This window comes from Xenopus laevis, chromosome 9_10L (genome assembly GCF_017654675.1).
Source record: "Xenopus laevis strain J_2021 chromosome 9_10L, Xenopus_laevis_v10.1, whole genome shotgun sequence".
Lineage (NCBI taxonomy): Eukaryota > Metazoa > Chordata > Amphibia > Anura > Pipidae > Xenopus > Xenopus laevis.
Genome location: NC_054387.1, coordinates 17,230,680 through 17,281,545, shown reverse-complemented (window position 1 = coordinate 17,281,545; position 50,866 = coordinate 17,230,680). Strand labels below are relative to the sequence as shown.

Sequence of the window (50,866 nt, the reverse complement as noted above, 5' to 3'; positions counted from 1 at the left end):
TTGGAGGTGGCAGCAGAAGCAGAGTTGTCAATGGAGATGTTGAAGTCCCCTAAAATGAGAGCAGGTGTCTCACTGGAGAGAAAGTATGGAAGCCAGGCAGCAAAGTGATCCAAGAAGGTGGAGTAGGGACCAGGGGGGCGATATATGACAGCAACACGCAGAGAGATTGGAGAAAACAAACGTATGCTGTGGACTTCAAAAGAAGTGAAGGAGAGAGAAGTCGGTGTAGTTAGATTTTGAAACATACATTTGGGGGAGAGAAGAAATCCCACCCCACCACCATGACGGCCATCCGGTCTAGGAGTGTGACTAAGGGAGAAGCCTCCATAGCAGAGGGCAGCAGGTGAAGCAGTGTCTGAGGGGGAGAGCCATGTTTCAGTGATTGCAAGAAGGTGTATATATATATATATATATATATATATATATATATATATATATATATATAAATTAGTTCAGGCTTCAAATCCAGCTCACTTGGCTGACTTTGCTAGAAAACAGAAATTCAGGATTCCTTCCCTGTGTTTCTGGCAATGTAGAGAGGCAGCAGTGCCATTAGCATCAGTATATATACAGGTAAGGGCTTCAATAAGGAAACCCTTGAGGAAAGCAGAAGATACAGAAGTCCTGGGCACCCAATGCTGTGGCTGCCTAGGCTAGCTTGTGATAGATATCTCGGTAGCTATGCAAGTGCAGATATTGTTGCTTGGTGATAAAGTGAGGCAGATACCAGCTGGCTGACACAGTCAAATGAAAAAGTTTGGGAACCCCTCTTTATTCTTTGGAGTTTCCTTTATTATTGGCTGAGCTTTCAAAGTAGCAACTTCCTTTTAATATATAACATGCCTTAAGCATTATTTCAGCAGTGACATAAAGGTTATTGGATTAACAGAAAATATGCATCATAACAAAATTAGACAGGTGCATACATTTTGGCACCTCAACAGAGATATTACATCAATACTTTAGTTGAGCCTCCTTTTGCAAATGTAACAGCCTCTAGATGCCTCCTATAGCCTTTGATGAGTGTCTGGATTCTGGATGGCAGTATTTTTAACCATTCGTCCATACAAAATCTCTCCAGTTTAGTTTTAATTTGATGGCTGCTTCAAATCATCCCATAGATTTTTTGAGCGTTGTTTTGATGATTCCATGCTTCCACTTTTCAGAGGAGAGTCAAACAGAAGCACAACTTGCAATTGGTCACCTTAAAAATCTTTTCTCATGATTGGACACACCTGCCTATGAAGTTCAAGGCTTAACAAGCTAATCCAACCAATTTGGTGTTGCCAGTAATCAGTATTGAGCAGTTACATGCATTCAAATCAGCAAAATTACAAGGGTCCCCAAATTTTTGCACAGCCAGTTTTTCACATTTGATATAATTACTTACAACTGAATACTGCTTCACTAAGGGCTCTTACAGACGAGCGTTTTTACCTGCGCTCCCCTGCGTTCCGTTTTTCTGCGTTCGACCGCAGGGGAGCGCAGGAATAGACGCATTACATTTTTTCCAATGGGGCTGTACTCACACAGGCGTGTGTAGGCACCGAACGCAGGAAAAATGCAGCATGTTGCGTCTCAACCTGCGTTCGGCGCCTACACGCACCTGTGTGAGTACAGCCCCATTGGAAAAAATGTAATGCATCTATTCCTGCGCTCCCCTGCGGCTGAACGCAGAAAAACGGAAACAGGTTGGAAACTGCTGCTCTATAGGGCAAGTTCTATGGGAATTCTAATACTATGTATGTTTCACTGAGCAAATCCCAGTGCCACAGCGCATTGCTCTGATCCTCAGGATCCTCACTCTTGACTCTACATGCAGCATCAGAGGATACTGGGAAATGTAGTTCAGCAGCAGCTGCTGGGTTCACATTCTGTTTCATATAGCTAGAAGGGACCCAGCACCAGTGAGCAAAGCTCACATTCTGTTTCATATAGTGAGCAAAGTTCACATTCTGTTTCATATAGCTAGAAGGGACCCAGCACCAGTGAGCAAAGCTCTGCTGGCTTTAACTATATAATGACAAAAGAAAGCACTTCTGGCCAGACTTAGACTCTTTTGTTTGGGATTCTGATGACATTACCCCTTTAAGACATTCACTGCCCCTCCCTCCCCCTTCCAATGGTGATCAGGGAGATGAGGGGAGGAGAGAGCAGCATCCCACTATGGGAATGAGCATCTGTTCCTGCACATCACGGCTCCCCTTTCCTATATTCACATCCCAGGCAGCATGAGCCAGGAGGGAGACAGCTAGCCCAGGCGCTTGTGCTTAGAGAGGGATTCTTGGCGAAACCCATGCACCCCCAGCTTAGAGGATGGCATGCTGTACTGGGAGATGCACCTTAATTCTACTCTGCACCCTTCAGCTGGTAAGTAATACACTTAGCTGATGGTGTTTCACTTTTATTCAAGGGTTAAGTAGCAACTCAGTCTTGTGAAGCTTGTACTCTCTTTCACCTTGGTCCCTGCCCCCAAAGAGCTTGCAACACTGGCCCTTAGAGCTTCCACTCTATATCCCTGCTCCGCAGAGCTTGCACTTTAACTTGCAACATTGTTCCTTGGAGCTGCTAGCTACTCTAAACCTATATCCTTGCACTACAGAACTTCCATTTTAGTTTTATAGTTTTTCCTCTCCAATTGTCCTGTATACCTGTCTGATGGAGCTTCCAATCTAATTAAACTGCACCCCTATCCTGCAGAGCTTGCCCTTTAATTAACCAGTATACCTGCTTTGCAAAACTTTCACTCAGTGTAACCTACATCCCTACTTTGCATTCTAACCCATTCTTAAATTTTCTGAATCCCATGCTCTAAATCCAGCCCTGCAGAGCTTGCACTTTAGTGGCAGGTATGTTGGTAAAATAAAAATGTCAACGTTGGCTATTTGGGAATGCTGGGAAGCTCTACCAGCACATTAGCTCTTTGGGGTAGCTGGAAATTGTAGTTAAACAACAGCAGAGCCAGCAGATTCCACATCCCATAGACATTGTTTATTATTATCAGCCCTGAAACAAGCTACAAAGAGCTGGTCTATTGATTGTGAACAACACTTGAATATAATGTAGAAGCACTGCTTTTAACTACCCTAGAATTTTGAGTGGAGTCTGGATCACTGTCCCATACCTTGACAATGCCACTGGCCCTTATAATATCCCATATATTGGGCATGTCCTTCTCTTAGTATAAAGAAGCAGAACAGTTCTTTCTTCTGCCTCACCCTTATACCAGCCCTACAAACAAGGTGTCAAGGGCTTGTTATTGTGACACAATTCCATGTGATAAAGGAATGTTCTAATCAACTTAGTGGCTCTGAGAATAATGTGGTGTGTGTGTGTGTGTGTGTGGGGGGGTTGTTGCTTTCTCACTAAAGCTTTTAATAATTCATATTGCCAGGAAAATAGAACTAGCACCCCCACTGTAAGCATACAATAGAACAATTAACAGATTTTCTTTTCCAAGCATATCCAGTAGTCACAGGGCAGAGTCCAGATGGGACACTTTTCCCCATCATCTAAAAGTGCAAGGTATATGTACAGTACATGTAATTGCCATTGACAGCAGTGTGTGTCTATATTTTTCTGTCCTCTGGGTCTGAAATCATGAAGCAGTAGTCGGCTCTCCTCTAGTTCATTTAGTTCATTTCACACAGCTACTTTGTTTCTGGAATCAGAACCAGCAGTGCAGAAAATATAACCAACTGGACAAAGACAATTGCATTTACACTCAACTTTAAATCTATTGAAAACGTGCAATGAGTATATATTGGGAAGCTGCTTGGAACGATATGGGTTTTTTTTTCTTCATTGGGTGGATTCCCTTTTAATTTCTTTTCTTTAGACTCAGTTCCAAGCAGTGTAATACTTGCCTGTGGTTTATATGGGTTTCTGTAGGTTCCCTTCTTCCCCCCCCCCCGACAGTTCCCTGATATAATTTAAAACCAGTTGTTGTGGACTATGTTGGTTGTATCTAAATAAAAAAAAAAATCATGATTTGTTTCTTTAGCTATTGCATATTATACCCTGCTTAACAAAGAGTATATAAGCACACACATCGGGGCATATTTACTTAGCTCGAGTGAAGGAATAGAAGAAAAAATACTTCAAATTTCGAACGTTTTTTATGGGTTACTTCGACCATCGAATTGGCTACTTCGACCTTCGGCTACGACTTCCAATCGAACGATTCGAACTAAAAATCGTGCGACTATTCGATCATTCGATAGTCGAAGTACTGTTTCTTTAAAAAAAACTTCGACCCCCTACTTCGCCAAGTAAAACCTACCAAACCTCAATGTTAGCCTATGGGGATGGTCCCCATAGGCTTTCTAAGCTTTTTATGATGGAAGGAATTTGGTTCGATCGAATGATTATTCGTTCGATCGAACGAATAGCGGTAAATACTTCGATATTCAAAGTCGAAGGATTTAACTTCGACAGCCGAATATCGAGGATTAATTAACCCTCGATATTCAGCCCTAAGTAAATGTGCCCCATCATCTCCATCATCGCTTGCAATCTAATTTGCCTAGCCGAGGCATAAGAATCAGTCTTATCAGGGACCAGTTATTCTAGGAGGGTGATATGGAAATAAAACCCACTCAGATGTCACTTTAGGACCGTGGAAATGCCACACAGCTGGTTTCCTGGTTAGGATCAAACCCCCAGACTGTAAGAACAGCCAAGGAGGGGTTGGTTTAATGTTTTGGGTATCCTTTCAGCCCACGAATGATCACATACACAGAGTAATGCCATCACTGGTTTAATGGACAATCCTGTGGTCTTGGTGAATAAAGGATTATCAGTCTTGATGAAGAATATACATTGGTCGGCCCAAAATTAAATTGGTAGCAGATACCTACTTAGTTGGCCTATGTGACCAAGTCAGTTTGCAATGGTTCTAGATTGTTGGTACTAGGGATGCACCGAATACACACATTTTTTTTTTATTGTTTTTTTTTTTAGAGTCGGCCAAATACTGATCCGAACCCTAATTTGCATGTGTAAATTAGGGAAACGAGGGGGAAACGAGTAAAAAAGAGTAAAAAATGTTTGACTTCCTTGTTTGTGTGATGAAGAGTCATGTGATTTTTTTTTTTTTTTTTTTTTTAATTTGGATTTGGTTCTGCCAGGCACTTGGATTTGGCCGAATCCAGCTAAAAATTGCAAAATGTTGGCCGAATCCTGGAATCAGTGCATCCCTACTACATACACTAGCAACTTGCAACTGGTTTGAATGACAGAATGGATAAGGAAAATCCGCTGTTCTGAATATCAAGAAAAAGTAATGATATAATAACTCTAGCCTCTGCTTTCTTCCAAGATTCGTTGAGGAACATGAGATTATAGAAAAGGAAGAGAAACTGCAGAGAAGAATTTAACTGTAATAACTGTATAATATATAGTCACAGATATACCCCCATCTTTCCCCCAACCACTGTCACAGTGTAACCCCCATATCATATATGCACATAATGTAACTGTATAATATATAGACACAGATATACCCCCATCTTTCCTCCAACCACTGTCACAGTGTAACCCCCATATCATATATGCACATAATGTAACTGTATAATATATAGACACAGATATACCCCCATCTTTCCCCCAACCACTGTCACAGTGTAACCCCCATATCATATATGCACATAATGTAACTGTATAATATACAGGCACAGATATACCCCCATCTTTCCTCCAACCACTGTCACAGTGTAACCCCCATATCATATATGTACATAATGTAACTGTATAATATATAAGTAATGGGTATGTATGTAACCCAGTATACATATGTGTTGCTGTTAATTTGGTAATATTTCAGCACCCCAATACATTAGCATTACAAGTCAATCCTATTAGTTTCTGTCTCTTGCAGTAATAATTAATTCTGTGTAAATTTGCCCAGAAACAAAACTAAGTGTGAATAGGTGTGTTAATACTCTTGTGCTTATTTACATCCAGGAGCCTGTGTGTATCCATGGATGGGCGGCTGTCAGACACCAAGGTGCATTTCTACCCAGTGGCTTTGTTTGTTTATCAGGGGGAACAGCTACACAAAACCGGGATCCTGGGTGGTCAGGTTTGAAGAAGAGGCTTGTGGGGGGTTGGGAAATAGGAGTGGGTAGAAGGGGGGATGTCGGGTCATGGTCCCCTGGGATTCCAGTTACTAAGCACCCTGGGCAGGAACTCAAGGCATGGATATCTGGTATCTCTGCTTAATAAATCTAGGGTTGCTTTAACCTCTGCATTGCCAGGTGGTCTCCTGGTTTAAGGTGCAACCTGTGACAGATATTGTATTGATTTTTTTCTATATGTTTAGATTGTATGCTCATAAGATCAGGGTAATATTATAGTGGTCCAGGTAGCCAGAATGAAGACTGCTACCTTTATTTACTCTGTTTATTGTGTATGCTTCTCAATTTTACCCTCCATGCTGCCATTTGTACAGTTGTCTAGTTGCTTAGGTCAGTGTAACTAGCAATCCGCTATCTATTTCATTTCTAAACTGGAGGGGAAAAAAGCCAGATAATTTTCAAGTTAAAAAATGAAAATCAATTAAGACTGTCTTAGACTTTCAATGTCCACGTTGTAATAACTGTTTACCTTCCCCTTTAAATAACTGAGCACTTGAGCATATGCTTGTCTATTGTGTTTGCCATAGACAAAGGCAATGATGGGAAAGCCACAGGGAAGTTTGGGATACCTGTAGGAATGTTGGTGTCCATAGCTGAAGCAGAGTATGTTGAGAGTGACTGTACATTTGGCTACCAGGGTGGTGTCTGGGGGTGGGAGAGGGTATTTTCCAATAACCCTGCTTCAGGTTGCTATGGAGAATCCCCCCAGTCCATCATCTATCACAGCCCCTCACCCCTTACATTGTTCTGCTGCAATGGGATTTGTCACATTCTACATCTGATAACCCTGTGCCATTATATTGTATTGGGACCAGCTATGGGGGCTGCCAACTGTCCCATGTACATATAAATGTATGTACTGTATGTAATTCACCTTTTTAAAATTTTGCACTTTCCTGCTTTTCTTGCATGGGGGAATCTATTTCCTGGTGCACACCTGCTTCCTTTCTGGCAAACAGCAGCTCTCAGGATCAGAGCCAGTGTCCCACAAGTCAAACTTGATTGTTAGATCTTTTGTTCAATTTGTGCCCCCACCCCAACTCTTGTTGTACCTCAACTTTCAGTTCTGCAGTTTGTAATTCAATATCCATGGGATGGCAACAGTTTTGGTGTCCCTGATACAGACAAATAAAAATGTTTGTATTTACCCCACCTGATTTATGGCTAGAAGATATAAATACAAGTGCAGCTCTGACTGTGAGGGTAAATACACTCTAACATGGCCAGTTAAACAAGCATCAGCTGTACAGACAGCAGCAAGCATTTGGCATGGAGACAGAAGAGAAAATAACCAGTTTGGGCTGCACAATAGACCCACCAGATGGTCCTGCTGCCTTGCTTGTCTTTTTTTGTTTTACATTTGAAAATATTCTGGATTATCTCCAGGTTTTAGGATAGGGACCCGGAAAGGCCCAAAGCCTGGAGAACAATCTGACGCCTTCCAGCTGTTATCTCAAGCCAACTCCTAGCACCCTCTGATAGGTGACACAGAGACTAAAAATATATCTGCGTTATTACACTGTGTAATAATATATCATTATCCATTGCTTTAGATGACAAGTGCTTCATAGCATTTCCTAAACTGTAGCTGAGCCAGCTCCTGCTTTATGGGTAATAGCCCAAGACAAACCAACAATACAATATTGTATATAATATTGTATATAAGCACTGATGCACCTGCTTTGTTATTATTACCTCCAGACAGACCAACAATACAGTATATGAGCATTGCAGCCTCTGCTTTGTGGTTATTACTCAAGACAGACCAACAAAACAATATAGAGTATTAAGGCTTTGGGGATAATACCCCAAGGCAAACCAAAAATGCAGTATATAAGCACAGAGGCCCCTGCTTTGTTTATAATACCTTGAGACAGACCAACAATACAGTATATAAGAATTAAGGTCACTGCTTCATGGTTAATACCCCCAGACTGACCAACAATACAATATATACGTACTGAGGCCCCTGCTTTGTGGTTAATACCCAGAGACAAACCAAAAACAGTATATGAACATTAAGGCCCCTGCTTTGTGGTGAATACCTGAGACAGACCAGCAATACAGTATACAGTATGAGCAGGGCTTTGTGGTTAATACCCCAAGACAGACCAGCACTATAATGTAAGAGCATTAAGGCCCCTGCTTTGTGGTTAATACCCTAAGATAGACCAACAATACAATATATGAGCATTAAGGTCCCTTCTTTGTGATTAATACCCCCAAAGAGATCAGCAATACAGTATATGTGTGTGTGTACTTAGGCCCCTGCTTTGTGGTTAATACCCCCAGACTGACCAGCAATACAGTATATGAGCATTAAGGACCCTGCTTTGTGGTTAACACCCTGAGACAGACCAGCAATACAGTATATGAGCACTGAGTGTAAGCATTTCTTTGTACATGGACACCTCAGACCAGTAATACTGATTTGTGTATATCCCAGACATCGAAATGTGCATTTCTCCTTTTACTCCCTGTGCTCCATGTGTCATGCGTGATTTGGCTACAGGGGTCCTGTAACCAATCGTCTTGCAGAACCGGTTCCCTTTCTGTCCTGTAGGGATATTTCCCAAGGGAACAGAGCAAGCAGATTGCATTGTTGCCTTTGCCAGCATGTTGGGAATCCCACTGCTCATTTAATATGGCCGTCCTGCTAATTTCCTTGTTTATTTCTTCTAATGATCCCTGGGATATGAAGTAGAACTGGCTGCTAGACTAGAGCTACTTGCTCTCGCTCTTATTTACGCCTCTTTATGGTACATAATAGCATTAGTAAACTTAAATAATGCATAGCCTTTTATTACGTGTGCAGAATATTAACGCTTGCCAATCTATAGGGAAACATCACATTGCCAGGGAAGGAGCCATAGGAAATTTTTAGGATTTCACCGAGTAATTGGTCATTTGGGATGGAATGCTTGATTGTGAGCTTCTGTAACCAGTTTTCATTCTGTGAGCCTTAAATCTATGGGTTATTCTATGTATTTTCCCCTTAAATAAACAATGAGGATATAGGTTATTGCATGCCCAGAACATTCCTTCCCTGTATATTTGTATTTCTACATGATTGATTAGTGTAGGGCCATCTTAACAGGTGCATCTGTGAATTTGGTAAGTAAAAATTCAGCCACACAAATCTGTGCCAGGGAGCTGTGGCTTTAACTGCAGTTATAAAGATATAACCCCAACCCTGGCACCACATCATTCTGGTACCGAGCCCTAAGAGGAACAACTTGCTTGAAAGATTGATATTAGAAAAGTACATTGCACCCTGTAACCTTCCTGTAGCACCAATCTTATTCATACGGAAACCCCTCACTTCATGGCACAGCTGAGGTTAATATATTGGTTGCCAGGCTGTAAAAGTGCACTTAACATCTCTGGTCCAGAAATGCATCCGTGGGGGTGGGAGGGATAGTCCTAAGGCATCAATCACACATGACCTTTGGTGCCGTGCAAAGGATGCTGGGACATTTAGGGACCCCAAGGAGTGTTACCATAGCAACCCCAGCAGGTAGCAAACCAATTAAATTCAGCAGTGGGTAGCTGCAGGTATCTGCAGGGTGTGTGTGAGAAAAAGGGGCTTGTGGAATCCGGGACAGTGATTGGCTCTTCCAAGAGATACTTGTATAATCTTTCCCATGTTTTTCACTGTATAAAATTTAGACACAGACACCCCCATCTTTCCTCCACCCACTGTCACAGTGTAACCCCCATATCATATATGCACATAATGTAACTGTATAATATATAGGCACAGATATACCCCCATCTTTCCTCCAACCACTGTCACAGTGTAACCCCCATATCATATATGCACATAATGTAACTGTATAATATATAGACACAGATATACCCCATCTTTCCTCCAACCACTGTCACAGTGTAACCCCCACATCATATATGCACATAATGTAACTGTATAATATATAGGCACAGATATACCCCCATCTTTCCCTCAACCACTGTCACAGTGTAACCCCCCTATCATATATGCACATAATGTAACTGTATAATATATAGACACAGATATACCCCCATCTTTCCCCAACCACTGTCACAGTGTAACCCCTATATCATATATGCACATAATGTAACTGTATAATATATAGACACAGATATACCCCCATCTTTCCCCCAACCACTGTCACAGTGTAACCCCCATATCATATATGCACATAAAGTAACTGTATAATATTAATCCCATCTGAATTTTATTATATAGGTACAGGTATGGGACTTGTTCTCTGGAATGCTCTGGACCTGGGGTTTTCCGGATTATGGGTCTTTCCGTAATTTGGATCTTCATACATTAAGTCTGCTAGAAAATCATGTAAATATTAAATAAATCCAAAAAGCTGGTTTTGCTTCCAATAAGGATTAATGATATCTTAGTTTGGATCAGGTACTGATTTATTATTACAGAAAAAAAAATCATGTTTAAAAGAGTAGGACAGTCTTCTTTCACTTAGGGGTGCCAAATGTTAGGCACCCCTAAGTGATTGTATTTACTTACCTGAAACCCAGGGCCAATGAGTGCTCATATCGGCTCACGCCAGCCTGGCACTATTCCAGTGAGCACCATGAAGCGATCCTCTTCCACGAGACGCATGCGCAGTAGAACGAAATAGCCAACTTTTTAGTTAAAGTTCGGCTTTTCCCTCTATTGCGCATGCGCAGCCGTAAGAAGAAGCCGTAAGAGGATCGATTTCTAAAGCTCACTGGAGAAAACCCGGGTCGGTGCAGTTTTCTGCTGATAGGAGCACCGGCCCGGGGTTTTAGGTAAGATAATACAATAACTTGGGGGTGCCCAACATTTGGCACCCTCAAGTGGAAGAAGACTTTCCTTCTTCAAAAGAATTTGGATTATTTCATTATAATGGAGTCTATGGGAGACAGCCATTCCATAATTACGGAGCTTTCTGGATAATGGGTTTCCGGATAATGGATCCTATACCTGTATCTGATATATATAATATAAATATAAATATATATATAATATATATATATATATATATATATATATATATATATATATATATATATATATATATATATATATATATATATATATATATATATATATATATATATATATAACAACAAGCAAGCTGGAGCACTCACTCGAAAACTGGGTCAACTGCCTGGGTGCTGGTTATATAATAATATAAATAACAAAAAGAACCGCACTCACAGGACTTGATTTGGTGCAAATAAAGTGGTTTTATTCCGACGTTTCGGCTCTGACACTCGAGCCTTCTTCAGGAAATGAACACAGTGCATTATACAATCCAAACATTTAAACCCTATTTTGGCGCCAAAACCTACAACGTGTGACGTCATTGTGTACTGTATACGTGAGCAAGTGAAATCATTTAAAACATACCATATTTCCAAAGCGCCTACATAGTAAGTGTTGTATAGTATTACAATGTCTGTTTTAGTGCAAAGATATGACTTACTACAGTGCAAGCGTGTAATCACAGTTGTGTGACGATCGGTGCTGGTAACGTGAAAAAATGACAAGTGCGGGTTGAGAGACACTTACCCTGAGGACTAATCTGCAGCCAAAAGTTAGCGATCGCCAATATGTCGCCCTTTTTGACGGTAACGTTCCCACATAGTACGCCGGCAACCTATACTCCCATCGCATCCACGGATGCGATGGGAGTATAGGTTGCCGGCGTACTATGTGGGAACGTTACCGTTAAAAAGGGCGACATATTGGCGATCGCTAACTTCCTTAACTTCCTTAGCGCTGCTTAGTTGCCAGAATTTATGGTGGTAATGATTGACCGAATAGTGATGAATTTACCTTGTGTTAGGCACAAGGGCATGCAGACACCATGATTGATCTTGCAGCAGTAGAATATGAGGACACAGATATAAATCATGCTTTCGTCGTCTAGACTTTTTGGGACACAACCTTCAGCTGAACCCTTTGGCAGTGATCCATGGCTACATTCTCATCCTAGGAGACATGGCTCAGAATGATGGGCAGATCAAGTGTAATGCCACCTTGTAATGCCACTTCTGTTTCGCTGCACCCATCTGACCCTTCTCTTTCTATCTTTCCAGGTAGCAGCACTTGAGCGTCAAGTTTTTGATTTCCTTGGCTACCAATGGGGTCCTATATTGGCCAACTTTCTACATATCGTTGTCACCATCCTCGGCTTGTTTGGGACCCTGCAGTACAGACCCCGTTATGTTATTGCTGTAAGTACAGGACACCGTGGTTGTAGAGCTGAGGTTTTTGAGGAATTAGAACCCAGCAGACAGCTGGTACCCCAATAATGATTGACCCTTCTGTAAGACATATTATGGGAAAAATAAAGTGTATAAAAACTGTCCCTTCTCTTTCCCCTGCCAGTATGCCATATGGGCTGCCATCTGGGTGACGTGGAACGTTTTCCTTATCTGTTTTTACTTGGAAGTAGGAGATTTGAATAAGGTAAGATGTATGGGTAATTGCTCAGATAATGTGTGTAGGGTGAGACCATGCCTGTTAGATGACTTGTGTTCCTTTTCCCAGGAAAGTGATCTCCTTACATTCCACGTGTCCCAGCACCAGTCCTGGTGGAGTGAACATGGGCCCGGTTGTGTGAGGAAAGAAGCCCCCGTAGCTGGAGTGGTTGGACTGGAGAGTCACTCCTATGTTTCTGTAATTGGCTGCACAGTCGAGTACCAGTACATCGAGGTGATGCATAGTGCCCTGCAGATTCTGCTGGCGGTGAGTTCAGAAGCCTATAGAGAAGGAAAGCAATTGGAGAGCTCCCACTTACATGTATGACTTCAAATACAGAATGTTAAATAGGTGCAACAAGCTATACCTTTATACTCTACCATCCATGGGAAAGGATATGGCAGCTCCCTCCCATATGTATAACTACAAATAAATAGAAAGAAGGAATGTTCCATAATGATTTATAACCAAATATAGTACATGAAAATAAATGCTAATGCCTAAATACAAGAATATTCACCGAATTAAGGTGCAGATATCAAACAGACAGTCTGTACCAGCTGGCTCTTTATACAACGGATTTGGTGTTTCTCTAGATGTGGGAAATCTTTCCGTGCCCTGCATATGCCTATAAACCTGCTGAATTATTCACAGATAATTGGCCAAGTGCTGCCAGCTCTAGCTACATCCTCAGCCTCCTCTCATGGGCTTTGCGTGTCTCCCTGCCCCCATCCCTGCTCCCATTTTTGTGCCGTGTGCAACATCTAACAGATTAATCACAGAACTACACCAATTAGCATGTAAATTCAACCATCACCCCCCTGTGCCAGAGAGCTAGCGATCAAACCTGTAACTATAGAGGAAGACCCTGCAACCGGAGGACAGGGGAGCTTGGATTGGATCACAGGGTCTAATGCACAGAAATCCTCCCTTCCTAGCCACAGCCAAAAGTCTCTGCGCCCACCAAATTGGGTTATATACTATAAACCACAAATCATGAAATTACTTCACTAAGCACGAATTATAACTAATGAAATCACTAAGTTTTTCAAGTTCTTTTGGAACTGCCACCTACCTACTGTGGCAATTGAAGATGGGACTCTTTCTGATAGTTCTGCATATCCCCCATATACAATCAAAGGATGGGACCTATCCCTTTCTGCTAGTTCTGCCTGCCCCCCAGACCCAGTCAACTGATGGGTCTTGTCCCATTCTGCTAGTAATGCATGTCCATCATTCCTAGTCAACGATGAGGCCTGTCCCTTTCTGATAGTATTGCCTTTCCAAACACAGCCAAGGGTTATGTTTTTAAGTTGTCACAGTGCTGCTGTTTGGCCCCATTATAAACATCTTGTTCTTCATGTTTGGTCGCTAGTGGAGGAGAATTATCACAAATGGGATTATTCCTATTCCTATGGAGAGATAAGCAGGGGCTTATTAAACTAGAGGCAGAGGGTTCTGACATATGGAGGGAGGCTGCTGATACCTGATCTGCCTTTGGGCCCCAGTGCGGGGGATACTGAGTTGCAAGCAGTTTTGCTGCCCTTCCAGGCCCTGAGATCTTTCCAAGGACAGGAATGTCTGGTCTCTCCCCTCCCTGCCTGACACTGCCTGATATTTGCACATTCCTCAGCCCCTGCCCTCTCTCCTAATGGTGGGATCAGGAATCCTAGGAAGAGCCATGTGCCCCTGGGGTGCTTGACTGGCATTTTTTGATAAAGACAATGCCCTTAGAAATCACAGGCAAGAGTTTCTGCAGGATTTCATTTTCCTTACATGACCTTGCAGCAAGAAGGTTCAGCAACTTTCAGGCCTCCTGGTACTAAATTGTAACTACATCCTAGCTCAGGAGTGTCCAAACTTTTTGCAATGAGGGCCAGATTTAGTAAGGAGAAAATGTGTGAGGGGAGACCATTCAGCCTGACATCCATTCTGGTGTAGCTAGCTTGTGATCGGGATCATTCACTCTTGGAGACGGACATGTACACGACGTTTAGGAAATAGAGAAGTGGAGTCTGTTTGGACTTATTCTCCGTGCCTCATTTAAACAAGAAATCGCGTAACCATATTTGGGTACATGATTAGGGAAATTATCTGCCAATTGGTCTATACTGCTACTGCTGTGTGCTGAAGGTGTTAGCAATAGACATGTACTGGCACGTAGTGACGCACTGCTTTCGCATGTGCCTTTAGTTCACTGTACTGCCACGTCAGTACGTCTATTGCACCTTCAGCTATAGAAAAGTATGCAAGAGCGGTGCATCACTCCATGCCAGTATGTGTCTATTGCTAACACCTTCAGCACACAGGCAGCAGTATAGACCAAGTGGCAGATCATTTCACTTATGTGCCAAAATATTACTGCTACGAGATTCCTGATTGCACTGTGCTGGGGGCCACATTATTATTAATTTCATGATGGAGGCTGAGGGCCAGTGTAAATTTGAAAACGGGCTGCAATTGGCCTGACTTTGGACATGCCTTGACATGAAAGCTGCTGGGGATTCTGACTCCTGTAGTGAGGCACCAAGAATCCCATGAGTCCTCCTGAGAACCTGATCTGTACATATTTTGTCGACCAATCAGCTGTCACTTTTCCATCTCTTGCAGCTGCTGGGATTTGTGTACGCCTGCTATGTCACTAGTGTCTTCACGGAAGAAGAGGACAGCTGTAAGTACATGGGCTTCTGTGATGTAATGTGCCCTCCAGTGAGGGAGAGCCTCTGATGCATGGGTATTACCCTGTTATGCCAAGGCAGGGGGTCCAAGGAGGGGCAACTGAGAATCTGGCTGGGGAATAACAAGCAAATATAACAAGGCACCAGGAAAGAAATATGGTAACAGTAAGAAAAGCAGAAATTAGTATGGCAAGATGGAAACAGTTGGACAAGATGGAGGCAGGAAGACAATGTGGAAACTTAAAAATTGTAGGGCAAGATGGAGACAGTAGGAATCATAGAGACTGTAGGGCAAGAAAGTGAAAGTATGATATGATGGTGACACCAAGATAAAATTTAGACAGTAGGATAAGGTAGACACATTAGGGTAAGATGGAGATAGTAAGGCAAGAAGGTGAAAGTAGGATATGACAGTGACATCATGAGAAGATACTGACAGTAGGACATGATTGCGACTTTAGAGCAAGATGGAGACAGTAGGTAAAGTTTAAGACTGTAGGGCAAGATGTGATGTTGACACCAGAAGAAGATGGGGTCAGCACTTGAGAATGGCAGTTGTATATAATATTAGTGTAGCACAACCTGCAGCCCTTCAGTTGTTCAATTACAGTTTGGGGGCTCAGTGAGACTTATAGTTTAGCAGCAGCTGAAGGAAAAAAGGTTTGACAATACTATTTTAAATAAAAAATAAAGGGCCCTTTCTTTTTTCCTTCCAGGGCCTTACCACTGCTAACAAGGGCACATAGGTAGGCTCAGACAAAGAACAGGTTCGACACTGAATCTCAGGATTTCTCACAGTTGTCTCCCTAAATTAAGCATGACAGGTTATTTGTGATGCCACCATTTCTCCTCAAACCAGGGAACAAAGGCAACTCCTATACCCAGATCCTCTCATTAGCAAACCCATTCCAAACTGCTTTCACTCTGATCACCCCCCATTCCTGGCACACAGGGTTGTCTGCCCTGAGAGTGGAATCTGGGTCAATCAGTCGACACCCACAGCACTGTGTAATCCTCCATGAATAACTTTCCTGTTGGCTCTTAGTCATCGGCACTGAAAGGGTAAAGCACTAGAGCCCCCCCCAATTATTTATTATTTTTAATCATATTACCATCATGTGCAGGCAGTGCACAGGGGCAAGTGTACTAGAGAAGAAGCCAACTGAGTGTTGGAAAGTCAATGCTGAATTAATTGGAGATACACACAGAGGGGAGCGAAGACCCTAGGCAGCATTAACCAAAGGCACAATCATATCAGTGGGTTGAAAATTGTATTTTGGGGGGGGGGCAGGGGGTGCCAATATTATAATTGCTTTGTATAGTATTAGTTATTCTTCCCTGTAGTTCTGCAGCGTGATCCAATGTAACAAGCACCGCCGAGAACCAGATCTCTGATATATGAAAGGATATGTCCCCTATAGTAGCAGCAGGCACCCACCTCCCAGGGTTCTTTGGGTTGCCCAGTGGGTTTGTATCATGGGAAGAATTCCTTTTATTCATTTTGGTTTGTTTATTTTTCATAAAAAATCCAGTTTTGATAATTTTCCCATATATTTGTCTGCCATTTGTCTTGCCATGTTCCATAAACCCCATTCTTTATTTTTATTCTCCCTGCAATCTCTGTATCCTTCCCTCCTGTGCTCCCTGTATTCTTTCTTTCTATACTCCCTGCACTTCCTTTATCCTCCCCTGTATACTCCTTCACTTCCTCTATTACTTCCTGCAATATGCTCGCCTCCTGCTGCCCCCCCATCCCATCATGATTTTTTTTTTTGACAATTGGTTTTTTTCAGTTGATTTCATTGGTGGATTTGACCCATTCCCTATGTACCATGTCAATGAAAAGTCCAACCAACTGTTATTCAAGCAGACTTACCTGTAAGTATGAGTGGGCCCTAGTTCTGTGCTACTGCGGTCCTGTACCCCAGAGAAGGAAAGGGCAGCAGTTTATATACAGTACTATGTGGTTTCCCCCTTCCTATCTGAGCTTTGTGTAGCAGCACAAGGATTCCTTGCATCATGGCTTCTGTTCTGCCCTCACACCTATTGGCATGTGCACAACTCCCTCCCTTTGCTTATAGTGCCCCCTACAGCTTATGTAGCAACATAGTTCATATCTGCCCCTGCCATATCCCCAAAATAAGTAATGGGGAAATTTTAAGAATTGGCCTGAGTAACCGAAGAGGAAGATGTGCTCCCTGTGCCAAACCACAGTCACTGTCACCAACCATGCATTTTGTAGCCTAGAATAATCATAAAGAACTGGCCTAATGAGTGTAGCCCTTAGACACTATTTACCCCTAAGGCCACCACTGCAAATTTATATTCCTCTGAAAAATACAATATTTCCAGTCCCAATACCCACAAGTACTCTGAGCTTCTTTGTTTGGGGGCCCTTTGAGATTCTGTCTCCGGTGTGTTGGCTGGAAGACAAATGTCCTAGAGGCAGGAAGGAATTACTGAGCTTCTACATGAATCGACTTCTGCTCATTAGTGTAATTAATGAGGATTGATCTCCTATTTAGAGCAGGCTGGTATTGTGGGTGATGAGGTCATTAGATAAAACAATGGGAGCCAATGAATGGCCTGAAAGCAGTACTCATGTATGGGGAAGCAACCATATGATTGGGGGTGGGGGGGTTACACTTGCAATTCAGGTGCATGGCTGTATGGAAACCAGAACCTCATCTCCCATCAGTTGGGTCACAGAAGGATAAATATCATACACAGATGTAGTGTGGAGGGGCAGTTGGTTAGGGGTTTAGGACTTGGAGGGAGCAGCAGGCTTTAGTGTATCAGGTACCAAGTGATGTTCAGCTGTGCAACAGCCCTAATGTCTTTCCTCTTCCCCCTCCCCAGGCCGGCGTAAGTGACCAATGCCCAAAACAAGAAAGCGGATTCCTTCTGCCAAAGTCCACGGACCCACAGCAATAATTTATCTTTCCAGCAAGGAAGGGGTTTAAGCACGGGTGAAGAGACGCACCAAGGATCTGTGCTCACATCAAGCCCTCGTGCTCCCACCAAATATACTTTGTATCCTCCGGCCTTAGTTCATAAAGGGTGACCTTTTAAGCCTGGTCCTGCAACGCCTTAACCAGACCCGTTTTTTGCTGAAATAAAGATGCTGGGCGCTAGGCCTTTACTGCAGATGAGTGCGACATTAATGTAGGGACATTAGTAGCAGCAACTGCAGGTGGAGCAGCACAACCTTATTATCCGTCTGTGGCTGAATAGCCCAGTCCCCTACAGACCCACTAGCTGGAGGCATCTGGGTGATTCTATGTGGCCAGAGCACTAGGATTTGCACAGCTTCTCTGACATCACACGTGCAAAGTCCTATATGTTCTACACCCTGTCGATAGGATCCCTGGTCAGTGGTTTATGGCGACGCTGCAGTGCTATTGGGGAGGGTGATGTTTGTCTATCTATGTGCAGGGTCTGTGCTTGCCACAGGCAAGTTTTATCCATGTATTTGTTTGATTTTATTCTAAATACATTTTTATAGTGTTTTCCCCTCTTGTCTTTTTTATCCTCACATTTATTGGGTAAAGCAGGGGGCTGGCATTTAGGGTACCCCTATACCATTGACCCAAGTCTGTGTGTAGCTTCTGCAAAAAACTAAGCCAGCATCCCCCTCTAGTGGACACTTAGTCTAATAACAACAGGAAGGAGTGGAACAGAATATACTTTATTTCACAGCAACACATTCTCCTTTAATATAATAAGTTAATCAATCTTAAATAACTGGATAAATACTCAATGCAAAATATTCAAGAGGGCAGAAAAGAGCCCCTGGCTAGGGAAGGGGATTGCGGCATAACCAGAAAAGGTAAAGGTACTGCTTCCCCCACATCCCACTGGTCAATCTGGTCTGTGATCAGCAGCAGTGGAGGATAAAAAGGCACTTGGGAAGTCTCTCCTGTGTGGGGGGAAAAGAGAATATTAAGGGGCTGATAATGCACCCAACACTTGTCACACACGATTTCACTCACCTGCCTGTAGCATCAGGACATGAAGGCTCTAACACTGCCCCTGATTGCAGCCCGGCAGATTGGGCAGTGCCGGAGGTTGGGGGCACACTCTGTACAGACCACTAGATGGCCACAGGGCACAAATAGCATGGAAACATCTTTATCCATACAAACTTTGCACATTCGCTCTTCCTTCAACCGCTGCAGCTGCTCCTCTGTACTGAGTGGGGGCCCTGCTGAGTTAAAGGGGAAGTAAAGTCTAAAATAGAATAAGTCTAGAAATGCTGTATTTTGTAAACTAAACAAACTTACTGCACCACAAGCCTAATCAAACAAATGATTTATGCTTTCAAATTTGGCCACAGGGGGTCACCATCTTGTAACTTTGTTAAACATCTTTGCAAGACCAAGACTGTGCACATGCTCAGTGTGATCTGGGCTGCTTAGGGATCGTCATAAATCATCAAAACAGCACAAGTCAAATAATATCTGCCAGAAGTCGATACAGCAAGACTGATTAATAATCAGAATATGCAGACTGCACTGGGTCCTGTGTTGTCATGTAATCTAATTTTATAGTTTTTGTATTGTTTAATACAAACTTTCTCCAACTCTGCAGAACCAGTGGCTGCAGCAAAATAATCCTCCACATAGAATCCCAGTTTATCTGTTTAAATCTGGCTCCATGATCTTTGTCCCTGCAGATGGAGTTGGAAACATTAAAGGGGATGTAAAGGCAAAAATAAAATCCAATACAAATCTCTACAGTCGCCGACTGCTCTACAGGGAAACAAACAAAGCTGCTTGAATTCTGCATGGCTGTGAAGGCGAGGGCTCCCCCTGCTGTTCATAAGTATAAATTGTTTCCCTGCCCAGCAGTTAGGAACTGTCTGACAATTCCCATCCACGGCAGTAAACAAAGGGAGAATTTCACTGCATACAGTCAGGTTTCTTTTAAAAATGGTACACTTTTTTTTTTATTATTATTAAAGTAGCCATTACATACCCTTCAAAGACGCACATAAGGCAAAATAGTAATTTTTACCAAACTATACACACACCATGGTACCACCATCCTCCCCTCAGAGGAAGTTCCCTCACCTGAAACTTTGGGTGGTTCAGACCTTTCCCCTGGAGTTGGAGCCCTCGGGACACTCACCGACTCTAGAGGAGAAACCACAACAGTACTTTAGATTAGTCACTAGGGGGCAGCAGTGTAAGAATGTTGAGCTACATTGCAAGGAATACGTGAGATCCACAAATACACAATTTGTTACTTCTGCCTTCTCATTGAGATCTGAAACCACATAAATACAGAGAAAAGAAGAAATCCCAACAGTTTACATATCATCAGTCTACACAACTAAGGAAGAAGGTAAATGAGGACTTCCTTTTCAAAATACCCAGTCTAATAGAAATATTGATAGATGGGGCCCACGACCGGATGTTTTTCACCCCAGTGTACTTAACTAGCTTACAGGGGTCACCAAGAGACTGGCCAATTATTAATCTGGTGCCGCTATTCAAAAAGGGATTCCGTTCTCAGCTGGAAAACTTTAGGCCGGTTAGTCTGATAGGAAAACTTTTAGAAGGGGTAATCAGGGATAAGATACTTAACAGCATTGAAAGTTACAACACCATGAGTTTGTTTCAGTGAAGTTTTATGCTTAACAACGCTTGCCAAATTAGTTTATTAGGTGGTGAGCAGGAACCTCGACTTTGGGATGGCAGAGGATGTGACCTACTTTGACTTGCTTTTTGGACAAGCATAATATCAAATTTTATTTTCTACAGTTTTAATATATACACACATTTATGGGGGTCCCAAATTAACTATGTAATGCAAGTCTCAAGGCATAATGGCTCAACACTCATGTTACCTTTATCAGACCTAATCGGTAATGAGCCTTGATCAGTCCAGTACAGTTAGGACAGCTGAAAGCAAGGCACTGATTGGTGTCTGGCCTGATAGAACAGTGTTGGCCAAACCCATTTTTGGCTGCCCTGGTGCTATACCTGTACGGGGTGTCTCCTCTTCCGCCAATACCAGGTCTGTGACCAAGTCAGACACGGAGCTGTAACAAGACCCGGTCAGCAGGAACCTGCTCTGCATCAGTCTTGCCACCAGGCTCTGCTTGAAGCCCATCTGCAGGGCATCCTGAGCTACAGAGGACTGGAGGAACAGCCAACCTTCAGGGGAAACTGCAAGCAACCAGGGTTCAGGCCCCCTTTATTAAATATACCAGAGGGTCACTAGGTAGAGATGGTTCCCAACACCAAAGTGTACACATCAGTCCCCTATCAACCTTGTACACAGGCATGTGCTTTATTCTGTACCATCACCATTGTGGCTAATTCTAAGCAACTTCTACAAATGGTCATTATTTTTAATAGTTTAATTTGTTTGCCTTTTTCTCCTGACTTCCCAGCTTTCGAATGGGGGTATACTTATTGCTATTTTTTTTTTTTTCAAACCCTCTCAGATTTATTTTCCAGTCTCTTATTCAAATCAGTGCATGGTTGCTAGGGTAAATTGGAGAGCTGCTGAATAAAAATAAAAAAGCGCAAACAAAAATAAATTGCAAACCGTCTCAGAATATCGCTCTACAACATTCTAAAAGTTAACTCAAAGATGGCACAACCCTTTTAAAGTCTCAGCACCCCAGCAGGTCAGATAATTGTGAGATCACCTCAGTGCAGGTTAAGAGCAGAAATATCTGGACTAAATGGTGACCAAGGAAACTCAAATGAGTGGCGGCCCTACTCACCTGTGGAAGAGGCCAGACTCCTGTCATAGTCATAGGACCCCAGAGATTCAGGCTGGAAAGATATTTGGAGAGGTAAGAAAACATTTCTGCCCTTTATGATGCACCCACCCTGATGCCAAAGCTTAGAACGATAACCAAAGGCTATAGAATGGAATTTCATTGGTGTCCAAGGCATAAGGACTCTGGTCAGCAGCCTCTCCTGTTTTCCCCAGTGGGGGTAGAACTCACCGAGGGCTCCGGGCTGCTAAAAAGAGACTCCTGAACACTGCGGATAAAGGCCTCACCCTTGACCTGAAGCAGAAAGTCACACCTGTAGGGAAAGAGCAGCAATTGGTTACTGGACTTCCACGTCACTGCTCATCAGCCAATCAGATCTACCGACTTACATTGGAAACCACTTTGCATGCTCTGTCCAGGGGTCGTCACCTTGTTCCCAGTTCTGTAGGCCCCCATCACAATGAAAACACTTGACATGGTCTCTGTGTCCTGTAGGAAAATGCATCAAATGGTTATGTGTGGCCCCTATATAGCTATGAATATTACACACCGGTCAGTTGGGACACAGTCACCTACTACGTTGCCATTTATATACCTTCTCCCAACAGAATCTGTAGATGTGCCATATTCCAAGGACTTTAGCAAAGGCTCCATCGCTAAAATTGTCAGCTTTGTGTGGCCCCATCGGTTTATTCTTTAAAGGAACATTGACACCAAAATATTAAAGTGCTTTAAAGGAATCAACATATCATGTACAGTTGCCCCGCACTGGTAAAACTGATCTGTTTGCTTCAGAAACACTACTATAGTATATAAACAAGCTGCTTGTGTCGCAATGGAGGAAATTAAAAAAAGGCTTTATGGCACAGGTTAAATAGTGGATAACACCATTATGTTCTACAGAGCTGTGTAACCTGAGCCTTTTCGCCTTTGAATGGATGCCCCCATTGCTACACAGCAGCTTATTTATATAAACTATAGTAGTTTTTCTGCAGCAAACCACAGTTTTTACCAGTGCATGGCAACACTGCTTTATATGTTTATTACTTTAAAACATTTTCATTTTTTTATGTAACTGTTCCTTTAAAGCAGAGCCAGCTCTCTCTCTATAAATATTTATATTCAAAACAGAACACTGGCCCTTTAAGGCTAAAGTGGACAGATTACAAATAAACCCAAAGTTTCCAGGGACCTCCCCATGCTAGACCAACTGGCAGGTGAATGGTGTGGCCCTATAGGGGTATCAAGGTAATGTAACAGAGTTCTGTTTTCCCCCAGAGTAGGTCTCTTCCTTTTGCTAAATGCTGGATTTGTGTCTGAATTCATTTATTTATAATGGGTTTTGCTTAACACTGGGGCCCATAGATGTTGCAGGGGCCCCAAGGTTAAATTAGAGACCTATAAGTAGATTAAAGTTACAGCCCCCCTAGGAGAAGTACCCATGGGCTAACAACAGTTGGCCATTCCCTGCCCCATTGCTAGTGATTTCCCTGCATTGTATCCCAGGCAGGAGCCAGAACCTGCTGCACTCAGCTGACTGGCCCATGTGAGCCTGGGGGATTCTGGGTGCAATAGAAGTTGCAATCTATCCATAGGTTCGCACATTCAAAAAGTACAAGAATTCAAAAGCAGGAGTGGTATATAAAAGTTGTTTTTTTACAGTTATGCAAAATAATCAAAAACAATTTAGTGTTGAATTAACAAGTGCTGTATACATACAGCATATTTAAACATATATACACACACATTTGGCACACATCAGAATTAAGCTGGCCATAGATTGAGATTTTTAAAAGATCCGATCCTCATCGTGAGACCACGATTTTCTCGGAACGATCGTACGAATTGACAATCAACTAAAAAGACCAATTTGCCAGGAAAACAAAGGGGAGCTGCCTGCTTGGCCCTTTGAGACATATAGATAGATTGCACTGGGACCGACAAAGATTTTTTGACCTGGCCGATCAATTTCCTGACAGATGTCGGCCGAAAAATCGTAAGATGTACGATCGTTCGAATCCCACTAACCGTGCGATAATTTCGAAGGATTGGTCGCACTTCCCTAAAATCGGTCATTTGGCAAGAAGAATCGTCGCGTCTATGGGGAGCTTTAGTGATTGGTGAATTTGTCCTGTTTCGCCACGAATTTCCCACAAAATATTTGTGAAACTCCGATTTTGATGCCGGAGACAACTCGTACATACCGTCGCCAAAAACCTTTGACGCCAGCGTATTTTCACCGAAAAGTTTTTAGTTGCCGGCGAAACGCAGAAATTCACCGTAAATATACGCCTGCCGAATAAATTCGCCCATCACTAATCAGAATCCCCTTGACAAAGGCCATAGTGCCACTGCCAAAAAGTTGGGGCTTTCATTCTCTTGGTAGATGTATCCGCTCCTTGTTTTGTCTTTTTTTTTGCTAAGCAATACTATTGGGTGGTATATAAGTGTTTAAATATATGATGTATGTATACAGCACTTGTTAATTTAACACTGAATTGAAAAAAATGTATACAACACTCCTGCTTTTGAATTTTTGTACTTTTGAGTATACGAACCTATGGATCGTTTGTATTGTATTTAGTTACTCCATGTGGAGGTAAATTTTTGCTTCTGCACCTCATATTTTGCTCTACTGAACATTTGGCTAAATTGGTGTGCCCTCCATCCATTGCTAGCTTTGCAATAGAAGTTGCAGACAGTGACTAAAGCTCCCCATAGACGCGACACGATTCTTCTTGCCGAACGACCGATTTTAGCGAAGTCCGACCAATCCTTCGAAATTATCGTGCGGTTAGTGGGTTTCGAACGATCGACCATCTTACAATTTTTCGCCCCACATCTGTCAGGAAATTGATCGGCCAGGTCAAAAAAATCTTTGTCGGTCCCAGTGCAATCTATCTATGTTTGCAGGGCCAAGCAGGCAGTTCCCCTTTTTTTCCTGGCAAATTGGTCTTTTTAGTTGATGGTCAATTCGTACGATCGTTCTCAGGATGAGGATCGGATCTTTTAAAAATTGTAGGATGAGGTGATACGAGACCAGCCCCTAGTAAAGGCTACAGCAATACTCAGGGACCCCAAAAGCTCATCTAACTAATAGATATTATCAGGGGCGATTCTGGCCCCTCCACCGCCTGAGGCAGCAGCAGTTGCTGCTGCCCCCCCTCCCCCGGAAATTCGCTCTTAAAGTACCAGGAGCAGCATTTTTGCTGCCCCTGGTACCTAGTGGGGCGCTGCCACCTGAGGCGACAGCCTCAACTTGCCTCATTGGCGAAGCACCCCTGGATATTATTTATATACTGTATACTGTAGGCCTAGATGTTTCTAGCTCCAAGAACTCACTATAGTGGGAACACATTACCTTGACAGAAAACGCCATCTTGCCCCAAGAGCTCACATTCACCTTAACCCTTACCCTGCCCACACCCTAGTGTTTCCCAAGAGCCAACACTTACCGGTGTAGAAGAAGCCGGCTCCAGCCAGCACCTCGGGGCTCCCAGGGACATCCAAGGGCCAGGTGCTGAAGGAGCCCAGACGGACCTGTTCCTCAGACATCTCGGGGTACACTGGCTCCCAGGTGCGGTCCGGTTCTTCCCCAGAAAGCTGCCCCAATACCTGTCCATCAACAGAGTCTGTGGCCCCGGGGCCCCGTTGCTGCTGCTGGAGGAAAGGGCAGGAAGGAAAGAACTTGCGGTGCTCTGTGTCCGGCCGGTCCCCCGGCTCCCAGCTCCTCAGGACCCCACCACATGAGAAACACTGAACTCTGTCCCCGGGCCCCAGGTAATAGAACCCTGAACGGGCCAGTTCCACTGAGGAGAGCTGGGGGCAAGAGCGGGGCCAAGCCCTAAAACTCCGCTGCCTCTCTGCCTCGCTCCTCATACTGGGGCGCAGCATCCCCGGCGCTCCCCATCCGCTCAGCAGCTGCTCCCGTTTGCCAGACATTCTGAGCGCTTTGTGGCTGTTCCCGCAGCCTTGGGACACGGACCAGCGACTCATTCTCCCGCCCGCGCGGCTTCTGGAACAGGCGACTGGCTGACTCAGCGGTACCTGCGGGCTAGTGATAGGCACAGGGTCACTGTCAGAGCCACCCACTCACCTGGATCCCAGCTCTCTAACGTCAATGGGTGCTGCTTTAACATTACGGGGACCAGGTGTTTCCAATCTATAAAAAGTTGGGGGACCTAACCATTGCACCCCTTTAAAAGGGGAGGTTCACCTTCAAGTTAACTTTAATTTGTCAGATTGGCTAATTCTAGGCACATTTTCAATATTTGTTTTGTTTTTTATATAATTATTTTCCTTCTTCTGACCAGTTTTCAAATGGGAGTCACTGACCCCCATCTAAAAAAAATAAAATGTATTGTTATTACTACTACTTTTTTTTTTTTTTTTTAAATTATCTTTCTGCTCAGGTCCTCTCCTATATAAATCAATGTATGGTTGCTAGGGTAATTTGGATCCAATCAGATTGCTGAAATTGCAAAAATGAGAGCTGATAAATTAAAAAAACAAAACAACAAAACAAAACACAAATAAATGAAAACTGATTATCGCTCTACATCATACTAAAACCCTATTCCTTAAAGGGGATCGGTCACCCAAATAAAAAATTATTCCAAATCCTATTTTATGACGAGTCAAGCAAAATAAAAACTTTAATTACACTATATAAATTTGAATCTGGTTTCCTTCAGTCTGGGAACTCATAATTATAACAATCAGGCAGGAGCCATTTTGTGGACACTGTTGTTATTAAGACAAGCCTTGTATCATCTCCGAATCTTGTTTGTGCACCAGAATGGGGGACCTGATGTCCATCCCCATGCCCTGACTACACAATTAAATGGTAAAGAGAACGGGGGAATGTGGGGGAAGAGCAGTGACATGTAGGAAGTGCTGAATGGAAAGTGAAAGTAATTGTCTGCCCCGCCTCTGTGCCTAAGGCCTAATATTGGATTGACAGCCGAGATTTTTAAAGGAGTTTAACACAGCTATGAATGGGTTTTTTAAAAAAAAAAAATATATATATTTATATATATTATATATTGAAAAGGACTATTATACAGCTTTTTATGTCTGGGTGACCGGTCCACTTTAATACAGATATAGCTCTGCTAAAATATCAATATCTCAAATATATTATATAATAATGTGGCCACAGCCAATCTTTGGTGGCCGCATAGACAATATCTAGAGGCTGTTGGGGGGGGGGGGCAGTGACAGCAAAGCTCATATATCTGCGTTATCAGTTTAAATATGATGTATATAACGTAAAGGGGTTGTTCGCCTGTGCGTTAACTTCTAGTATGACTTAGAGGGTGATATTCTGAGACAATTTGCAACTGGGTGTCATGTTTTTATTATTTGTGGTTTTTGAGTTATTTAGCTTTTTATTCAACAGCTCTCCAGTTTGCAATTTTAGCAGTCTGGTTGCTAGGGTCCAAATTACCCTAGCAACCATGCACAGATTTTGAATAAGAGACTGGAATATGAATAGCAGAGGCCTGATTAGAAAGACTAGTAATAAAACATAGCAACATTAGATTTGTAGCTTATTTGAAAGCTGGAAAGATTCTGAAAAAAGGCAAATTAAAAAAAAACAAAAAATGAAGACTGGTTGCAAACAGTCTCAGAGTGGGGGGGGGGAAGATATCCTTTAATATCAGCACATGATTTAAAACATTTTAACCAGAAGCAGCAACTTATGTGGTATCCATGCTGCAACGAATACAATTGCCTATATGCCCACTAATTGGGTTATACAAGATTTTATCAAGCTTAGTGTTAATATTTTTATATTGAGAGACTTAATGGCATAATTTAGAAGTAGGGAAACAAATATAAATGGAGAGACAGCCAGAACACATTATGAGGAGGGATATTCAGACAAGAACAGACTGGAATCAGGTGGGCTTCCTCAGAGCAGCAGCCACAGGAGTTATGCCACCCTGCACAGTAATGTATTCACATCTCTCCCCCAAACTGCAGCAGTCTCGTATTCTGTCTCATCCTCACTCAGCATCAGACTCAAGAGAAAATACAGTTGTGTAAAAGTAGGAGGGGGAACTTACTATGGACACACAGAGCCACCCACCTGGATCCCAGGTCTCTGTGAGATCCATGGGTGTTGCTTTAAGATTAGGGGGAACCAAGTATCCTCCCAGAATATAATCATGGTGCCCATCTGCCTTCTTACCATGCTAGTCTGGTAACCTGCATGTAACTACTACTTGTACATAAGGCCCCCATACAAACACAGAGGAGCTCCTAATCCCACTTGAACACAAGCACTTCACACAAAGCAAGGGTCCCCTAATCCAGCAAGCAGTCAAAAAAAACCACATGGCTGGAATCCCTGTATACAAGTGTGCAGTGGTGGTACTAACCTGTGTGCAGGTAACCAGCAATCACAAAGTTCTGAAGGACAATTAGACTGATCTTTCCCCCATAAAAGCTTTTTCTGTGAGGGACACAACCCACTCCCCAAATCCTGTTAGTAGCTAAACCCCCAGTCCAATACACATACCCTAATTATTGCTCCCTCCCTAATAAAGGACTTGTAGTTCCACCCTCTTCCAGCTTCACAACTGGGGCTCACCTTCAGATTATTTAAATTTAACTCCTTCCTTGCCAGAGAATCAATGACCGCCACAGACTCCAACTCATTTCTGAGTATTTGGGGCTAAGAAACAAAAGCATCTACACCTGCTACAGGTTGCTCATGGGCACTCACCATCCTAGACCTTCCAGTAGTGGCACAGATAATTGCCAACCAATTTTCTGCAGAGTTCAGATTTACTTGCTGCATCACTGCTGCCACACATTCAAATAACTCAACCAAATCTGAGCCTGGAGCCCCCAACAAATACAGTGCTGCCTAATGAGAGATGCCATTTTAAAGGGGAGGTTCACCATTACATTAACTTCTAGTATGTAATAGAATGGCCAATTCTTTTCAATTGGTCTTTATTAATTATTTTTTATAGATGTTTAATTATTTGCTTGGCTTCAAAAGACTTCAAAAATGACTTGCAATGCAGAAGAACCAGAATCGCCATATAGTTATCATTTTCATAAAGGGTCTGGCCCAACCCTTTCCAATGGGGCTTTAGAAACAAATACTGGGCCTGTTTTTGATTTCCCCACTATAAATCCAATCCAGTACTGAAAATGAGGGGGGCAGCACCCTCTATTACTTTCAGGCTCATATTTCTGGAAGAAGACAATTGTGTCAGTTATAGCCAGGGTTGCCAAATTGGCAGTTTTCCAGCCAAATTGGGCTACTAATTTAAAGCCCAGGCGGGGTTTGAAAGTACAAACTAGCCAAGGTATGGATTTGGGCTACTTTGTACTGTGGAAACCAGACAAAGTTTTTTTTTGCCCTAATGTGCCAAGCCTGTGTCTACCAATGCATGTTGGGTAATGTAGTTTTTGTTTAACAATTTGCCTAGTTTAATGCAATGTGACTGACATGCATAGAAGTCGGGAGTTACCAGATTTTGGACTCTGTACCCTAGTCTTCCATCCATCTTAAGAATTCTTGCATTTTCCAGTGACTTTCCTCAACTTCAGACAATTTTGGGGCAAAAATCTGCTGGCCACCAAAATGTCTAGAGGTTAAACTATTTACCAGTTATTGAAATGATAAATGTATTTATGGGGCCCCTATAACCTCCTGTGGTCCCCTCTGTAGTTACACCCCTGGTGATGGGCCAATCTGTCCCATTTTGCTTCATGGAAAAAAATCTGTGAAAATTTGAAAAAGGCATATTTTCAAATAAATTCCATTATTTTTTAGACTATTTTTTCTCACTGCACACTGCTATTTTTGGGCTACTTTTGAAGTGCCTCTTGGCTAGTTTTGGGCTGGTTTTGTAGCCGACTTTGGCTGGTTTTGAACATTAGGCCTGGCAACTCTGGTTATACCCAGTGGCAACCAGGACACTTGACAGCTCTGTATGTATACCCAGCAGAGGGGAGAGTAACAAGGCGAGAGTGACAGAGGGGAGGGACGGGAGAGTCACAGAGCGGAGGAGAGCATAGCAGAGGGGAGCGAACACAAACTAGAGGTAGGCAGAAGACACTAAACAGGTACTTGTCGGGTGCCCCCCTATCGTTTTAACCTAGGCAGGTACCTCTTAGTTTGGCCCTGCCCAGAACAAACCCTACCAGGCTCATGTCCCACAAGTAGCGTAGGACAGGCAAAGTAGGGCACACACAGGGAAGGGAGAATAGTTCAGAAGACAGGGAAACTATACAGGACACTATACACAGTGACACAATACCTTCCAACTGTCCCATTTTCAGCGGGACAGTCCCGCTTTTGACAACTCGAACCGTAGTCCCGCGTTTGTACTGAAAAATCCCGACTTTCTCTGCTCTGAACAGCCAGAAAAAGATACAAAGTTTCTAACTTAATTGGCTTTTGGCAGAGAGCCCAGAACAGCCACCAGGTGCAACTAAAATACTTTGTAACAATTTTGAGATAAGCAAATAAGTAATTGCAACAATTTAGATAAGCAGGTCCCTTGGGGGGGTGATATCACTCCAACTTGCAGTACAGCAGTAAAGAGTGATTGAAGTTTATCAGAGCACAAGTCACATGACCAGGACCGCTATCAGAAATCACAGGGCCCCATACGACAAGCATTTCCTGGGCGCCCTGGGCTGCACCCACCGCAAGCCCCAGCTACAGGTCCGCCCTCCCCACCCCACAGGTCCGCCCCCACCACACAGTAAAAAAAACAAAAAAAATATTGGTGGCTAGGGTTCTCACATGTTAATAAAAAGATATTGGTGGTCAGGGCCCCCCATAAAAAAAACATTTGTGGCCAGGGCCTCCCCATTAAAAAATATTGGTGGCTAGGACCCCACATGAGAAAAAAAAATTGGTGGCCAGCCCCCCCCCCCAAATTTTAAGAAAATTGGTGGCCAGGGCCCCTTAAACGTCCATGCCTTCCCGAAGTCAGAAGCTCTCAGAAAGATGTGGGGCCCGGCTAATCAAGTAAGTGTGGCGTGGCCGCGCCCCCCCTTGCCCTCGGGGCCCCCTACAACTCTCCCCCCTGATGGCAGCCCTGCACATGACTGGGGGCAGCTGGAAAATTGACAATATGTCTAGCCCCATATCAGATTTCAAAATTCAATATAAAAAAAATCTGTTTGCTCTTTTGAAAAATGGATTTCAGTGCAAAATTCGTCTGGAGCAGCACTATTAACTGACTGTGTTTTGAAAAAATCATTTTCCCATGACATCGAAAAAGGTACATTTTCACATATATTCATTTATTTATTAGACTGTTTTTCACTGCACATATTGGGCTATTTCGGCTACTTCTGAAGTGCCTCTTGGCTAATTTTGGGCTAGTTTTGTAGCGGACAGCCCCTAGCAGACAGCACTGATATAGTGGATCTGTAGGGGCTGTTTGGGCCTCTTTGTACTTGAAATGCCAGAACCTATTTTGAATTAAATCCCAGTCCAGACCTGAAGCCACACTGGTAATTTAAAAGGTTCAGTCTTCCAGATTTGCGCCTTTACTCGCCGGCAGTAGCAGACGTAATAGAACCCGTCTCTCTAGAGAGCAGAGGAGTGATTGTCACATTCCCCACCACTCCCAAAAGCAATTGATGACATTGTATCTAAACGGAGGCACCAGAAGGGTTATAGTCACTAATGTAAATCTCCTCCTGTAATGGAGGAAGCAATAAGTCATGCTGCGACACAAAAGCTGCCCGTCGATTCCAGTTTATTGGGAGATCACGTGACATTAGCCGCCCCTCCTACTCTCCTCAACTAATGGCCTACACCAAGCCCTTTCCGAATAATCCATCCGCTTTGCACATGCTCTTGCTTTATACCGATAATGTGGAACCTTCCAATCACGTGGCTCGCTACAGCCAATTATACACTTCCGGTCATGCCCAATGTATTGTGTAACTTCCGCTCAGGTGCTTCTCGGGCGCCACTGGCTTGGTAGCCGCATGCGTAGTCTTTTTCCTTCCTTCCCGACGTGCACTGCGTGGTAGCTGACGTCAGCCGCACTCTGCCCAGTCTTCGCCGCCATTGGTGAGTGTGAAGCCTGTTCCCTCCAGGGCCAGAATCGAATCAACCGGGCCCTCCGCCTAAACAGAACCAATACTCTACTCCCCGGCCTTCACCGCCGCGATTTACCGGGCTCCTGCCTGCCTCTCACACTCGAGGCCTACACCTGCTCCTGGGCCTCGGCCTATAGTGAGGCCCGACCTGCCCAGACCATTTCTTCTCCCGCACCCGCTCTTCATGAAGGATGTCTGCTACTAGCGTGGATCCCCAGGTGAGTGTGCCCGGGCCGCGTTACGCTGTTCCCTCTCCACCATTATAGCAGTAATGTGACCCGGGCTATACCCCCTCCTCTCCTGCACCTGCCCCACTATTCCCGCATCCCCTGGCCCTCACACCTTCCTGTCCTGGAGTCCACCCCTCCCCCTGTGCATCCGCCCTATGTGCCCCAGGATCTGCTCCCGATTTCCTCTTACCTGGCCCGGTACCGCCAGTTCTACCCACCCCCAGGATTTATCCCACGCCTCCATCCTTTCTGCTCCTACTGCACTGCCCCTGTCCAACTGGCCCATGATCTCCCTCCGACTACACATCGCTCTTAATTCTGCTCATGGCTCCTTCCCCATATTCTCCCCCCCACCATTTTATCCATCTCGTCCTGGCTCCACCCTCCTTTTTACTCTTTAAATCTGTGCCCAGATTGTACCATTCACCTCCTCAAGCTTCTGCCTTGTGTGCCATTCTCCAAAAATTCACTTCCACCCATGTCACATTTTCTTCACTCCCCATCTGCCTACTTACCCCCTTCCCACCCCTCCTGCCTTCATTTTATTCTCTTTAATCCCTGGCCTCACCCTCCCAGCATCCTCTCTGAATCAGACAGTTCCCAGCTTCCCCATCACAGTTTTTAACCTCCCCAGTAACTGTTTACCCTCTTTAGCACCCACATTCACTTTCTTTGGACTAATACAACTGTCTGGGTGTTGGTATATTGCCACAGCTGAGCCCATCCACAATCTCCCTCTACTCAGCCTCCCAAACTTTCCATGTTATTGTTACATAGATAAATTGGGTTGAAAAAAGACAAAGTCCATCAAGTTCAACCCCTCCAAATGAAAACCCAGCATCCATACCCACACCCCTCCCTACTTTCACATAAATTTTATATACCCATACCTATACTAACTATAGAGTTTAGTATCACAATAGCCTTTGATATTATGTCTGTCCAAGAAATCATCCAAGCCATTCTTATAGTCATTACCTGAATCAGCATCACAACATCACCCGGCAGTGCATTCCACAACCTCACTGTCCTGACTGTGAAGAACCCCCTACGTTGCTTCAAATGAAAGTTCTTTTTTTCTAGTCTGAAGGGGAGGCCTCTGGTGCAGTGATCCACTTTATGGGTAAAAAGGTCCCCTGCTATTTGTCTATAATGTCCTCTAATGTACTTGTTATACTCAAGTTGTACAATAGCAGAGTGGCTTGTGTTCTGTTATACAGACCTGTTAGTATTGCATGCTGTCATTTTTATGTATGGATCCACTTATGGCTTCCTTTTTTTCCCCCCTCCCTTCTTGTGGCTCCACAGCGACCAAAGGGACAAGACAGTAAAGGTAAGTAGTCCATATAAATTAAGGATCATTCTATCCTGTTTTGTGCTTCCTTGTCTGCCTGGGGAGACTGCCCTGAATTCCCACTGTAGTTCTGAGTTCCATATTGTTGCTCTGCTAGACATTTCATGTAGGTTGATTCATGCAGGACTGCTCAGACTTCCAGTGGTGCTGAGCCTTTATGTGTGGGGTTAAGGGAAAGCCATTAACCTGAATGGGCTGATACCAGTACCAATAACTTGTTCCAATTACTCATTTGTAATAACATTCCCAATTCCCATAATCACTGTTCTGCAATAGAGAAAGGGATACTTTAAAGGGGTGGTTCACCTTCAATTAACTTTTAGTATGTTATAGAACAACCAGTTCTAAGCAACTTTTCAATTGGTATTTATTTTTTATAGTTTTGAATTATTTGCCTTCTTCTGACTCTCTCCAGCTTTCAAATGGGGGTCACTGACCCTTTTTAACAACAAATGCTCTGAAAGGCTACACATTTATTGTTATTGCTTCTTTTTATTACTCATCTTTCTATTCAGGCCCTCTCCTATTCATATTTCAATCTCTCATTTAGATCAATGCATGGTTGCTATGATTATTTGGACCCTAGCAACCAGATAGCTGAAACTGATAATTGGAGAGTTATTGAATAAAGTGAAATAACTCAAAAGCCACAAATAATAATTGTGATACCCAAACAGAGGCATTCATGGCTGTACACAACAAAGTATGTTCCACGGGGGACCAAGAGATCTTTCTTAAAGGACAAGTAACACAATTTTTATAATGTAAATAATTCCACCCCTTAAATAACACATCCATCTTGGACAAAGCTAATTTTTTTGTTTTATGCATAAATACATAGCTAAAATCTCTTTTCCAGTTGTGTGCTGCATTGAAAAGTCATTGGGGCAACATATTCTCTTATGCGTGGCTCTTTCCTTAAAACCGGAAATTAGTGGCTTGAGGAAAGATTTGCCTGTCATATTCTCCGTCTTCTTTTGTATCAAACGGTTTGTATGGAAGAGTGTGTGGGAGCACTACCCTTAGCAAGACTAATTTCTAAAAGGGTTAGATAGTAAAGAAAAGAGTGCAATCTGCACTTGTCTGGGTTTCCCGTCTTCCTTGGAAGATTTAGGGCTGACCTGTGCGCTGCCCTACTTCTCGCAGCCACTACTGAAGTAAATGAAGCTGGTGAAAGATACAGAGCGGCAGAAAACCCTTTGTGAAGCAGAAGCAACTGTCTGTTTTAACAAGAAAGTTTGGCTAGCCGGAGACTGGAGCAAGCAGAAGAGCTTAGAATGTGTCGCCCTATCGCCTTTTTTGAAATCCAGCACAAAACCTCAAGTGGATATTTATGTATAAAGAAATAAAAATAATTATCTTTGTCCAAGATACTTTTGTTATTTGAGGGGGGTGGAATACATTTTTTACATTTTTTTTTAGTTACTGGCCCTTTAAGCCAACTACAGTATATAGAACATGCTGTTATAGGCTGAGCTTCATGGGTTTTACTTTGTCCATTAGGGCAATGACCGACAAGGGAGATTTGTGGTCTGGATTAAAAACTTGCTACTGCAGGCAACAAATCTCCCCGAAAGGGCCTTCCTTTTTACTAACATTGTAATCACCGCAAGTACATTACATTTTCAGGGAGAATTCCTACTTTCACTTTAAGGCAGCCACCCTGTAACACCCATACCTCCAACCACTCTAAAAGATTATACGCAGTTTAAGAATCAGCCCTGTGGGGCATTAGCCTTATGGGAGTCTTGGCTTTCCTTAGGTCTGTTCATCATCTGGTTTCTGCTACATAGTTTCAGGCATCAGAGCTAGGAGTGCAAGGAATAGAAACAGCCAGACAGACACTGCTTTCACTAGCAAGGACATTTACACATAGCTTTAAAGCCAATAAAAATGTGTAATGAATATTGGGAAGTTGCTTTGAATTATGTTTTATATCACTGTATGGATGGAGTTCCCCTTTACCCTTGCAATGCACAGATTCGTTTAAATGCAGCTGTTTTATGGTTAAATTGTTCAATTAATTTACTTGTGCGACTAAATTAGTCAGACAAGCAATCCTTTTCCATTGGCTGTATTTATATTTGTGGCAATTGGCTAGTCTTAATGCCCCTCAATGGTATATGATCATCGAAGCACTGCCCAAATAAAGCTGCCCAGTGTCTGGCATGACTATTCAGCCTTGGACTGTCCAGCTGCTCATAGATTGGTGGGAGATGAAGTCAAACAGTTGGGGAGACCTGGATTAAAGGAGAACTAAATCTTAACTAAAGAAGTAGCTAGAAATGTTGTACATTATGTTTTGGGCTTCTGTACCAGCCCAAGGCAATCCCAGCCCTTTAGCAGTTAAGATCTGTGTTTTCAAAGACGCCCCAGTAGCTCCCAATCTTCTTTTAGGGTGATTCACTGTGCTGCTGTTACTTACTGAGCTTAGGGACTGACTCACAATATACAGTACACATAGAATAGAAATGTCACAATATAAGGCTCTGTGATTAATACAGATAATTACTACATGGCAGCACAGAAACCAGTGCAACTAGCATCAGAATTTAATAATAATGTAATAATTTAAGCCCTATATCATCTACTTGTATACCAGGCAAACTCATTTTCTGCTTGATAATTTGCTACGACCCCCTAATCTTAGCTTCTCAATAGCTGCTCAGAGCCCACTGAGCATGTGAGTGTTACAGACACTTTCCAAGATGTTGACCCCCTGTGACAAGTCCTGGATCATTGCTGCTATTGAGAAGCTGAAACTTTAGGCTGGTGCAGTAAGTTGAGTATATAAAATATTGCATTTTTAGCCACATTTGTTTTTAGGGTTTAGTTCTCCTTTAAAGATGAGTATGTATCACTGCAGATGATCTGTTACTAGATCCTTACTGTGTCTTGCAGTTGTAATGCTTATACACAGTCATCTCTGGAACTTAGTTTGTACCTTAACACATGAGCCGACACTTTGGTCCTTGTAGCTGCAGTGCTTTCTGTCCCCAAGAAGGTGGCACTCATTGACCTGGAGCTGACAGCAGATTAGGAAGTGCAGCTGAATGTAATCATTTCCCTAGCAGAGTTTGAGAGCAAAGTTTCTTCCTCCATCTCATATAGTTATGTAGTGCAGTGTGTTACAAGCATTACAGTAAATTCCTATATGTATGTATGTATAGATCTATATGTGTGTGTGTGTGTTTTTATTTAATCTCTGTGGGGCTTTTATACAGGCAGATGTTGTTAGTTGGGCTTATTTTCCATTTCACCAAGTTAGTTGTAATCTCAATTTTTCCCCAAAAGTTTTTCCACTAGGGCGCTCAAACAATGATCTTATTTCAGTTCAAAACGGATCCCTGCATCAGAAGGACAGCGTGCACGATAATGACTTTGAGCAGTACCTGTCGGGGCAGTCCAATCAGGTGAGCAACCCGCCAATAACCGGATCCTCTTGGCAGAAACAAGAGACGCATCTTGAAGCCGTGCAGCAGTAGCAGGGCAGATCTATGTATTATTAATCACTGCTGTGAATATAGAAGCCCTTCCCACTAACTAGTATTCCCTGCAGGCAGGCGCAGTGATGAGAGTTCATTCAAGCAGCCACTGCAGTTTTATTCCTGGTACTTGAATGTAGCGAGATGTGCGCTCCGTATGTATTAAACCCATGTAGTAGCCGTTTAGCTACACTGCACCCCACATTCATTTATGACTAGCCCTCTATGCCTGCGTATTGTCTGGGGCTGTGATTCTACCTCAGTCTCTCTGAATTCCCTTTGTTCTCCCCGACACCTAATGATTTGATTGCACAGGAAAAGATGGTGGGGAGATAAGAAAACCAACAAAAGCATATGCTTTGCATATAGTATCCCTTTATCTTTCCTTATCTCCCCCACACGTATTACTGGTTTAGATAAGAGCCCCTCACAAGGAGCAGCTGGAAGCCTGTGGGTGGCAGATGAATAAAATTTGGCAGTGGTGTTTGCTCTTATGTGTACAGACCTGCAGGGCAAACTGATAACGATTAAAGTAACAGTATCACCAACAAAAATTACTTTTTAAAGTAGGGATGCACCGAATCCAGGATTCGGTTAGGAATTCAGCCTTTTTCAGCAGGATTCAGAATCGGCCAAATCCGCCGAACTAAATCCGAATCCTAATTTGCATAGGCAAATTAGGGGTGGGGAGGGAAATCATGTGACTTTTTGTCACAAAACAAGTAGTTTTCCCCTTCCCAGTCCTAATTTGCATATGTAAATTAGGATTTTGTTAGTTATTCGTCAAATCGTTCACGAAGGGTTCGGGGGCTTGGCCGAATTCAAAATAGTGGATTTGTTGCATCCCTACTTTAAAAGTAATGACCATGTCCTATGTTGCCTGCGCTGTTAAAACTAATATATTTGCTTCAGAAACACTACTATAGTTCATATAAACAAGCTTCTGTGTAGTAACGGCGGACATTGAAAAAAGGCTATATGGCACAGGTTAAATAGTGGATAACTGAGGACACCATTCTGTTCTACATCGATTGTCTGCTGTGTAACCTGAGCCTTTTCTCCTTTGAATGGCTGCTCCCATTGCTACACAGCAGCTTATTTTTATAAACAGTAGTGTTTCTGAAGCAAACACAGCAGTTTTACCAGTGCAGTGCATAACTGCTTTATATTTTTATTACTTAAAAGAACAGTAACATCTAAAAATCAGTTTGTTTTTTTTAAACACCTGCATTGCTGAGTGTTGAAAACTATTTCATATTAAATGCAGGTAAAACATCCATTGTTGCAGATCCTTATGAGTTGCAAAGTGTAATATTGTGCTTGTGACCTGGTTACATGGATCTGTGGGATAAGTGATAACTGCTTTCATTCTGTGTTCCAGGCAGCTTGCATGTTGCCATAGGTAGCCCTGAGCCTGTGGGATAAGTGATAACTGCTTTCATTCTGTGTTCCAGGCAGCTTACATGTTGCCATAGGTAGCCCTTTATCTTGTAGTATCAGCTTACTTGCAATAAACCGTTCTAGAGACAATGGGAAGCTGTCTGTAGACTTGAATCCTTATTGTGATGCATGATGGGAGTTATAGGCCAGTAGCTTCATACAGAGACTGCCAATACCTTGGAAGGGGAACTATCGCAAAAAATGAACATTTTTAATATAAGCATCATCATACTGAAATAAGAAACTGGAGGCTTTAATTTTAGCATTTGACTGTTTATACTTTTCCTTATTGGGAAGCAGAGCATATGACCCTTTTCTTTCTTTTTTTCAGAGTAACAGCTACCCTTCCATGACAGACCCTTATCTATCCAGTTACTACCCTCCTTCTATTGGCTTTCCGTATTCCCTCAGCGAAGCTCCTTGGTCAACTGGTGGGGACCCCCCCATTCCTTACCTCACCCCGTACGGACAGCTCAGCAACGGAGATCACCATTTCATGCATGATGCAGTCTTTGGGCAGCCTGGAGGCCTGGGGAATAACATTTATCAACACCGCTTCAACTTCTTCCCAGAAAACCCAGCCTTTTCTGCTTGGGGGACAAGTGGCTCCCAGGGCCAGCAGACCCAGAACTCTGCCTATGGGGGCAGTTACAGTTATCCACCAAGTTCCTTAGGCGGGACTATAGTTGATGGACAGACTGGGTTTCACAATGAAACTCTGAATAAAGCCCCAGGTATGAACAGCATTGAGCAAGGCATGGTGGGCCTAAAGATTGGAAGCAACGTCACCGCTTCTGCTGTAAAGACAGTGGGATCTGTGGTAAACAGTGTTGGGATGCCCAGTGCACTGTCTGGTAATGGCGGCACTAGCATAAGCATGCCTCCCTCCAAACCAACTTCATGGGCAGCCATAGCCAGTAAACCTGCCAAGCCGCAGCCCAAAGCAAAAACTAAACCTGTCACCATAATTGGAGGGGCCCTACCACCTCCCCCTATTAAGCATAACATGGACATAGGTACTTGGGACAATAAAGGGCCTGTGGCTAAGCCCCCGGGGCCTCAACAGATCCCGTCCCCTCAGTCCATGCCACAATCTCAGCAACAGCTGCTGCAGCCAATTCCAGTTCAGGCTCCGCCGCTGTCTCAGACTCAATACCAAAATCCACCGCCCCCTCAACAGCAGCCACAGGCCCCTCAGAATCGCTGGGTGGCCCCAAGGAATAGGAACGCTGCTTATGGTCAGGGTGGAGGCCCAGATGGGAACCCTCTGGGAGGAGCCCAGTCTCACGCTGCCCCCGGAAATGAGTCTCACCCTGTGCTAGAGAAACTGAAGGCCGCCCACAGCTACAACCCCAAGGACTTTGACTGGAACCTGAAAAATGGACGTGTGTTTATAATAAAGAGCTACTCTGAGGATGATATCCACCGTTCCATCAAATACTCCATCTGGTGCAGCACAGAGCATGGGAATAAACGCTTGGATAACGCTTTCCGCTCCATGAATGGCAAAGGCCCCGTCTACCTTCTGTTCAGCGTCAACGGCAGTGGACACTTTTGCGGCGTAGCCGAGATGAAGTCCCCCGTGGACTATGGCACCAGTGCCGGTGTCTGGTCACAGGACAAATGGAAGGGCAAGTTTGACGTCAAGTGGCTCTTTGTCAAGGACGTTCCCAACAACCAGCTGAGGCACATCCGCCTGGAGAATAACGACAACAAACCGGTCACAAACTCCCGAGACACGCAGGAGGTGCCCTTAGAAAAAGCAAAACTGGTGCTTAAAATCATTGCCACTTACAAGCACACGACCTCCATCTTTGATGACTTTTCTCATTACGAGAAGCGGCAGGAAGAGGAAGAGGTTGTGCGCAAGGTAACGCCTAAACCCGACTCATGCTAAACGTAAAAAATGCTTCCCTCCTGTCTGGCTGCTTGGCACCTAAATCTGGGAGCCTGGGGGAGGAAGTCATGATTAAATAAAGGAGAAGTTCACATTTGAACAAACTTGTTCTGTGATGTAGACATTGATATTCTAAGACGATTTTCCATTCTTTCCTGGTTTTTGGCTAATTCTCGGTCCGCCACTATCCTGTCGCCCTCTCCTATTCATCTCCCTTTCTGTTATTGATACCACTGCCTGGTTGCTAGGGCAAAGTGTTAGCCTAGCAGCCAAATACATTTAAATTGCTAACTGCAGATTAAAATATTGAATCAAAGAATCAATTGTAAGTTGCCTTAGAATACCACTCTCTACAGGGGCTGCAAGTTAATTTCAAGGTGAACTTTGCCAATATGAAATCGCTGTGTGTAATAATGTTGCCCAAGGGCAATATATCCATGCAGTTTGGGATGCCAGCATTCTAATCCCTGCCCCCAAATTAGCACAGGATGGCATGTGGCAGTACGGACAGCAAGATGGTGGTAGCAGCAGGCTAATAAACCGATGAAATGTCTAGCATCCCTTAAAGGAGAAGGAAAGGCTAAACTTAAGTAAGCTTTATCAGAAAGATCTATATACATACACCAGTAAACCCTAAAAGTAATGCTGCTCTCTGTCAAAAGAAACACAGCATTTCTTTCCTTCTATTGTGTACACATGGGCTTCTGTATCAGACTTCCTGTTTTCTTAAACCTCTAGGGCTTGAGCATGCTCACTTTGCTCCTCTCTCCCTCCCTTTCCCCCTCCTTGCTTTAATCTGAGCTCAGAGCTATGAGAAAGCAGAAAGAGACTTAGGTAGGAAGTGATGTCACACCAAGCAAATATGGCAGCTGCTATTCTAAACAAACAGATTCTAGAGCGGATTACTCGGGTATGGTAAAGCATTCTGCAGAATAAATAGTGTTAGATCTTGCACTATTGTGGCTAATCTATTGGCAATAAATCTGTGGGCCCACATCTAACTGGGGAGCCTCTGCCTTAAGTCTGGCTGGGTTTAGTCATGGAGAGATACTCTGTGGTAAGTGCTTGCAGAAGGCCTGTTCCAGGGATCACTATAATGCTTCAACACTTTTTTTTGGGGGGGGGGGGGGGGGGTACTTAATCATTAATCTTGGGCATACACCAGGCTAAAGTAACTGAGAAGCTGGCAAACTGTAGCAGATGTTTAAGATTGAATACATTTTATTAAGGTGCCTGAACCTTCATGTCTCCTATGTCATTGTAAGTGTCCTGTGCTTTATCTTTAGTTTGCTAATAAAAGACTAGACATGTAGCAACTAAAAAAAAAAAAGTAATTGATGTGAGTCTGGGGAAGGTGAAGCCTGGATTGTCCTGCCCCTTGTTGCTACAAAGCAGCTTTGGGGGGGGATTGAAAACGAACACCCCTATTGGTGAGACCAAGACTTCCACTGACCATAGGCACAATATGACTCCTCTGCCCATTATAGGGAGAATGGTGGGTTGAAGCAGCTGTACTGGGGTCAAGTTTATCTGCATATGAGAGAAAGGAGGCTTTTGCTGAAGATTTTGCTTCTCCAGTGGCAGCTTTTCCTTGGAAGCCCTGGCTTCTGTGCTGTGGGCCTCTACGGTAGGATTTCCTGCAAAAACTGCTTATTGTTAGTGATGCACCGAATCCAGGATTCGGTACGGAATTCGGCCGAATCCTTGTGCCTGGCTGAACCAAATGTGAATCCTAATTTGCATATCTAAATTAGAGGCAGGTATAGGATTCCTGTGACTTTTCAGCACAAAAGACTTTTTTCCACTTTTTCCCTTTCCTGCTCCTAATTTGCATATGCAAATTAGGATTTGGTTCGGTATTCATTCGAATCTTTCACCGGGATTCGGCCGAATCCCAAATAGTGGATTCAGTGCATCCCTACTTATTGGGATTTTTTTTCTTCTTCAAAACGCATCAGTTAATACTGCTACTCCAGCAGAATTCTGCACTGAAATCAGTTTCTGAAAAGAGCAAACCGATATCTTATTTTATTATTTTTCATTTTGAAATCTGACATGGGGCTAAACATATTGTCAGTTTCCCAGCTGCCCCCAGTCATGGGGCTTGTGCTCTGATAAACTTCAGTCACTTCAGTCTACTGCAAGTTGGAGTGATATCACCCCCTCCCTCTCCACCCTAGCAGCTTAATGGTAAGGTCACACCTGGATATCCGGGGAGATTGTCGTCCGACGACTAATCGCCTTTTCTTTGGGGCGACTAATCTCCCCGAACTGCTTCCGCCTGCTAGAATGGAAAACCGCCTGCCTCCCGAGGAAACCTCAGGCGACTTCGGAAAACGAAGCAGCGCGAGTGCCGTGCCGTAGGTGTTTTTTCATTGTAGCAGTTGGCAGACGGGGAAACAGTTCGGGGAGATGTAGTCGCCTCTTCTTTGGGGCGACTAAATCTCCCCGAATCTCACAGTGTGACACAACCCTAACAGAACAATGGGAAGGTAATTAGATATCTGCTCCCTAGCACACGATGCCTGGTAGAAATAAAAACAGCACCCATTAGTAAAATCCAAGTCGCACTGCGACACATTCAGTTACATTGAGTAGGAGAAACAACAGCCTGCCAGAAAGCAGTTCCATCCTAAAGTGCTGGCTCTTTCTGAAAGCACATGACCAGGCAAAATAACCTGAGATGGACCTTCACACCAATATTACTAAAAAAAATACACTTGCTGGTTCAGGAATGAAATGTTATATTGTAGAGTGATTTATTTGCAGTGTAAACGGTGTAAATTAGAAATAAAAATTATGACAGACTCCCTTTAAGGCATTTCCCTAAGGGACAAAGCTATGGGAGCACTGGGTAGTTTCTCATATCAATCTATGAAAATTGTTGCAGAAAGCTAATGTGATATGAGAGGTGAGTAAAGGGGATGACAATAGCTCAGCAAAATAGGAGACCCGAAAGGGTAAAATATCATTACTCTACAACAGTGCTAGGACAGCTTTTTACGGGTTAAGTTTATTTCAGGCACATCAGGAAATTACACTAGGATTATAGTTAATGCAGGGCAAACCCCCTGACTATATAAATATTCGGATTAAAGGGTCCTGGGGGCAGAAGATGAGATGGTAGGTGCTTATTTGTGCCCAGAGTACCACTGGAACTATAACAGGGTGACTGTTACCTCAATGTTTCTATATGTCTGTAACTTTATGAGCTAAGGGGGCCCAGCCTGAAGGCCAATTAGGGGGGGATTTGGGGTGAGTGTTTATTTGTGCCCTGGGTACCCCTGGAACTATAGCAGGGTGACTGTTACCCCAATGTTTCTATATCTCTGTAACTTTGTTATGAGCTAAGGGGGCCCAGTCTGAAAGTCAGTTAGGGGGAGATTTGGGGTGAGTGCTTATTTGTGCCCTGGGCACCCCTGGAACTATAGCAGGATGACTGTTACCTCAATGTTTCTATATATCTGTTACTTTGTTATGCGCTAAGGGGTTCCAGTCTGAAAGTCAGGGGGAGATTTGGGGTGAGTGCTTATTTGTGCCCTAGGTATCCCTGTATACCCCAATGTTTCTATATATCTATAACTTTTTCAGGAGGGGGGGGTTAAGCCAAAACATCTGGCAGGGGAATGAGAGGGAAGGGGTATTGAGCAGGGGTGTTGCTAAAATGAAGCCAGGATACTATAAATAGACATGACGTCAGTACAGGCTCTACTATATCTGGGAGGACATTTTTTTTCAAAGGTCATTAAGTTTCTCAGACCTTTTGATTTTGGTCAGTTAACAAGCACCTGTAGGTATGTCATCTGCAATGCTCCATCTCAGCCAGTGATCCCCAACCAGTGGCTCATAAACCACATGTTACCAACCCCTTGGATGTTGCTCTCAGTGGACTCAAAGCAGGTGCTTATTGTCGAATTCTAGGCTTTGGTTGCATAAAAACCCGGTGTACTGTTAAGTAGAGCCTCCTATAGGCTGTCAGTCCACATCGGATGTACCAAATAGCCACCCGCGGCTCTTATTGGGCATGCCCTGGTACTTTCTTCATGCTTGTGTTGCTCCCCAACTTTTTTTACGTTTGAATCTGGCTCACGTGTAAAAAAGGTTGGGGAACCCTGCTCTAAGGTGTGCGCATGCACATAAATTTTGAGCCCAGCGTACACACCAAATTCTGGTGCACACAAAGAATTTTGTGTGCAAATACGAAATTTTGTATTAATTCTGACCTTTTTAAAAACTGCGCGCACACTTTTTTAAAATATGCGCACAAAAGAAATTTATTGCACATATAGCTGAGAAGGAATTAGAGGGAACATGGGTCACCTGCAGTAAACTATGTTCTTTCTATTAACCTTGCTGTATCCTATGAAAAACAGCTGTTTCATTCAGTACCACTCCTATAGAATCTTTCTGCCTCATTGAGTGTCTCTTTTCCTAAAGTGTATCAAAGTGATTACAATATAATGTACTGTTGCTCTGCTCTGGTAAAACTGGTGTGTTTGCTTCAGAAACACTACTATAGTTTATATTAAAAAGCTGATTTTTAGCCATGGGGGCAGCCATTCACGCACAGGATACACAGTAGATAACAGATAAGTACTACTATAGTTTATATAAACAAGCTGATTTGTAGCCATGGGGGCAGCCATTCACGCACAGGATACACAGTAGATAACAGATAAGTACTACTATAGTTGATATAAACAAGCTGCTGAGTAGCCATGGGGCAGCCATTCAGGCACAGGATACACAGTAGATAACAGATAAGTACTACTATAGTTGATATAAACAAGCTGCTGAGTAGCCATGGGGCAGCCATTCAGGCACAGGATACACAGTAGATAACAGATAAGTACTACTATAGTTGATATAAACAAGCTGCTGAGTAGCCATGGGGCAGCCATTCAAGCACAGGATACACAGTAGATAACCAATAAGTACTACTATAATTTATATAAACAAGCTGATGAACTGAATGACCATGCATAATGTATGATCCCCATCGGTTATTATTCCAGGATTTCTTTTCGTAATACTTAAAGGGCACCTGTTGGGTAAAAATGTTATCCCTGCATTTCGGTTGGGAACAACAGAAGGTTTTTCTTTTTAAAAAAAAAAGCCCCCCGCCAGCGCTATTCTACCTGCACCGGGAAGGAGCTCCTGGTGCAAGCAGCCATGTCCAGTCACTCGTATGCGCATAATAAAAATGTGCCACGAATTGTTCATTCGCATGCGAGTGACACAACATGGCTGCTCTGAATAAAAATGCTATTCCCAACCAATGGTAAGGGCCAATAGAGCCAGCATTCCAGTTGGGGATAACAGAAGTTTTTTTTTTTTTTTTTTTAAATGCCCCCCGCCAGGGAACTCCCGGTTCGGGTAGCGCTGGTAGGGGGCATTTTTAAAAAAAATAAAATAACTTCTGTTATTCTGTAATTGGCCCTTACCATTGGTTGGGGATAACATTTTTACTCAACAGGTGCATTTTAAAGGAACAAATCTATGTAAAAATAAAAACTGGGTAAATAGATAGGCTGTGCAAAATAAAAAAAATTCTTATATAGTTAGTTAGCCAAAAATGTAATGTATAAAGGCTGGAGTGACTGGATGTGTAACATAATTGCCAGAACACTACTTCCTGCTTTGCAGCTCTCTAACTCTGGGTTAGTCAGTGACTTGAAGGGGGCCCACATAGGACATAACTGTTCAGTGAGTTTGTAATTGATCCTCCGCATTCAGCTCAGATTCAAAAGCAAGTTATGACCCATGTGACCCCCCTCAAATCACTGATTGGTTAGAGCCTGGAAACCAATCAGCAGAAACCAAGAGAGCTGCAAAGCAGGAAGTAGTGTTCTGGCTATTATGTTACACATCCAGTCCCTCCGGACTTTATACATTACATTTTTGGCTAACTAACTATATTAGAAACATTTTGTATTTTGCACGGTCTATCTATTTACCCAATTTTTATTTTTATACTGAACAATTCCTTAACCTGTTTGCTCCAATCTCCTGGGAGCAGAAAGCATAGAGAATCAGGTACCTTCACCTATTTGGTTATACCCTCTGACATACCAATAGGATGATGGGTGGAGTTTTCAGAAACCTGCTTTTTATTAAAAAAAACATTTTTTTAATGAAAACATTTTTTGTTCTTGCTTGAAAGGGAACTAAAGTCTTAACATGACTGGCTTGAAATGCTGTATTTTATATACTGAATTTACAGTGCAGCCCAGAGTTTCAGTAGCCCTAGAACTAATGATTCAGGTCTTCAGTGTTGTCCCCTGCAGCTCCCTTCTTGTTAGGCCGTCTTTTGTGTCAGTGGCACTGCACATGCTCAGTGAGCTCTGGGCAGCTGGTGAGAAGCTAAGCTTTAGGGGTCATCACAAGTGATCAAGCATAAAGTGAGGTCACATCTGTCTTAAAAGCAGATGCTACAGGACTAATTACTACATTCTGCTGCAGACTGCACTGGTTTATATACATTAATTTATATAAAATATATATTCTCAGTCGGTCCCTAAGCTCAGGTAAGTGACAGCAGCCCAGAGCATGTACTGGGAATCAACAGAAAAGAATATGGAAAGCTACTGGGGTTCAGGGGTGCAGATTTTCCCTGCTGCCAAAGAGTCCTTGGGCTTGTATAGAACCCCACACTTTTTGTATGTTATAGAATGGCCAATGCTAAGCAACTTTACGGTAGGTCTTCATTATTTATTTTATATTGTTTTTTATTTGCCCATTTCTTCTGACTCTTAACAGCATTCAAATGGGGGTCACTGACCCCATATAAAAACAAATGCTCTGTAAGGCTAAAAATGTATTGTTATTAGGAATGCACCAAATCCAGGATTCAGCTGTTTTCAGCAGGATTCGGCCGATCCCTTGTGTCTGCCTGAACCGAATCCTAATTTGCATATGTAAATTAGGGGCAGGTAGGGAAATCACGTGACTTTTCGTAACAAAAGAAGATTTTTTTCCACTTTTTCCTTTCCTGTCCTTAATTTGCATATGCAAATTAGGATTCGGCTCGGTATTCGGCCGAATCTTTCACGAAGGATTCGGTGCATCCCTAATTGTTATTGCTACTCTTAATTACTTTTCTTTCTATTTAGGCCTCCCCTATTCATATTACAGTCTTTTATTCAAATAAATGCATGGATGCTAGGGTAATTTGCACCCTAGCAACCATTACTGAGAGCTGCTGGATAAAAATTGAAATAACTCAAAAACAATAAATAATAAAAAATTAAAACCAATTGAAAATTGTCTCGGTATATCACTCTCTGTGTCATACTAAAAGTTAACTCAAAGGTGAACAACCATCCTTAAAGAAAGGAATAGATTGCCTACAAATTAGGGATGCACCGTATCCATAATCCAGGTCGGGATTTGGCATTTATCAGCAGGAATCTGCGGAATCCAAGTGCCTAGCCAAACCAAATCCTTAAAATTGTGTGTTTTTTCGTCACATAAACCGCGCAGTTCTTTTTAACCCTTCCTGGCCCTAATTTGCATATGTAAATTTGCATTGACAAATTAGGGTTTGGAATTCGGACAAATATTTCACCAAGGATATGGGATTCGGCCAAATCCCAAAATTGTGGTTTTGGTGCATCCCTACTAGAAATTAGCTTGTTTAAACGCACAGCAGAGAGGCCTGGTTTAATTGTTTTCAGCCTTTGCAGTAATGCCATATTCCAAGGGACTACCTAAATATGTATCTCTGGGATATATAAATATATATATATTTTTATTTTTTTTTGATGGATAAAAGTAGCGGTTTTCACGTCTTTCAATCAGCTGCCTTTGGGCAGATATGACTTAAAGGGGTTGTTCCCCTTTGAGTTAACTTTTAGTATGATGTAGAGAGTGATATTCTGAGACAATTTGCAATTGTTTTTTATTTTTAATTATTTAAGGTTTTTGAGTTACTTAGCTTTTTATTCAGCAGCTCTTCAATTTGTATTTTAAGCAATCTGGTAGCTAGGGTCCAAATTACCCTAGCAACCATGCACTAATTTGAATAAGAGCCTGGAATAGGAAATGGAATGGGCCTGAATAGAATGATGAGTAATAGAAATTACAATAATACATGTGTAGCCTTACAGAGCATTTGCTTTTTAGAAGGGGTAGGCGACGCCCATTTGAAAGATGCGTAATATCAGGAAAAAAGGCAAATAACTATAAAACTACAATATAAATAATGACATCTTGAAATGTCAAAGTTGCTTAGAATTGGCCATTCTATCGCATACTAAAAGTTACCTTAAAGGAGAAGGAAAGGCTAAAATTAAGTAAGAAATATCAGAAAGGTCTATATAAATACACCAGTAAACCCTCAAAGTAATCCTGCTCTGAGTCCTCTGTCAAAAGAAACAGCACATTTCTTTCCTTCTATTGTGTACACATGGGCTTCTGTATCAGACTTCCTGTTTTCAGCTTAAACCTCCAGGGCTAGGGCTTGAGCATGCTCAGTTTGCTCCTCTCCCCCTCCCTGCTGTAATCTGAGCTCACACCAAGCTAATATGGCAGCTGCTATCCTAAACAAACAGAGAGCTTCTAGAGCTGTTTAGTCAGGTATGGCAAAGCATTCTGCAGAATAAATATAGTGTTATAGCTTGCACTATTGTGGCTAATCTGTTGACAATAAACTGCTTTAGTAGCTTTCCTTCTTCTTTAAAGGAGATGTAAACCCCTCCATGGGGATAATTCCCCACTGGCCCCTCCCCTGCACAGTCTTACCCCTGAATTCTGTCCCCTCTAGAAATAGCGACCGCACATGCAGAGTGAGCGCAGCGGAGCTCACGGACACCATCTTTGTAGAGTGAGCGCCATATTTGCACATGCGTAGATGGAGCAATCTTGCCGAAATGCGCCGAAAGAGCTGGAAATTGCTGAAGGGGAGGAAGAAGACGATTACCGAAGAGAAGAAGATGGCGCCCGTGAGCTCTGCTGCGCTCACTCTGCATGTGCGGTCGCCACTTTAAGGAGAAGGAAACCCTGTAGAAAAAAACCTGTACCCCCCCACCCACGTAGACCCCCCTCCCTCCTCCCCCAGGCTAACTTTCTACAGGGTTTCCTTCTTTAAGAGCTATAGCACACTCGGACTGTTACATGGAACCCACCAAGGAGAGCCACATAGTTCAGCACTCCCTTCTTCACCTGTCATTGGGGCTGTGATTGTGACGGCAGCAGAGGGCTGGTAGGAATGAGTGGGTTTTCCTTTCAAATGCTAAAAAACCTCAAATTTATATGTTGTGAAATTTCAAATATGACCCGGTTTCCCCTTACCTCATGATAAAAGACAGAGTAACACAGAAGGGGTGGAAGCCGTACAACTTGCTGTCCCTGGCCAGGAGTCATGTGCACTTTCTCACCTAATTTTGCTGGTTGCCATGATGTGTGCAACTCATTAGTTCTCCTTTAATGTCATTCAGTATCTGTGCACCTTTAGTTTTGCTTCCCGATTACAGTGGAACCTTCACTTTACACCCCTGATTTTAAGTTTCCCCTCCTTTTACATTGTTGTTTTGTGGTCCCACCTATATATATATTATGCATAATACATATCCCTGATTTTACTTTTTCCTGGATTTTACACCATTTTTTTCTGGTCCCCCATGAAAAACGTATAATGGGGGGGGGTTCTACTGTATTGTGTACCCTAATTGGTTGTCTTTTTGTCTCTCCCTGCAGGAACGCCAGACTCGGAGCAAACAATAAGGAGCGCCCCGGGCACCTCTAGGACTGATCTTACAAACAAAGTAACTTTGGGGAGAGATCATAAAGAAAAGAAAAAAAAACTTTAAAACAATTTGTGGTGCAGCCCATAGGCTTGGGGACTGATTTGGCGCTTTCAGCATCTATGTATCTTCTAACGCAAGCTACAAATAACCATTCACCCCCCCTCCTCATTTCTTCAGTTCTCCCACCTCTATATATCTATCTATATATATATATGTTTTTGGGGTTTTTTTTTTGGCCAGTTCGATTTCCTGCATCATTAAACACCTGTAGTTTTTATATAGCGCCCCCTACTTGTCACTCTCTCTCCTCCCCGTTCCAAGGAAAAGTCCTGTCCAACTGAGTTCCAAAGATTTTGTGACCGTTGGGAGAAAATACTGAATTCTGTGTGTATTTTTGGATTGTGACTTCTGCTCTGTGCTAGCTAATGATACGCCCGACCACTCATGAGGTTAAAGGGATACTGTCATGGGAAAACGTTATTTTTTTTTTTTCAAAACGCATCAGTTAATAGTGCTGCTCCAGCAGAATTCTGCACTGAAATCCATTTCTCAAAAGAGCAAACAGATTTTTTTATATTCAATTTTGAAATCTGACATGGGGCTAG

General features: G+C 43.0%; 3 protein-coding genes across 10 annotated transcripts; 2 read left to right on the top strand and 1 right to left on the bottom strand.

The window, feature by feature from the left end:
- Nucleotides 1-2,124: 2,124 nt before the first annotated feature.
- nkain4.L (Sodium/potassium transporting ATPase interacting 4 L homeolog) lies at nucleotides 2,125-18,790 on the top strand. Of its 2 annotated transcripts, XM_018237037.2 has the most exons (7): nucleotides 2,126-2,370; nucleotides 12,219-12,356; nucleotides 12,511-12,591; nucleotides 12,673-12,870; nucleotides 15,214-15,274; nucleotides 17,075-17,159; nucleotides 18,141-18,790. In XM_018237037.2, exons 1-7 carry the CDS (start codon nucleotides 2,317-2,319, stop codon nucleotides 18,148-18,150), a joined length of 627 nt encoding a protein of 208 aa, XP_018092526.1. In that variant the 5' UTR covers nucleotides 2,126-2,316; the 3' UTR covers nucleotides 18,151-18,790. The 2 variants fall into 2 exon arrangements, with proteins under 2 accessions (XP_018092527.1, XP_018092526.1); XM_018237038.2 differs by lacking the exon at nucleotides 17,075-17,159 and having other exon boundaries at nucleotides 2,125-2,370.
- Nucleotides 18,791-18,953: 163 nt separating this feature from the next.
- Nucleotides 18,954-28,894, bottom strand: LOC108702033 (baculoviral IAP repeat-containing protein 7-B). Of its 4 annotated transcripts, none has more exons than XM_018237032.2 (9): nucleotides 28,404-28,894; nucleotides 25,473-26,071; nucleotides 22,407-22,506; nucleotides 22,249-22,330; nucleotides 22,021-22,072; nucleotides 21,269-21,454; nucleotides 20,354-20,416; nucleotides 19,274-19,488; nucleotides 18,954-19,200 (listed from the first exon to the last, which is right to left on the bottom strand). In XM_018237032.2, exons 2-8 carry the CDS (start codon nucleotides 26,011-26,013, stop codon nucleotides 19,286-19,288), a joined length of 1,227 nt encoding a protein of 408 aa, XP_018092521.1. In that variant the 5' UTR covers nucleotides 26,014-26,071; nucleotides 28,404-28,894; the 3' UTR covers nucleotides 18,954-19,200; nucleotides 19,274-19,285. The 4 variants fall into 4 exon arrangements, with proteins under 4 accessions (XP_018092521.1, XP_018092522.1, XP_018092523.1 ...); XM_018237033.2 differs by having other exon boundaries at nucleotides 19,274-19,485; nucleotides 28,404-28,891; XM_018237034.2 differs by lacking the exon at nucleotides 21,269-21,454 and having other exon boundaries at nucleotides 28,404-28,882.
- Nucleotides 28,895-31,942: 3,048 nt separating this feature from the next.
- Nucleotides 31,943-50,538, top strand: ythdf1.L (YTH N(6)-methyladenosine RNA binding protein 1 L homeolog). 4 transcript variants are annotated; one of them, XM_041575547.1, is made up of 5 exons: nucleotides 31,943-32,327; nucleotides 33,648-33,672; nucleotides 36,988-37,106; nucleotides 38,950-40,488; nucleotides 50,212-50,538. In XM_041575547.1, exons 1-5 carry the CDS (start codon nucleotides 32,301-32,303, stop codon nucleotides 50,236-50,238), a joined length of 1,737 nt encoding a protein of 578 aa, XP_041431481.1. In that variant the 5' UTR covers nucleotides 31,943-32,300; the 3' UTR covers nucleotides 50,239-50,538.
- The last annotated feature ends 328 nt before the right edge of the window (nucleotides 50,539-50,866 follow it).

Excerpts from the sequence above, each read along its gene's own strand:
- nkain4.L (XM_018237037.2), top strand. The coding sequence starts at position 2,317 with ATGGCATGCTGTACTGGGAGATGCACCTTAATTCTACTCTGCACCCTT. Across the intron at positions 12,592-12,672 it reads AAGTAGGAGATTTGAATAAG|GAAAGTGATCTCCTTACATT; the intron begins GTAAGATGTATG and ends TCCTTTTCCCAG. Across the intron at positions 15,275-17,074 it reads CACGGAAGAAGAGGACAGCT|TTGATTTCATTGGTGGATTT; the intron begins GTAAGTACATGG and ends GGTTTTTTTCAG.
- LOC108702033 (XM_018237032.2), bottom strand. The coding sequence starts at position 26,013 with ATGAGTCGCTGGTCCGTGTCCCAAGGCTGCGGGAACAGCCACAAAGCG. Across the intron at positions 22,073-22,248 it reads TTAGCAGCCCGGAGCCCTCG|CCTGAATCTCTGGGGTCCTA; the intron begins GTGAGTTCTACC and ends ATATCTTTCCAG. Across the intron at positions 19,489-20,353 it reads TGAACCACCCAAAGTTTCAG|CAGGGCCCCCACTCAGTACA; the intron begins GTGAGGGAACTT and ends CCTTTAACTCAG.
- ythdf1.L (XM_041575547.1), top strand. The coding sequence starts at position 32,301 with ATGTCTGCTACTAGCGTGGATCCCCAG. Across the intron at positions 32,328-33,647 it reads CTACTAGCGTGGATCCCCAG|CGACCAAAGGGACAAGACAG; the intron begins GTGAGTGTGCCC and ends GTGGCTCCACAG. Across the intron at positions 33,673-36,987 it reads AAAGGGACAAGACAGTAAAG|TTTTTCCACTAGGGCGCTCA; the intron begins GTAAGTAGTCCA and ends TTTCCCCAAAAG.